This window comes from Lingula anatina, chromosome 4 (genome assembly GCF_051362555.1).
Source record: "Lingula anatina isolate TDL-2025a chromosome 4, LinAna3.0, whole genome shotgun sequence".
NCBI lineage: Eukaryota > Metazoa > Brachiopoda > Lingulata > Lingulida > Lingulidae > Lingula > Lingula anatina.
This window is the reverse complement of record NC_141770.1, coordinates 27,305,683-27,367,213: the sequence shown is the minus strand read 5'-3', so window position 1 is coordinate 27,367,213 and position 61,531 is coordinate 27,305,683. Positions and strand designations below refer to the sequence as shown.

Sequence of the window (61,531 nt, the reverse complement as noted above, 5' to 3'; positions counted from 1 at the left end):
GCGCTCGTAGCGTTCTCTAGCGGCAGTTTACAGTGGGCAGAAAGCACCCACAGCTATGCCCAACATCAAAGCCATTTTTATATTGGAATACTTGAACCTCTTGAAAGTGGATGTTTTGAAATAATTTCATTAAGCCGAGAACAAGAAATACAAACAATAGGCTAAGGGATGAGACAAGTTAGGCTACAATACTTATAGCAGTAAAAGACGGCCGTGTTTACGTCCACAGCGATCGATGTATCTACCCGGCCGTAACCTATATTATATGAAAAAGTTAGAAATCGAGATCGGAAACTGACAGTAACACGTGCAGACGAAAGCGGACGATAAACGGCTTTAAAACTTGCTTGAATAAACGTAAGTTTTTTCTTCATGGAAGTCCAAATCCCATCGGTATGAAGATGAAGACTTTTCATTTTTTTTTTTTTTTCATTTTTTCACCTGATATTTTTCTGCCAAACTTTCAAATATTTCCATGTTGAAATGATCACCAAATATAAAATAAATAGCTTTTTCGTATAGAGGAGTCATTGGGTGGTAAAATACACATTCTTAATTTTCTTATTTTCTCATGAAAAATTTCACCCGCATTCTAGCAAAAAGTGCCAATGTATCCTTCATTATGCATACTACAAGATATAAGTCATATGCTCAAAATAATAAAATTTATCAAGTTTTGTGGGGGAGTAAAAATTCTATGGGGGGAGTCAGATAAACGGAGTGTCTGACTTTGCTTTAAGTTACAAGAATAATTATTTGCTCTTAAGTTAAAGAGGGCATATGCAGTTTTTATTCATTTTTTTTCCAAGGCTTGATTTTGGAAAGGGACGAAAGAACTGCCCTTTTTCCTGGAAAAAGGTCCACCCTAGGTAAAATTTGATCTAGGTACATGAAGATTTTATGGTAAAAGGTCCACATTTTCAGAAAAAGTACCCCGCCCCCCATTTGAAATTGCTGGTTACGGGCCTGTTTCGTGTGCTGCACTCAACAATTGCTTTATACCCAGCCAGCACACGCCCCCGGGGCCAGGATGGGTAGGTGGTGGGCTTATTGGGCAGAGGTTTGACTCACTGGTCTTATCAGGGTCCCCGATGGGCTTCATATGGGCTAGCCTATTTCATGTATGCAGTATGGCCAATACATTGTGTATACAGGGGGTTCGTAGCGACTCCTGGTGTCTGTTGTTTAGATTACGTATTGCGAGTATTAACCCATTGTAGCCCTCGTCATCAAAACAAACGGCAGCCATACTGGAGGGAGACCGGAATCGTCTGCTGCGCATGATCATGTCTACATGTACAATTTAGCATTCAATTTCTGTGTTTTCTTTGATATTAAACCGAGTAAAATGATGAATTACTGCAGGGTATATGATAGAGAGAAGATAAATAACTTTACAAGCGTTCACAGACTGCCTGCAGTGGTAACAATCCAAGGTGTAGGGACGAAAACCGTAAACGGAGGAGAGACTGAGGAGTGGCTTTGAATCAAGACTCATCGGACAAGTAAAGGATAAAACTAATTTATTTTACGGCAAAGAATGAAGGCCCAGCTGTGCAGCCTTTACCATAAAAGAAAAAAAAAAACAGTAGAAAACCAAAGACCGAGTTGTATAAGTTTGGAGCGCACGTACACTGCATATTAGTAGTGCCCAAAAAGTCTTGGTGGAGAGTGTGTTGTAAAAACGTGTGGAAATAACCAGGCAGGGTTTCGACTTTCATTATGAAGACTCACTTATTGCCTTGGGTGTAATTTGTTATCAGTTATGGTGCTCTTCGGATTTTATCTGCTGTCATCTACCTCTTTAATACCTGGTTAGCATTATTGTCAATTAGTGTCAAGGCTACATTACAATGTGCACAGCTCAGCTGGGCCAATTAAATCAATTACCTGTGTCATGTGTATTTGAAGTAAGTGGCTTGATTTTAGATTTAGTGTAGTGTTAAGAGTAAATCTATTTTGTTAGCTCAGGTACCATTTAATTGAATGAACTTAATGAAATGAATTTGAAAAATGTTGAATTCTGTGTTTTCCTACTGTATTATGATGCAAGTTACAATATGAATAAAAATAACTATTGTCACATTTTTTTGTTAATTTACATTTAGGAAATTGATCTGACATTTTCTCACCAAGCCACACTGAATGATTGGGTGCAAATAAATCTTGGTTATCAAAAAAAAAAAAAAAAAAAAAAAAAAAAAAAAAAAAAAAAGGTGACAGGTACAAAAGGCAGCTAGATGGCACACAAGGTAGAAGCAGCGAAAAAATATTCTTATATCTTTGTGACCAGCTGAGGAGACAGCATCTGAACATCAGGAGAGTGAAATTCAGTGCATGACAGGAGTTATTTAATTGGATTTGTTTATTTATTTAATTGTTCATTTGTTGTTTTAAAGTTGTTATCCTGATAGCTTGCATACAACAAGGACAGGTTTTCTATTTATTTAGAATTGTGAGCAGAAGCACAAGAAGAAATGAAAACACCTTTTCTTTCTCATATTTTTAAAGGCTAAATGGAAAAGTTTGCAAGAAATATAAAATTGTGTATGGTGCACCTCCCACAGATGGTCTGATATGCAGAAACAGATGGCTGTTGTACATGTAGGTTGTGCATTTTTAAATTGTGACCACCAGTTGTGGAATTCTCCTAAATAAAATTACAAACTGCTTAGTAAGACCATATAAGGCCTTCACAGCACATATCAGTCTTCAATCAAGCATTTCTCTAGACATAGATTAAAAATAAACTAAACAGGTTCCTCAAATTATGGTGGCTTGATTCCACTTAATATGCTCATGTACATGTTGCATTGCAGCATTAAAAGTATGGAAATATTTTTCATGTCAGTGTTATCAACCAAAAGGAAAGGGACCCTGATAATTTGTCATTGAATTGTGCAACAATGTTTTGCATTTTATGTTTACTTTTATCCATACAAAATGTGCATTTTCCTATATTTTCAATCAAATAAAGATCAATTCATGAACTGACTTGTTGTTATAAATGTCATAAGTTTAAAAAATACATTGCTTCTGTGAAGGTCTGGACTAATAATAAAATGCTAACAATGTTGCTACTGTGAATGGTTGAATTCATGGTAAAATATTGAACTCTCAAACAACAGTCATGTTACAAATACTTCCTAATGAACCAAAATGAGGCACAAGAATGCTGAAATAATTTCTGACAGCTTCATGATGTACAGTTAAATCATATCTGACAGCAATATTTCTTGTCACAACCCTTCATACTGTCTTCTTTGAGTCCGTAGGGGTTGATCCCGATAGTCAGCTCAAATTTCTCCTTATATCTATCCTTTATGTAAAAAGTTGCTTCTATGAAAGGATGAACTTACGATTACACAGTAAACTCTCTAAAACTATAACTGTTATTACCCAATGAACAAGAAAAATGAAGTACAAGATAACTGAACTAGCTCCTGACAACATTCCACGATGTTGGGATACAGGGGTAGGTCAGGATTTCACGTCTTTGGACTGTCTTGAGTTTATATGGGTCGATCACGCTGATCAGCTGAAGTTTTCACGTGTATATACTATTTTCCTTTTGGTGTACTTGATCACGATATGAAGATTATTTCATTTTATTTGGTTCACCTATATTTACGCTACTATTCCCCGTCGTTCTTTCCCTCCAGAATGGCCGCTGGACGAGTGTTACGGAGCAAATATGACGTCACTGTAATGGGTTAATACTTCTGCTAAATTTATTTGAGCAAAATTGAAGTTTATCGTGATTATACCAGATTTGTTTGATTTAAGGTTGCCCATCTGTGACTGACCCTGTGCAAGTAAAAAAAAAAACTGCATTAACCACGGTAGGCCAGATGGGTCCTTTGTGGAACCCTTATTTTAGTTCATCTTCTTCCTACATGGGTCCCACATAGCGCTCATGGAGAAATCCATCTGGGACCCACATGACATCCCACATCACATCCGGTATGGGACCCACGGTCACCCACCCTTCATCCTTGTGTTTTGACTGAGCTATAATAAATACTAAACATAACCTCCTTGGCGGAGGTAATAAGAACACATCATAATATTAATAGTTATGGAAGCAATCCCGACAAAAACACGCTGTTTATATTCAACCGAATTTATTCACAAAGTCGTTTTTGGAAATTTTTAAATTAAAATATTAATTATTAAAATATAAGAATTCTTTGAAATATATTTGCGGTATTTGTCCCTCCTGTACGTTGGTTCTGCTATTAGCGAAATCCTTGAATTCAAATATGGTGTCCCCGAATCTTGCCCTCTGTTGTCCTCCTGCTCCCCAGTAAGTTTTGAGCGTCCCAGGACTTGTTAACTCAACATTCACAGTGTACCAGACTCTAGGTCGAATTCTCACTGGTTGCGGAGATGCTACCTTAAAAGTGCGCCATCCGCACCAAGTCAGCCCTTCACTAGTAAAATTGGCCAGTTCTTGGAAGTCTTGGTCCTTCAGGTTAACTGTCACGGCGTATGAAGTCGCCGATTCCTGTACATCGTTATACAGGCCGAACCCAACAAGCAAAATTGATCTGTTGCATTGGAAAGATATGGAGTCCGTCGAGCCGTCAGCTCGGATAGGTATGGCGTACCCGAGCTGCGCTGATGATGCCTTGACCGTGCTAAAACGAGTGATAATGCGTTCTTGCCCTACAAACATGCGCCGTCTATCACAGAAAGATTTCATTATTGAAGTGTCATTAAAAACCAAAGAATCATGAATCTCACGCAACTCATCCTGGGTGAAATATCCAGGATTTCCAGACGCTACTGTGGACAGAAGCTCTGCTGGGAGAAGGGGGTAGCGGATAAGACGGAAACATTCGCCGAGTGCCTCCCTTCGCTGCTGCCCAGTTGGGTGTGCGATGCCCCTTTCCTTACATATAAAACTCGTCCACCTCTGGCACGCCTTAAATAGGACATCCTCGCCGCTACAGAGCGCGTCACAGTTTAGAAGGACCGCAAGAGCGCTGCGTGAGATTGTTAAAAAGTTTTCACCGTTCAAGACGTCTTCGACAGATGGTGCTATGTACGCCAGGCACTGGTCGGTAAGGTCGAGGTCAAGGACGTCCACGGCGTGGTTTAGGACCGTGAAGACGTTCTCGACATCCAAGTTTTCCACTAGGAACTCTCTGCATCGTTCAGCCAGCGTTGGAACAAAGTACTTCAGCGCAGCATACCGGATTTCTAAAACGTTGTTCGGGGTGATATTGACCTCCTCCAAGTATAAAAATCTAAAATAAATGAATTAGTAACCATGTTGAAAACATGAATGGATGCCCTTAGCAAAATGAAAAGTTTGTAATAATTTGCAGCAAATTTTCTGCATACTAAACAATTTGCAAGAAACTTTTTGTAGATTGCAGCAAGAAAAAATTGCTGCTGCTTTGTCCCAACTGATTAAAACTAACTGAAAAGAAAGGTTCTATAAAAGTTCTAACAGCACTTAAAGTGTACGCACATATAAACCTGTAGAAAGACAAATAAAAAAAATGCAAAGAATAATAGGATTATGTCAACGTGTTATCTTGACCTGCATTTGAGGCCAACAAATAACCCCGGGTGATACAATTTCCACAAATCCAGTGGTCAATTTAACGAAGTAATCCAAACGTGAGTAAAAATGTAAGATCATGGTCATTTCCGCACTTTACCTGATAGGCCTATACATGTAAATTACAGTAATACTGTATGTACAGTTTCTGTATGTTTTTTAAAGTTATTTAATAACTATTATTTTTTTAAAGTGTGTGTGTGTAAGGTTGTGTCTGTGTACAAAAAGTTACAGAAAGTGTACTTCTGTTTTGTACCTTAGTAGCATCCGAAACACGTCAGGAGCGATGTCCGGAATCACGACTTCGTTCTTTTCCGCCAGGACACCATAAAACATGGCGTAGAATACCGAACTGCGGCTTACAAGCATATATCTGTGCGCGGGGATACGTTCCATCTCCTTTCCTACGATAAAACGGACATCTGTAGCAACTTCGTTCTCCAACATATACCTGGAAAATAAAGGGAGACCGTAAAAATATACGTATCATATCCGGGAATTTCCCCGCCAAATAGAATTTTCCTTGAAACAAATTATAAGCACTTCTCTTTTCACTCACGACCCTTTACTGGGCCTGTTCCTGCATTTTGATAAGGTGATTTATACCATTTCTAATTTTATTTATTTTTTTATTAAAATGATATAAGTGTCTTTTTACATCTAATGTTAAGTTGTGGGTAAATCGTGCCAGTCCTGTTCACCGTTTTTTCAGTAATTTTGAACAGCGCCCCTTGAATATCTTAGTAATGGCATTTATTCTTGGCAGAGACGATTAAATCACAGTATGTCAAGTACATCTAATACGGACTAATGTGTCGTTAAATAAAACGCTTTAAGACCAATAAAGACAAAGTCGACTTAAAATACCTACTAGTCGTCTACCCAAGTTTAGCAGATAATCCAAGGCCAACAACGTGTGGACCTTTTGTGAAACAGGTCTGTAATTTTAGTTCGAACATAAACTGATATTGTTTGAGAACCGTGCTAAAACTCAGCAAATAACCTGGACTGTAGACTATTCCAAGTATATAACCAACTTGTTAAAGCGCTAAAGGGCACAAATACACCTTGGTGACAAAATGTTTCTCTTTTATCAATTTTGCTGTATTGGACTTCTGTTCTAGTGTAACAACAAAATTACATCGTGAGGACAGTTTTTAGGGAAAATTTATATTAATCTATTCCCATCCGTGTTGAAATGGAGCTCGGTCCACGACATATCAAGCGCATTCCGAGCAGATGATCCGCGGTGGAGGTTGGGAGACCATCAGAGATCCGGAATCAGCGGCATCGCTTTTTAAGTGGGGTCATATTTCATCGGCGGATCAGTTCGTCCGCAGATCATCTGTTCTCAATGCACTCATACACGCACCTGTTGGTCTCTGCCAGTGTCTTCTGGGACTGCCAGTCTGGATATGTGCGAGCTTTGCTGTCTTCCACTGGCCCCATCCTGTAGATGCCAAGAAGAATATGAAGATGAATTGGGATGTTTTCCAAATAGTAAGGTCTGAATAAAAGTAGTCATGTTTTCACATTTGATTTAGTAGTCAATGCTGAGAAGATTTCAGTGCATCTGTGAATTACACTCAGTATTTATCATACGTATCCTTGTTAGCTATTTATCAACCTGAATGGATGCAATGACACCAGTCCCCTGCTTCACAAAACCACTTTGTATCAGCACAAAATAAAACTAACAGTATACGCGAATATGTGTACCAGTATGTAGCGTCTATATTGAAACAAAATAAATCAGTAGACGTCCAATGACTCATATTTTTTCATCGGTTCTAACCAGGTCATACAATTAAAAACATTTCCAGAAAACAAAACAAATGAATGGGGATAAACTTTTTTAAACTACAGTAAGGCAAGGTCGGCTTGGACTGATATAATCAGCCAGATGCTCATTGTTATCATTATAAGACGAATGGACAAGCGCTGAAAACGAGAAAGTATGACTGACACAACATAGAATGTTTGAATCCGTTTTCAGATGACGCATTCTGCAAAAAGTTCTGACAATTACTGCATCTTGTAAAAAAAGGGCAAAATATTCGTTTTATTATTACCTTATTATTATTATTATTATTATTATTATTAAAATATTCGTTTTATTATCATAAATTTTAGGGGGAAAATCAATCGGATGCTGATATGAGACCACTGTTGGTGTTGCCCTTAGAATTCCCGTCGGGTGGAAAAAACTCAGCACGCCCCGTTTGAGAGTAAAACAAATAATAGTCTACGTGTCGAACACTGGACTATCTTTGAGTTTTCATTCTGCAACCAAAGCGATGCTTGTACCTCCTTTCTACGAGCACAGCGTCCATTGAGCGACAATGCAGCGTCCATCCTCCATCGCGTGCTCTCTGCGATTGTTTTGAACATGCTCAAAGCTTCGCGGCGTCCATGGCGTCCTCGGCGATGCTTGAACGTTCTTTGTGCGATCTTAGCGATCACCGTGCGTTCTTTGAGCGTCCGACGGCGTCCTGGCCAGTTTCATGGTCGCACAAAGGACGCAGAAAAGACACCGTCCAGTGTAAAGGGGGTTTAAGTAGAGCCGGAAACCAGACTGCGAAATTCCGCGATAATTAAGACGAAGCCGACTAACGACAGTTACACTACACGAACCGGTTTCAAACATGAATTTTAGCCCGAAAATTGGACTTAACATTTAGACCACTATGTTTAAGTCGAAACTCCAAGATGAACGGATGAATAATATAATGTTCTGAAACATAAGCAATATATATTTTGTCATGAGACGGGTGCAATATTACAAATTATTGGGCTACTTCATGTGGAGTTTAACTTGAAACAAAGAAGACTAGAATTATGGGCTAAAATTTTTACACTGGTACATATTTTCTTGTGCAGCCCCCCCCCCCTCCCACCCCCTACCCGGGTATGAACAGTAAACGAACATGGTATCGGATGACACTCATTCATCCGTTAACATGCGTTTTTTATCTCTTAACTCGACGACAAAGTTCAGTTTTAGGCGCAAGTAAACGTGCTCGCCAGTATTTACATATATCAACCTACGCCTGTATTATGTGATGTGAACTCAATTCAAAGCTTCATGAAACCTGGCGAAATTCACGACTCGACTAATAACTCCCGATCGGGTAACTATCGGTGATGATGACAAAAATTTATATCAACCACTAAGCCCGTCACTAACTAATCTTACCTTGAACTTTCAAGTTAGCTGAGACTTATAATTATTCAGAAAAGTAGTTTGTCTCAATTCAGGAAAGATTTCCAAGGACCACGGTCCACGGGTATCACAAGCCTCCAGTAGAATGATAACAAGCAGCTTACCACCTCCTTCGTTACACCCACTTGTGCAACAATTTCCAATCGACACTAAGAGGATTAAATAGGCTCCGTGCAAAGAGCATTAGCCGTTAATTACTCACGGTATTTTACAGCGCTTCAATGTACAACCAAACGTCCCATATGTATTAGGGTACATTCAAATTCACACATTGTACTAGCTGGGTCGGCCCAACCCTTCAGGGTTATCTCGTTATTTAAAGTGCAATGAGCTTTATCAACACACAATAGTTATTTACCCCAATTAAGCTGCGGGAGGAGGAGCGTCAGACAATTAACATGATTCCACTGATTGCATTTATCGAGAATCACCCGATCAAGCTGGTGCGATGTGCGAATTTGAATGCGGTGTTAGTGAATGTGTCATGCTGAAACGTGTACTGCCAAAATAGGTTGGTGTGATGATTAACAATAATAAAAAAGGTGGTTTATAGCTTTCCCAGCATAGGTCTTTTTCAATCTTCTTTAAATAATAAATGAATTAATCTAATGGGGAAGTAAAAAAACAATGGAGTAACATGAGAATGATTTAATGCAAATCACCGCACTGAAAAAAAAAATTTGATGTTACGTTTTTCAGAGAGGACTATATTACACGACACCCGTACCTTTCACAGAAATTACAGCAAGGAGTACAAGTAGCATAGAGCCTAAGTTTACTTACTCGATCCCCTTCAGTTCGCGATCTGTTCTGCACAGATAAGGCTTTGTGTTCAGACTTATGAGTCAGTATACGGAATATATACGTTTATGTTGTAATTTTATTCATCTCAGGCCCCATTCAGAATTGGGGACTAACAACTTCGAGGGTCAAATATGGCCGACCAACTCGAATACTTCGCCATGGGATATCTATTCAGTGTCTATTAGCGGATTAGACGGCAAGCTTTGTAGTGGGTCGCCATATTTGACCCTGGGACTACTTAGTCCCCTATTCTGAATGGGGCCTCAGTCCCGTGCGCCAAACCTGTGGGTCGGCAATATAAACAGTCACCCCAGTCGAACTTATTGTAATGTGTTTACGCTGGCACTGAGTTGACAGGAATTTAAAATGACCTGGGACGGCGTGTCTTTGATTCGCGCCACCTGTGGCCGCTATTGTCACTGTGCTGGGACGGAGAACAATGTAATTTCGACCTCGGCATTCCTTGTTGCTTCGTCGCTGTGACTGTTTTATTTTAATAGTCTATATTCGTAGGCCCACGGTGTGGACAACCCTGACTCATAGGCGATTTTTATCCCTTATTTTTCGCGTGGAATTGATTTTATTACTCAGTTGACCTCTCGTATGGAGTAAGACTTGTAAGACATCCATCTAGACCCCTCTTCAGTAAAGCCGTGTTTAGACTTACCCCCTACAGAGCACTCTTCTCCAGGTTTGTCTCAGCTTGGACGGACAGGGAATACAAGAATGTCCAAAGCTGTTCAATCCTTCCTTTTTTCTATTCCTTGATCCTCCGCTTATTCTCAGTATATCTCGAAGTTTATACTTCATACCAATTACCATAGTAGGCCTACACAATACATACACTGATAGTCATCAGAACCCTTTCCCTACAAATTTTTTAATCATACGAATCCTCTTACCTTACTTTTCGCAAACGTTCAGTTATATTTTTTCTACACACAGGAAATGAGGGTCTTCGTATGAACACTACTAGTACAAGTACAGTACAGGGGGATACCTTTATCCAACCAGTCATGCACATTTGACAGGCAGGCCTCTCTTACTAGCACCCTTTTAAAACGTGTTTAAAATCAATCAAAAGAAATCCACACATAAAAATGCACGAAGAAAAGCATACAGTGAACCCCTGCTGACATCCAGGTTTTTGGAAATACGAACTGATTATGATGAGTGAAGAGAATATGTACCCGTCCCTGATGAAATCTGACTCAGTAGACGAAATATTAGCTGGTAACTGTCAGTTGATCTTTTCTACAGCTAAAAAAAAAAAAGAAAACTCAAAAGAAACTCTATAAGTCATGGCGTACGGACTTCATGCTCCAATATTTTCAAATTGTCAACTTTCACAGGGGGTGAGATTGGACCAAAAATTCGTTCCCCGAGCGGTCGTTAGCCCGGGGAGACAGGGCTGTGCCCCCTGTAGTTATCTAAAGTTTCATCAGAAAAAAACACATGCAGACAATCCTACCATGTACAGGTTTTAACTCGTACACATTTCCAATTGACCATTTTCTAAATATGCCTGTGTGTGTGTGTGTGTGGGGGGTGGGGGGGTGGGGGGTGGGGGGGGGGGGGGTGGGGATACAGAATTACAGAGCGATTCTTCACAGTTTTAACTTAAAAGTAATAAAACAAAGCAATCGTCCGTGAATATGTAGACAGTAAAAACACTTTAATAGTTACGTTCTTGGCGACTACAAATATCACAAATATAAAGGTGTGAGAAATGCGAGAAATCTGTAGGCGCGAATGGAATGCTCATGAATTAAAGTGATGTTTACTTATATTGTTACATCTACGGTTGGACCCTGCTCCGAAAAACGTTTAAGCTTAGACTGTTAAAATCGGATAGCCGACTATGTTCAGTGGCGTATTTAGGGGTTCCTGACCTCCTCCCCCCTTCGATTTCTGAAAAAAAATCACAACAATGGTCCCCTCTTGAAATTAGAATTTTGACTAGCTGAAACATCGGTTGCCCTCTAAAATGTCTAAATTTTCAGGGCCCTTCAACGGATCCCGCACCCCACGCCAAGGGGGGGAGGGGATGAGGGAGGGTCGGCTTTGCACCCACGGCCCCTCCCCCCTTCAAATAACCCTGGATGCGCTCTTGTGTGTTATGGAGGCTAATCCTCTACCACGTCCGTCATGAGTGCAGGAAGCAGGGAACGGGTTGGCAAAAGGAATCCTCATCGTCTTAATTTTGCTTCATACGCGACTCTAATTAAAGTCGACTTTGCAGCATTTGTGGTTCAAAGAGTGTTTTTAGGCAAGTTACCACGATAAACGTCAGTCATCTTCCGATACATGTAACACGCTAAATCACAGAGTTCGATGGAAAGCAGAACATCTGTCACAGTTTTCTCCATCATGATTGGTTGGAAATGAAACTCATTTTAACATGATTTCATTATATATTTCGAGCGAAGCAATGTCGTTTTTTTTTTGTTATCAATTCTAAATCTGCCCGAGTAAGCGACGTTCTATGAAAGCTAAAAACAGCAAGGAATGGTTATGAACGAGCGGCAAATATTGGTAAATGTTCCATAAAACAATTTGTCTCGAGTTGTTTGTAGCCCTAATCAAGGCCAAGCTGTTGACGTATGAATCTGCCAACAATTCTCTGCGGTCGTCTCTGATACTCTCGCATAATCTCGTTAGTGGCCGTGACTTGGTCTCCCTCCAGTCGGTTGACTAGCGTTACACAAACCACCGCACCTGGTAGAAAAATAACAAAAATAGAAGAAGCTTTATTATTGCTAAATATACCACTATAGAAAAAGTGGTAGAGAAAACTATAGATACTTTCGCTATCCACTGTTACAGAGCTTTATTTTATTTGTATTCATAATCAAGCGTGTAATTTCTTTTTGCCAATAGCAATGTGTAATACTGCCCAGAGTATACAGGTGTATGGTAAAAGATAGGTAAACAATTATTACACTACAGTAAAAGTACGGGTAAATTGTTTACCCAGAATATTTTTCACTGTCTACTATAAATACTGCTACATGTACTACTACTCTGACTACCACTACTACTACACTGTAGGCTACTACTTACACTACTACTACTACTCAAACAATCAACCTCCTTTTTTACCTTTAATATTGACCTGGTGGCACATGGCGGCAAAAGCCACGGCCTCCATTTCAATATTCCGAACTCCCGCGGCGTACAGCTCGTGTAGATAGTCCATCTTCTCTTTCTCTGTGAACGTGCACACTGCGCCGTCCAGTCGGGCTTGCTCTGGGAGATACAAGTCAAAAGAGGAAAATAAATAACTTGTCAATAATCATGGAGAGCCTCGGTAAATTTCCAAACACTTTTTTTTCGTATGCGACTATCGCGACTACAATACACTTTATGTATGTTTTCCACAAATAGGATGTCTATGATTAAAGCAAGTGTTACAATATTCCTTGTTCCTTTCATAGAATTCCGAGTACCTATTGAGCGTTAATATCATTGTATGCTTTCAAAAATGCTCTCCATACATGTTTTTATTGACTTAATCGGTCCCAAGTCCACAGCGAACAGAAGCAATTTTTCTATAAAAATCCGCTTAATGTTGGTACTCGTACCTTCGTAAAAGTCGTTAGCACACATAGTTTTCCCAAGAACAGTTTTAAAGATGTCTTTGGGTGAGCTACATGCCAAAATGGCCTCGGCAAGTCCGCGGTCCAACACACTTGGTTTCTTGGTCTCCTTCCCCAGTATCACCTGAAATAATGTCCCATCGAATATTGAGGCTTAATAAACAAACAAACAAATGATAAAACCGACCATTAGAGTAACTGAACATGCGTACTGTTTATTTTAAAATCAAATAAAGTAAACAGGTGACAATACTAGTCATAGAGGTATTAAATTACTCGTATCATTTCAAAATATAATTAACATGAAATAAATAAATAAATAAACACCTGTGTATAATAGGGCTCCAGGAAGGTATTCAGGGCTTCTTCAGTAACGACCACTGTGCCAGGATCTAAACCTATCCACCATTAAACAATAAAAATCAATTAATTGTAAAATAATATATAAAATATTCTAATAAAAAATCAGAATATGTGAAACACGACTAGCCACGTTACCATGTGATCAAACAAAATCCAAGATGGCCGCTGTGATTTTTGTTCCTACTCCAGAAAAGTCGCTGAGCTTAAAAAAAAATCACTTATCGAGTTTTGTCGCTTACTCAAAGAACACAGCTGAAACCTACAGCAACTGAGAAATGAGTTTAAGAAATAAACGGTGACCGCAGCATCAAATTCACAGTTCAAGTTTCTCAATAAGCAAAGCGGTTCTCTTCATGACAATTACGGCAGTTTTAAGAGCTTTTTTTTTTGTTTTTCCATTCGAAGTTTATTATGGTTATATCATCCGATATCACGTCTATTTCCGAACAGCGTTGAAACATTTGTTGTAACCATTAATATTGTGGGCCATGCGGAAGATAATCTTTAGTTCGCCGTGTTTTTATAGTCATTAAATAAAATATAATAACAAAATAAAATAATGAAATAAATTCGAGGCGTAAAAGGAATGGTAGTCCGCTAGGAACCGTAGTCCGCTCCCCATTGCTTTGTACAGGTGACATTTGTGCCCTATAGGGGCCTACTAACCCCCATACTCCATCCAACTAACCCTAACCTGTTGTAATCATATGGCGCCCCGGTGTAACGTGATAGAGAGCCCGCTTCACATTCATTTGTACAGGTTGGATTTTGACCCGCTTAGGTCAGGCTAACCCTAACCATTATAACTAAATGGAGGCAGACATTCTGTTACACGGACCCTCAGTTTCGTTACACCGCACTTTTCCACCTCTAGGACTTTCATTCCTGTTACACCAGTGAGCCAAAAACTTTCCACCGACCTATTCCTCCAGAGGTCCCCACTCTGATGATCGTCACGTCTTTACATTTGGCGTGGAACAAAAGTTTGAACAACTCGTGAAGCAAAATACTGAGAGATGGAACTCCCATACCGTGCTGGAAAGAAAGCAGAATTACGTGAAAGTGAAGTTAAAGATACATACAAAACGAGTGCAGATTCCCTGTAATATATGTGAATCTGAATGCGGCCATCGACACATTGCACTGGTTGAATCGGTCCAACTCTGCAGGGTGTTCTTGCCGAGTGCAATCAGCGGAATCAGCTCAAATGTCTGGAACGTCTCCTTGAGACGCTAGGGGCTACATAAACCAAGTGCACACAAAAGTTAATTACCCCCTAGCTGAGGGTAAATATGTATTGCTGCTCGAAGGGTCGTTTCATTTTGTATAGCCGATTGCAATATAAATAAGCGGCTTAGATGTCTGTCACGCTCCCAAAGCTTTAAGGGGGTAATTAACTATCGTTTAGCAGCTTCAGTAGGCGTGACAGCCATCTAAACCGTTCGAGCTAAAAGCAATTAACGAGAAACCCCTTGGAGATGGATCGATCCTGTTAGGGGGCCCTTGCAAAGTTGGAAAGAGCCAAATAGTACGATTTGTCTATCTGAATGTTCCCTAAGACTGGGTTCCCATACCTAGATCGATCTAAGTTTATTGCAATTTATTGAGAATCCCCTCGGAGACAGATCGATCCACAGTTAGTTCGATAGGGTCTGGGAATGGTCCCTAAGTTCTCATGGCGGGTGCTAGATCGACAAGTTCACACTTACACTGACACAGAGCACAGGGCCAACTTTATACATGGCGTATCTTGCCTTCCCCTTGCCCAGGTTGCACAACGTCATTCCAGCGGGAATTTCCACGTGCAGCTGTTCCTGCAAGTAGTCCGCCAGGTGCTTCATCCTGTTAGGGCTGCCACCTACGCAGACGAACTGTATAAAATGAACTGCGGCTTAGCGATCAAAACGGTATAAGACTTCAGAATTTTGTTTACTTTTCGGTTTAACATGCGTTTTTTTATGTTACGGTTTTTATTGGCATGGAATAAGACCCAAAAGGTGCATCATCCTTTTAAATAATATTCTTTGTTTCTTATTTCCCCGTGACAGTTTATCTTACGAGAATTTCCAAATATCATTTTTTAATGCCAAGTTGAAATTTCCTTGAAATTAAACGATTCCGTATAAAATAGGGAATTGCGGATTTTTAAAGACAGTTGACTGAGGCATTTTTATACCTTGACGTTGCCAAACATGGCAGGTAGGTCATGTGACTTGGTTTCCAAGGCGATGTGATACAGAACATCTTGCTCCATCTCCTGGATATGAGGGTTTGGGATGTGGAAGCTGGAGCAAAAGAAGGATAATTTTCCTCAAAAAGTTGACACTTCTCTGGTTTTCCCCATAATGACCAAGGTACTGGTACAAGGGCATGCACCTTATCCCAAGTAGGCAAATTATGTGATTTACAAACCGGTTGATAATTTACGGTGACTCTCGTAATAGTGATCGGATGGAGACTGACAAATTTCTCAATAATAATAATAATAATAATAATAATAATAATAATAATAATAAAAAATAATAATAATATTATCCCGCCTACTAAAAGCTGTAAGGGGGTAATTAACTATCGTGCGCGCTCGGCTGACTGCAATTTAGCGTGAACCCCAAGGAGTTAGGTCGATCTAAATCTAAATCTAAATCTCTGGATCGATCTTAATATCTGGGAATGCACCCATAGAAGCATGTTTCAAATATGTTAATTAGCTCCCAAATCGAAGCAGATTTGAAGCATGTTTGCAGTATGATTGCAGTAGTCTACTGCACTGGAGTATCTACTGCGTTTTCGTGCGGGTATTATTATTATTATTAGGCCCTATTATTTAAAAAATAAATTGGCGAGCAGTATACACAGCTAGCAGCAGCAGTAGTTGTTAGGCGATGAATAAGCAGTAGAAGTGAATTAACTGTATTAAAACTTACAGCACTAGTAAACGTACGTTTTACCTTCTACATGGCCCCGTGCAGGTACCGGTAATTAAGGTGGTCTAACATTCACTAAGGCTGTATTCCCAGAGCTTTTAGATCGATCTATCCCCGCGGGGAGTCTCACTAGATTACTGTCAGATAATCCGGCTTAAATGTCCGTCCCGCCGACTACAAGCTGTAAGGGGGTAATTAACTTTCGTGTCCGCCCGGCTGACAGCTATTTAGCGTGAACCCCCAGGGAGTTAGGTCGATCTAAAGTAGATCGATCTAATCTCTGGAGATGGGGTCTAATTGCTTCATATCAGCAAGGTAACCTATTTATTAGCGGTCCTTCTGGACATTAAATTTTTGCTAAAACTGGTATAAACAGGGAATGATGATGCCAACTTTTGCCGCCAGTGTAAGAAAAGAAATCTTCAGGATCACTTTGGGGCCATCGTACAACGGTTTTATAGTATTAGGCCCTACATGCTTACTATGCAGTGCCTCGTATCGTTGCATTACCCAAACAGGGTCATGAACATATTTATCAGGACAAATATGCGGTGTGTGGTTGTAACAGCCGGAATGGCTGGTAAATAGTGTATCAGGTATCTGCTCATAGCCTACATTCTATTTATCTGAAGTATTAACGTACTGTATCTGGACGTGATAATTTATTATTTATCGTTTTGTCCGGATGGAGTTATGCTTTGAGATTCTTTGAGGAATAGTCATTGGTTGCACACTGTGATGTGAGGAGTTAAAATATTAGATTTGTCTGCAACTAAGCTAAACGCATCTATCCTTCCGCATCTAGTATTAGGCTTCAAAGCATGTCTAACTCTATAGTCTACATACCCATGTTTCCGATCAGAAGCCATCTATTGTGTTGATTCAAAACAAGATTCAGTAGCCTAAGTACAAGGCCGAGGTCCAGTAGTTAGGAAGTTAACGGGACACTCAATCAGGTGGCAGAACTGGCACGCGTTAAGAGGCCGGTCGGATGAGGTCACAGTCACACTGCCACAGAGCGGGGTGTGTTGTCGGCGCCTTAACCTAGATAGCTTGACCCAAGAGAATATAGGTCAACCAAAGGTCATATAAAGGTAGCAGGTGCGCCTGCGCGCGAGTGTCGGAGGGTTGAGGTGGCTGGAGTAGGTTTCAGCTAAGATCTAATAATAATATACCTGTTTATCAGATCTTAGGTTTCAGAAAATCATTTGAGCATTACTGTAAAAAATGATAATAATAATAATAATAATAATAATAATAATAATAATAATGATAAAAATACTGCAGCCTTTAGTGTGCCTTTAAAGACAATTTATTTCAATTATTTCTTGTATCAGGGAAAAAATAATAAATAATAAATTTATAATGAAAAAGAAAACAATACTGGGGTAGCATAACATCAAAAAATATTTATTTTATTTAATTCATAAATACAGGCCAAAAGAGGCGTGATACAAGTGGAAGAAAGCCTTTAAAATAATTTAAAAAATAGTTATATCAGAATAAAGGTTTTGTATCAGATGTACCCATGGAAAAATAACTTTATAATTATTATTATCAATATTATGCCATAGGTACAGCATCAACCAATTATCAATCACATTATCAGAGCAATCCTTTACCATTTACAGTTTACTGGTCTATTATGGGATCATAAAATGGAGCAGTAAATTATTATCATCTAAAACAAAATATACTTTATATGACCAAGTTTAATATTATTTGACCCCATTGTGTAGAATTAAAATTCCTGTTTCACTGTACAAATATCTTCTTGTTCTGAATTTTCTTCAATTTATCTTTATCTACTTGCTCTATTTAATGGGGAAAATAACCATTTTTGTTTTAGAAACATAATTATGAAATCACTGAAATCCATTTCTGTGTACCATTTGTGTGCTTTTTCTGTATTGAAAAGAAATATAAGGCAGCTTGCTTTTCAGTTTTTTTTTTTTTTTTGCTACCATTCAATTTCAAAACTAGGAATGTTTTAATTTTAAGAAATTATGAATTAAAAAATACAGTGTCTGTAAAATTCACAATTTCTCCTCCTTGAAAAGATGGAGTAGTTACTGCAATAAAACGACCACAGGGTGAAGAGTCAGCTCTTGTCACAGTTTACTACTGACAACCTTGGACTCCTCTTCATTCATGTAACTCAACATGGCGTCATGGACTGCTGTTGGATTCTCCAATGTGACCTTTATGTCAGAATCCACAATAAAATCAGTCTGCTTTTGAAACACAATCATCGCCATGGCAATACATATTAAAGCCGTTAAGCCCCAAGTGTTAAACTCTTTCCCATCTACTGTGTCAGTGAAGTAGTGCAATGGAATTTTGTACGAAGTGGACTGAGAATGGTGATGTCTATCATTGGAAAGGAATCGTCTAAGAGGCAAGTAGAAGACATCCTCTACTTCATCCCTGTTCAAGAGCGGCTTAAACTCCTGAATTATGGCAATGATGGGAGTTACGAGGTATCCAGCGGCAGAAATCAATGGCGTCAACTGACCAATCACCTCCGCCTTCTCCGCCATTAATCCAACCTCTTCCTCTGTTTCTCTTAACGCAGTATCTACGTCTGTCCTGTCACATGTGGCATCGAAGGCACCCCCAGGGAGCGCCACTTGCCCCTTGTGACTGCGAACTTTCATAGAACGTTTTGTTAGAAGAACATACAGCTCACCACCAGCAAGTAACAGAGGGACCAGAACAGATGCTCTTTTCAGTCTATAATTTCTAAGTTCATCCATTGTTAATTCTCTGAACTTTTCCTTCTCTCCAGTATGACTGTTGTTGGGCAATACAACATTTGGACTGTTCATATCTAAAACCTGTGAATGTTGATGGTGACTGAGCTGACCAGCTCCTCTGTGGCTTGCGTGTGGTCTTAGCACCACTGGTGTCACTACTGGTGAAGTTAAAATATTCTTTTTGATTTCTGCGATGGTCATCATATCTGAAATTATCAATGTTATGTCAAATTTAAAGGTCACAGCTACAATAGTCTGTGTATGGTAGAAAATTACTTATAATTCAGTATGCAATGTAAGCGTAAACTAAATAAAAAAGAAAGAAAAAGTAGGAAAAAATGTAAATAGTCACCAGCATTAAATCACACTGTAGTTGCAGGATGCTATGCAAATGTATCGATTTATCTTCAATTTACCAAAATACCAGTATGTTTGCTGTAAGTTATGTATTAACAGAGTGTATCAATATATACAGGCATATCCAAATGCAAATAAACCACTGAAAACCATAAGCCTTGTCCTTGTGTCCACCATTTTATATGCACCAAGAGAATGTATCCCTGAGACTTCCTTCCATCCCCCCTCTTCCTTCCACCCCCAGCACCATCATCATCACACTGTCAGCATAAGTCTGGCTACTGGTATATTAGAGGAGACGGGGTTGGGGGGGGGGGTATAGTTTAAAATAGTTAAGCTATTTTGATAGGGTTTATGGGGGCCATTTAAAATAGGGGGCTAAATAGTCCGAGGATAGAATATGGCGATCAACTACAAAGATTGCCGTCTAATCCACTAATACCAGTAGACACTGAATAGTATTAGATATCCCGTATTCAAGTGGGTCGGCCATATTTGACCCTTGGACTAGTTAGTTCCCTATTCTGAATGGGGTCTATGGTAGACTAGTATGGCGTTTTAAAGTCATTGTCGGTGGATTTTTGGTTCACTAACCAGGCTGATTAATCAATCAAGGTAACAGCCGAACATGCATCTTTCATTAAGAAAGTAACAAGATCTCAAACAAGCTGCTCGGCGCCCATGTTTTACTTTTCGATAATTAATGCCTAGAAAAAGACAGTGCTTGACCAAACAGTTTAAACATTCATTGATTAAAAATGCAGTATAAGTTTTGGAAATAAGCGCATAACAAACCTTGCATTTTGACAGGGGTAAGATTTTGGTAAAGCTCTAGGACCCATCAGCAGGCAAATAATTACTACTTAGAAAAAGGGCAAACAATGTCTACCGATGTGTACAGACGAACGTGATTGTGGGCAGACATTTTGGCGTAAAGGCTGCAACCTACAGGTAGCTTGCGAGCAAAAATATCTGTAGAGATAGCATTTCAAGACAAAGTACGAGTTTTGTCTGATTTCTAACATTGCTGTGCTCTTTTGTAATATGAAGATACATGCGCATGCTTTGTCCTTTTCAGATGACCTCCGTCTGTTTGCAAGATGGACGTTATGTAAATGTTTACGCAATCTCATTGTCATGAAAACTAAATGGTAGAGTACAAATCAGAACATATTATATTTGCAGTAAGAACTAATAACTAATAATAGTGTTGTAAAATGCAGAAACTTTCAGTTGAAAATGTGGTAGCGTTAATGTCTTTCATATACAGTACTTAATAATGGCGGAGGAGGGGGGGGGGGGATGGGGGGGGGGGGTGCACTGTGGACTTCACCCCAAGCTTCAAAGTTAATCCTTTCTCCCCCATTCTTGCCTCAGGAAACAGTATAACAAGGGTCCAATCAAACTTGCCTAGCGAACATTTAGTTTCTTCACCACTTAATTCACATCTCAGCAGTCATTTACTCTGAAGTGCCAAATAAACGTGCCGGCACGTTTATTTTTTTTCCGGATATTTTCCACCCGGCACGATCTTATTCTCCCCGGCACGATTAATAATTTTCCACACGGCACGCTTATTTGGCACTCACTGTGCCGGTTGGAAATATTTTTGATCGTTTCAGAAATGTTGATGATCGTTTCATTGGACAAGTTAATAATTATTAATGACCTGTCGCAAGCACTACACTCGAACTTGTTTTTAGCGTAAATAAAAGCTGCAGTGTTTCTCCAGCATATAAAGAGCGAGGCGCCGCGTTAAAATTTGTCAAAAGCACCGCCTCGCTGGGCTGAATGGAACAAAAAAGTATATTTTCACTCATGCTGACTGAAATTTATATTTATTTCTAAGCAAATATGGCATTCTATTTACATACTGTAACGTAATCCCATGCTTCTGAGCACTTGATTTAGTAGTAACGAAAATACGCATGCGCGTATGCCATCTCCCTGTGAGTGCCTCGTTTTCGCAGTTCTGTGCTTTATTTGAAGTATACGAGACAGAGCGAAACGAGGCAACTGCTCTCGACAACATTTCGTCACGTCACAAATACACTTTCTCTGTCACTTCGTCATGTTCCGAAATTAAGACCGCCTGTTGTGTGTTTTTATAGTTTACGTTAATTCACTGATAAAAATGGAGAAAATTAAGTGCACTTTGTTGATTTTATAAATTTGGAGAAGATTTTTTACTGATTTACGGGTTAGTTTTGTGAAAGCAGTAGCGTTGTAAAACTGGGTCACGTCAGTATTTCGTGTGCATTGAATATGAATTTCCATCACTGAATAGAATCATATAAATGAACAAACGAAGAACTCAAATTGGTGATAAGTGTGATTTTAATCTCTTTAATTCTGAAAAATTCATTTCACGGTGTTTGAAGTTGTTGATTATAAATTACATCTCAAACTACGTATAATTAGTAGCGGGAGTCGCTTTGCGCTGAACGACAGGAGAGAACATTTTTTGCCGCAGTTTTATTTAAGGATGAAGCGCTCCCACACGCAAAGTTACTTTCAGAAAGGTGAAAAATGGTAAGAACAACATATTATATCAACTTTTTGGTCAATCCAAAAATAATTCAATATAGGAAGCCCCTTTTCTTGATTCCTGTAAGTATTAAAGTAGTTAATTTTTTTTTTTTTTTTTTGAAATAGTATGTTCTATAATTTTTGAAAGTTTAAATTAGCATTATAGGAACTGCTGCTGCTGAACCTTAAACTTCAAGATTGACTAAACTGAGTGAATGCATAGACAGGGAAATAAATTTTGTCTAAACCTTTGTTATGTCATTACTAAATTAATTCCTCAAAACATCTAAAACAAGACAATTCAGTGACACATAAGATGTAAAAAAAAATTACATAAATTCCCTAAAATGCACCAAATTGCACCTCGATTGAAAAAATTTTCCAGGGGAGCTTGGTGATAGAGATTACTCTAAATAGTTAAAATATGTTAAACTATGTGTATAAAATCAAAGGTAAATTTGTCTAGATATTGTGTTTTTTTATGTTTAATAAACATAATTTTTCCAGATTTGAATATAATTTAAAATTGCCATTACAATTATTCATTGAAATTATCAAAATTGATAAAATTTTCCGGGGGGCACAGTTATTCCGCTAGGCACTGTTATTAAATATCGGGAATTTTTCCAGGGGGCACAGTTATTCCGCTAGGCACTGTTATTAATTTTGGAAAGTTTTCCGGGGGGCACTGTTATTCCGGTAGGCACTCTTATTCGGCACTTCAGAGTACATGCATCAATTATTCTTTACTGAAGCTGCATGCCCACTTTCCCCAAGAAAAATTACAAGTCTACATGTATTTTCTTAATGATTCAGAATTCATCTATATGGCGTATTTAGACAGTGTCTCAGCTCTTCAATTAAATTGTTTTGAAAATTTGTTTATGATTTTATATTCAAGTGATTCTTTGTGCACATCCAACAATAAGTATTAGTAAATAAATTGCAAAACTAATTAGGGTAGATAGTAGAGGAACTGACCATAGTCACCACAAAACTGCATACAAATGGAAGCCTGCCATGTACATTTAAGTTAAGGGGCAGTCTTTATAACTACTTGCTCTATTTACATGACAAAATCAAGCATACTGGAAAAAAGTGCCCCTTCCCCCCCTTAGCAAATATACTAGTAGTTTAATTCAACAATGCATTTCTCTTCCTTCCCAGTCCACTTCTGCTCAAACTAACAGTAGACTGCATTTTCAGTTCAAGTTTATTCCACCTAATAATGGTATATTTTCTCTTCTCCTCAGCTTCAAGATTCCATCCAAGTGTTAATGTGGGAGAAAGATGTCGATTGCCCCTCCTCCAGGTTTCAGGGGTGTGGACCACTTAACTGCCGAGGAAATGGAAGTAACAGAGGCAATAAGAAAGAAGGGAAGAAAGTCAGCTTTAGGCTGCAGCCTTCTCTTTGCCTCATTTCCTCCACTTTATTGTATATTTCGAGGAAAAAAGCTCAATTTGAAGGCAGTTCAAAGTTTAGCAAATCCTCAAACATGGAAAGAACAGATAATGCCGAGGTTAAGGGAGGACCGCAGGAAGCTGATGATTCAGATACCTATTTTTATTTTGGGGGGTCACAGTTATGGTGTGATACACCAAAAAATGAAGTTTAGAAAAAATATAATGAACTCCTCTCTCCCCGACACCAGTTATTTGAAGATAGCAGCTATAGAAAACAAACCTTATCATGTAGTTTTGATGGAAAATGGACAGCTGGCCCAGGAAAAGGTTGACCTGCGATCCCTGTACTCCAACAGCTCTAATGAGGAGCCTACTAAACAAAGTGCCGCTGACCGGCAGTTTTACGATAACCCACTGCAGAGCTCCGATTACAAAGAACACTTGCCAGAGGAAGGAATTGTGGGAGGAAAACAGAGTGGAATATCAGGTTATTCATCCAGATATGCATCCCGTTTTCAGCCAAGAAAACCACCGAGAGATGGTGAAGATTTCAGCTCTGAGGGATCTGCACTGGAAACGGGTTTCCAGAAAAATAAGGAAGACTTACAGGAGGGAGAGAAAGTGTGGAACATTTAACTTACCATACTGAGAATATTGTTACATGTACAGTAATTGAGACTTACAGGAGGGAGAGAAAGTGTGGAACATTTAACTTACCATACTGAGAATATTGTTACATGTAATTGAGACCATCAGGCTATATAACTGAACTTGTACGGAGTTTTTTTTTATTTCGGGGTATTTGGGGGGGGGCTGTCAACAGGCGGGTGCACTGAGGGCTCCTCTTCTTCAACTCGTGTCATCACCTGTTTTACTGTATTCTACTCAGCACCAAGAGAAAGGTGTTACTGTGGTTGCATTCAGCATGAATCCCCACAGAATTGGGCCTACATTGATCTATGTAGAACAATAGTTACATTGGGAATGAGCCCTCAGGCACTTGTAAGATCCCTTGTGAAACAGTGATAGTCACAAAAGGGCAAACTTCATTACTGAATATTTTGGCCTACTTCATTCAGGGAAAAATGTACATGGAGTAATTACAATAATCTGAAGTAAAGCAATTATTGATATTACCTTAGTCATATCTTTCTTTCAATATATATTTATAAAAAATATTTAATTTCTTTGGTCAAAGAGAATTAAAAACAAGAAAATAACCCCAACATGTTTGTACTCAAAAAGATGATCATGATCAGTATTTGGAAAAAAACTACTTGGTGCTCAAAACCCGGTTTTCAGTAACAATTTAAGCAGAAAATTATAGTAAATGAAAAGAAATGTTAATTTCTTAATTCTCTCTCTCTCTCGCTCTCTCTCTCTCTCTCTCTCTCCAACAGGTAGCCGAAATGCTCAGAGAATTTATTTAAAAAAAGACAGTTGAAACAACGTTTTTAAGAACCTGTATTCTTCTAACAGGTGAATTTAATTTTTCCTGTCAAAAGGGGGTATTTTGAACAGTTCATTCCTTGAGCCCCCCTCTAGGCCCCCGCTTGCACCATTCTTTACCCCAATACCCCCCTCCCCCGTTTACATCCAAGAAAAAAAAACTGTGGAAGGAGGTGTCTATACAAGGATTCCGCTGCAGGGTTGTGGGGTGCGGGGAAGGGGCGGGGGATTACCTGTGAGCCATTTTATTCCATTAGAAGTAGTGCATGTAGCACCCCCCTTCAAGATGCGCACCAAAGTGGGTATACTGGAGACTGGTAGCTGTTGGCCTCCACCCCCCTCTCCCACCCCCAACACAGACATTTTCTCCAGTTTATGTCCCGGAGCTCTATATAAGTGACTCTAGAGACTGTGGTTTATTATTTCTTTCCCGTTGAGCCTGGGAACTTTGCTGCAGTGCAGTTCTTTGCGAAAAAAGGATAAATACATCTATTCACAATTCTGATATATTAATGGAGCTCATAACGGAGCTCAATACGTTATGCTGGTGGTCGGGCCTAGAAGACGCCAGCAAATCTAAGAATGTCAACATGTCAATACAAAGCGTTGATGTCCCCAAGACAGCGGTCCTGGGTCCATGAACTGTATTTATCTTGTAACAAAGCACATGTAAAGCAGCCAGTTTTTCATATTGTATAGTGACCTCAGAAGTTCTTTGAACCGAAAAATAAGGCGAACGCTCAACCGTACTTGGTGTTGACCTTAGGTTTAACCAAATAATAAAAAGGTGTGAGAACCATACAAGAAACACAATCTAAGCAAGTGAACGGGAGTTGTTCTGATTGGTTGAACATTTGATATGTGTACCTGTATGGGTTTTGCTATTCTTTCATGCTTTGCTTCCTGAACACTTTTTTAAACGCCGATCGAATGTGACAAAGAAGTATGACAATAAAGGAAATTCAACTCAATAGTGAGCAACACAAATGAAGCAACGTTGTGTTCAATAATACATGGGTAATTTCGCAATCAAACTCTACTAGGCATGTTTTATGCTTTATCTAAGACAGCCGAACTTGGCGTGGCAGAGCTGGTGAGGACAATTGGACAGTCCCCGTTTCTCATATACCATACGCCACTCGATTCAAGTACAAAACTCGTTGGCTGTGTTATCAGAAGGAAGACTCAGGCTCTCTTTGTTTAGAAAACGTAGTCCGGTTATAAGGTTTTACGTTTCAAGTAGAGTGTTGTTGTCCACAAGGTTCCCCTGCAGTGACAGACATGGCGCCGTTTACGTTTGTCGTTGGGTTGGCGGTTTTATTTGGACTGTATTCCTACGGTAGGTACACTGATAGTCAGGTTTAGGTCATAGTGAAGGCTCTTCTCTACTACGTATACGCTGTTTTTTTTTTCATTTATTACAGGTAGAAATCGATATGCATAGGCCTAAACAAACTCTTGCGTGCCTGTAGACCTACTGCCCCCCACCCCCTCTCTCTCTCTCTCTCTCTCTCTCTCTCTCTCTCTGGCTGTGTTCAGATGAAATGTTATCGGTCCAGCAGGGTCGATCTATCTCAGCAGGGATTCTTGCCTGGGCACAGCTAATGTTATCAGCTGAATCGTCTGACAAACCCCTCATAACTTAAAGATGCATATGAAGTTTCATTTTTGACCACAAAACCCAACCAAATGCCAGTATATAGTTTTAAGAAGTATAAGTAAAAGAATTACCAAAAACATTGTTTTATTTTACTCGAAAAATGATATTTGAACGGATTTTTCTGCTAGCATTCTACGCTGTGTATTAATGGGATAGAAAACTAGGTCATGAAAGTAGGTTAAATTTCTGACCAAAAATTTAAAGAAAGGAGCAGTCTAAAGCTCTTTTTTTTTTTTTTGGCTGATTGCGTTATATATTCATTTTATCCCTTGGCATGTCGAATTTATTTGAGTCGTATCAGAAACTAGTAGAAGTGGTTTATACATTGTATATGTGTTACTGGGAATCCACGCTCCACCGATGCTCAGTTCTTATGTACCTTTAAAGTACTTCGGTAAAGGCGGGAAAGCTATTTGTATGTTGTTCATGTTGCTGGGGGACTTGTAAGACAACGAAGCTGATTACATTAACCAGGGCCGTAGCCTGAGCAAAATGCCAGGGGGCAGTAAGCGGACACGAGGGGGCGAAGCCCCCGAGAGGGGAGGGGGTGTCCCCCTACCAGTGTGGAAAATTCTAAATCCCAGGGGGGGCAGCTGCCCCCCTCCCCCCCCCCCCCCCCCCCCCCCCCCCCCCCCCCCCCCCCCGGAGGCTACGGCCCTGTTAACCGTATCTTAGCGAGAATCCCTGTTGAGATAGATCGAATCTGGACGTATAAGGAACCATTCCCACAGATATTTTAATCGATCTATCTCCCTGGGGAGGCTCACTTATGTCTGTCACGCCTAGTAAAGCTCTTAGCGGGTAATTTTATTTACCCCCTAGCTGATTCGGTAGGCGTGACAGACATTTAAGCCGGTTAAGTTGATAGCAATTTAGTGAGACTCCCTAGGGAGTTAGACCGATCAAGATGGATCGATCTAGGCATGGGAACCCTATCTAAGGTTGGGTTCCCATACCTAGATCGATTTAACAGCTTTCCCCTAAAGATGTCTGACACACCTACTAAAGCTGCTAATGAATGTCATTGACAGACCATTGAAGGATTACGCGGTCTTCCTTTCATTTAGGTCCGCCATATTTAGGTCTTAGCCTTGCTAGACCTCGGCTCTTCACGATATGAATGCTCTTTATTTTATAATTCAAGTGCCCTCAAACCACTTGCCATGCATTGCTGTCTGCTCTGAGCTATATACTTGTATAACATGGTTACAAACACAAGAAGAATAAACTGTGTTAACACATATTGAAAACTATGAAAACACAGCGTTATCAGAACACAAGATAAATAATACACGAAGGAAGGGACATTAAACTCTGAAAGGTCATCTTTTATTACAGTTGTAGTAATTGTAGACACTAAGTTGAATTAACGACCAGTTAATATAATTGATCAGAAATAGTAAAACGTTAGTAACTATGGTTAGTTTTAAGAATTTCTTGTCATACATTTTACATAAAATGATAGGCCTATTTGTCTGCTTTTTAGTATTGGTTTTGAGGCATCTAAGACTGCATTCCCACAGATTTAGATCGATCCATCTGGATCGACCTAACTCCCTGGGGGTTCACGCTATATTACTGTCAGCACGGAAGTTAATTACCCCCCTTACAGCTTTTAGTAGGCGGGACAGACATTTAAGCCTGCTAATCTTACAGTAATCTAGTGAGACTCTCCACGGGGATAGATCGATCTAAAATCTGTGGGAATGCAGTCTAAGAATAACGATAGGACTTCGAAGACTTTTCTTTGCCAAAATTGATTATGATTTGCAGGTGAAGCAGTCATGTGCTACCAGTGTGAAGATTTGGAGGGAGGCGATTGTGGTAAAATCTTTAAAGCGGCCACTACTGCCACAAAAGTGAACTGCTCTGTTTCTTGTAAGAAATCACATGGGGGTATAGGAGCAGGCGGATTTGGTAGGTATATACCCGCACAAAAATGCAGTAGTATCGAAGTAGCAAAGAAGCATATTTTAACGCAGTAGTGGTGTGGAGCATTTTTGCAGTAGAAATGCAGTATAGCCTACTGCAATTCTACTTCAAAAATTACATAGGGTTGTACAGAGGAGGAGCATTAATGCAGTAGATTAGCAGTATGATAGAAGCATGTTTCAAATATGCTAATTAGCTCCCACATCGAAGCATATTTGAAGCATGTTTGCAGTATGATTGCAGTAGTCTACTGCGCTGGAGTATCTACTTCGTTTTCGTGCGGGTAGAGAGAAGAGAGATCAAAACTTAAAAAGGCTCAATAAACAATTTATATATGTAAAATGCCAGGTGGCGGCAATTAGGGAATGCACCAGAAAGAGTTCAAATAAATTGCTGTTATTAATATTCGTGAAGGCGCACCAAGATGATGATTGGACTTCTTAATTTCAGCAATTGTCGGATACAAAAGAGAATGCGGAAACTCCACGATTTTTACGTGTAGAGGGGGCTCCGTTGGTAGTATCCAGGGGTCAGGGGGTGCATTTGGCGAAGAATGCTACTGTAATACCGACTACTGTAATGGCGCTACGTCACAGTTCATGAACCCAGGACCGCTGCTTCTCTTGGCTGTGATATCCATGGTTCTGAATGCTGTTTTTTGCGGCATCTCCTTTACTTTGTTGAACTAATCCTTACAATAGTTTGCAGAGGTTTCTTGAATCTTGTTCTTGTAAATAGTGTTTTTTTATTGTGTTTTTTTAGTTAAACAAACAAATGCAGACCAGAGACAATATATCACCCTGTACACTTCAGCCGCTGTGAAAATGTTTTTATTTTAAAAGGCTGCTAAAGGAACACTATTGCCAGCTCGATGTCACGCGATCAAACTATTTTGTATTCAGTTCGTTTTAATGTTAGATCATTATTTAAGTCTTATAAATAAATAGTGCCATGAACTCTTTTTATAGGACACCATTTGAGAGAAAAGTGTCTCTTTCAACTTCTTGGTCATACTTTCTTGAGGATCAAACGCCTTAAATAATTTGATTTCTAACGTTTTGTATGAAAATATTTAAATGTCAAGTTTGCAACTTAGCATTCAATGTGTTCATTCTCACTATGCAAATTTTCCTGTCATTTACTCAAACGGATGACAACTTTTCATTATGGCAGGAAAAGTGCCATAAAAAAGAGTGTCTGGGGTATACGACATTTTCCCCATATTTTCTCATTGTTAATGAATCCGTTTCCAGTGGCGGATCTAGGGTTATTTGAAAAGGGTGTCCGCGCATGCAAAGCGGACCCCCTTTCCCCCCTAGCGTGGGGCTCGGGGCCCGCTGAAAGTGACCGAAAATTTTGGAATTTTAGAGAGCGGACTGCGCCATTTTGTATGGTGTAGAACTATGATTCAGCTAGTCAGAATTCTAATTTCAAGAGGGTACCATTGGTGTGATTTTTTTTCAGAAATCGAAGGGGAGTCAGGACCCTCCTGACACCCCCTAAATCCGCCACTGTGTTTCGATATTCAAATTAATCAATTGGTTATTTTTAAAGTGTAGTTTTTGTAAAAACTTTTAAGAGAGATTTTTACGGAGGGTAGTCATCTTTGAAGGTCCACGTGGTCCGATGACAAGCACAGATTTCAGAATAATTGCGAAAGGAACCGTTTTCGTGGTAAAATGGAATTTAGTCTGTGTCTATGCATTGTTTACAATTTATTCATTGTGGAACTTTGAATCTCATATGAACAGTTGTTATCCCTTAAGCCTATAGATTACATTTACACGGGCTCCGTGCGGTGAAATTGTACAATTTTTTTCTGAAATCGTAAGGGGCTGCGGGCTACGCTGAGTATGTCTACATTACATGGCCTTAAATCCATACGGTTCCGTGCTATTTCGCACGGCCACCGTCTACCTCCGCTCAGACTCCATACGAAAAAGGTATTACGGGCAGTATACGCGCACCGTACGGGCCTCGCAATTTCAAATGTAATCTAGACTTAAATACATGTTTATCTTCAAGTCAAGTACGTCCTATGTTATTTAAGGTTTTTTTTTTTATTTCAGATGAAACTGTTGATCGCTATATATATGATTTAAACGGATATTTTATATAAAAAAGGATATACTATGGTAGGGCTATCGTACGATAGGAATTTAGATTGTTCACTGTATATGTATTTTACTTTATTGAGTACCACTGAAATAAATGCTATGCACAACACTGCTGGAGTTAGGTGATATTTTCATCGTTAAGTGCCTTGCTTCCGGTTGTGATCTGATCTGATACAGATAATGCACTCTGTCGCAAATCAGTTGATTCAAAACCTCTAAAAATATATATATTGGCTGCTTTTTTTCTTCACACAATTTAAGCGCCCCTACTAGAGTATAAACACACACGGGATACATTTTGTGTCCCAACAAGTAATTATCGATCCTTTTTCCATTTGAAAGAGCGAATGCCCTGAAGTGTTTGTTGTATGGTCTGTTAGTAATTGATAATAACACAAAAGTCTTCATTTATAAAGGAGCACCGTAAAATTGATAGAGTACAAGAGGTATTTTAACTCATCTATGAACGATTTGTCATCAGATAATTTTTATTTCTACATTAAAGGTACTGCTAGCCTAGGTTCTAGATTTCAGTATTGCCAGCTCGATCGTGATTTCATAAATAACTCATATCAGCAAAAAATGATCAACTGGTAAAGCTATTCCGTGAAAAGGTATAAATAGTTAGCAAGCTAGCTGTACAGTGCCCTGACACTCAGGGTAAGGTACTGTACAAATGAACTCAAATTTTTGCCACAAAAGTCGACCAAACCTCACCACACTGTTCAAATAGTATAACTTGGAGAACTACCAAATAACATCATTTTATATTACCTGAAAACGACACTTGAACGGATTTTTCTGCTTGCTTTCTATACTGTGTATAAATGGGGTAGACAAGTAGGTCTGATAAGTGGGGTAAAGTTTACAAACAAAAATTAAACAAGTTTATTTTACGTCTCTTTTATGACTGATAAAATGATTAATTTGGTTTAATCCTTGGGATATTGTCTTTATTAGAACCGTATGAAGGCTATTAAAGGTGGTTTATACGTGTTATTTGAAATCCATGCCCTCGCTAGGGTCAAATAACGCTGTCTGGACTCAAAAGCTGAGGTGACACACTCAATGTAAGTGAGGTTTTCAGTTGAAACAGAAAACGCTGCTTTTATTCCGGATCAACAATCCTGTGACCAAACGCGTGAATGTGTCTGCTGCGAAGTCTCGACTCCAAGTCGAGCCAACACAATCGATTGATTACTGTACGCCGCAACTAACACATTCAAAACTAACACATTCCCAACACTCGGCTAACACTGGGTGAAACAGAATCATGATAATTTAGCTGAAACCCTTGTGGTCGTTCGAACTGGTATATTGTACCATTAGAAACATAGGGTGGTTTAGCGGTCTTGGGAGCGTTGAATGTCTTGATCACTTACTGTCAATTTACAGATACACGGCACACAACAGTTCTACTGGAGAGATAACAAAGCAGGGAAACTGGATGTATTTTTGACGGAATTAAACTTAAGGTTACAAAACATAGCAAAACACGAGTGGAAGGAATGATTGCATGAGCACTGCAAGCTGGCTTGGATAAAACAAATGAACAGATAATTCACATTATAACCTTATGCCACCTATTACTGACAGTGCTGAGCATCTTGAAGCAGATTGCGTTGTTTGATTGATGATTTAAAAGTCTATTAGGATGGTTTCCACAAGGTAGATAAAGGGGATAGATATCGCTGCTGTTGCTCTTAATTTCAAAATGTACCAATAATAGAGGACGATTACCACATGTTCATAGAATCAATCCAAATCTTAATTATACATGAAGAGGCAAATATGAAATATTGAAATCAAAGACCCTGTTCACAATTGAAAACATTTAGTAAAGTAAGTACCAAGAAATGGAGATAGAAAATGGAACTTCCTACCGTTGAAACGTTAAAAAAAACACTTAATATGTTAATGTGATGGGTCTTAGATCTGTCATTTGTAATAACAGCAACCTTTCCACTGCTCATTCCTTTGAAAATAATGTAAGGACGACTTAAGGCTTCGCACATGACAGCAATATAATAGCTCAGTTAAATAGCTTCTCACCAAATCCTAAGATTAAAAACGACAAATCAAATACAGTTGTCGAAATCATTTTTTTCATTTTAACGTCACCCAAGAAGGGCGAGAACAATTATTACATACTATTTCAGTTTCATCGATGTAAAAAACGACCTTGGTATTATTACTTCCCATTCGCCCACTCTCCCTCCATCTCTGAGTCGAGCTTAATAAATAATACATGTAGTTCAGATGTTGCTTTATCTCATAAGATTTTCACTCATCGTTTATCTGAATCTTCATGACTATAGGATGCGTATATTATATTTTATCTTGTTTGGGAAAGACGGGCGCGTTGTCATGGCAACAGGTCGTCTGACATGATAGCTCACCAGAGATGTTCAGCTATTGTCTGGTGTGTTATATGATTTGATTTATTTCATATTTAAATAGTAAATAATACATAACATATATAAAAAAGGTAATAAATACATGGATGACATAAGAAAGTGACACAACATGTACCTATTTCCTTATGGTCATTATATAGCAGTCACCCTGAGTTTGTTAGGATGTTGAAAACTACTGCTATTATCTGTATGTTTTTTTTTGTTATTAACTAAAACAACTCGAGTTTCAGAACTTAATATTTATTGGTTTATATTGGAGTATATTGATGCTCGTTTTTTTATTTTTATTTTTATTTTATTTTTATTTATTTATTTATTTTTTGTTATCAGCGTGCGTGCCATGTACAATAACAGCCTGAATTTTGGAGATTCCAGGAAACTCACCTCTGCCATGTTACAAATAGTAGCATTCTCCAGTCGCCTTGAGGAACGATATCATATGTGAGTTCAGGTAATTTCTAACGCTCAGGGTGCATATGCAAACACGAACTGATAACTATTAGTGGGTTGATGGCGAAAAATATGCAGCATTGGATTGATTAACTAGATTTGGTAACCCGGCACCGTCTTTGAGGGAAGAGTCATGCGAACACCGTGGAAGATCTTTATTAACTACTGGGTCAGGTGCCAACGAGCTTCAAAGATGCAAGTCTGGTGTTTGCAGGAGCGGATCCAGGGATATTTTCTGACAGTAAATTTTCAGTAAATTCTCCACCCTAAAAATGCTTCATACATTAATGTTCATATCACCATCACATTGTGGTAAAACCGTCGTCTACTATTTCTCGTGCCTCCCAACCGTTTTAGCAAAGGTGTGGGACTTCCAGTGATGTAAAGAGACAAATGGCAGAAACTTGCATTGACCAGCGACAAATTGCATAAACGGAAACATTGAATCATGTAAGAAATGGTTTTATTTAATGTGGCCCATATTGCCATTGAGAATATCAGACAAATTTGTACTTTTCATTTTTTAAAAAATATTCAAATCCTGCAATGTGAACTATGAATTTTTAAGTTTCGACGATACAGCTCTATAGAAAACGAAACGTCGTGACAAACATCACAGAGTACGTGATAAAAACACAACCAATCACAACACGACACGTCACAATACAAAGCGATGCACATCTAACCCCGTGATACCTTTCATGTCGTCCATATTTACCAGCAGCACCCCCAGTACAAAACACGGATTTCCTACGAGATTTCCTTGATGTTTGCATTATATTGATTATTTGAGCGCCTTTTTATGTAGATTTAATGTTTAGAAACGTTTTGTCGTGACTGGCATACTTTGATTTCGTGCATGTCTTTCATTTTCTGCATGAAATGGTGCACTATTACAACTATAGGCCTACATGTAGGTGCCTGGTAGGCTACAGTTATGTGTTTTAAAACATGGTGTTAAATTTAAAAGGCATTTTATCATTTTATCACTTATATATCAAGTTCTTTCCCATGCATTTTTGTTCGCTTATATCCTAACAGCGGGCTCATTTTTTATATCAACAGGGAGAAAATTTGAACAAAATCCGCCGTTGTTTGCGACAAATTGATTGCATTTTGCACCTTTCCTGTTTGTCTGCGGGTTCCATATCATTTAGAAAACTTCTGATGTCCCTGAAATCCTTTGATTATGTGCAAGTGTTTCATTTCAAGAATAAACTGGTGCATTAAGGTAATTTTACCCCTTGCCTGTGAAAAAACGACGTTTTTAGAATACAGTGTTTTAGTTGAAAGGCATAAAGGACATATGAGTGTGTAAACGTGACCCCCGTCATGTCTGCTTGTTGGATTGCATAAACCAACCAGTGCATTTAGTCAAGTATAGATTTTACGATAAAACAATAAATCTCTTTAAACAATTAATAAAACTTAACCCTCTCTTTCAAGAACAACAGAAAGCAGGTACTATGACAGGTTTTCCAGACCCGTAGAGTACTCTGAGTTTCCGAGCTACACCGGAGACTCTCTTCTGCACGCCATGTTGTGAAACTCAGCGGCACAGAAAACAAAAAAGATATCCCAAATTTTGGTTCTCTTGAAGAACTTTTTATTGTTGAATCATGAAATTTGAAATTTAGGAAAATAAATGTCACTTCACAATGCCAGTAACTCGGGCCTGTAAAACCGTATCTAAGGGGCCATTCCCACAGATATTTGGATCGATCTAGGGAGATAGATCGATCCAAATATCTGTGGGAATGGTCCCTAAATGTTATGTACTTTCAAGAATAGTGAGAGAGGTGTCCAAAACGTGGCAAATATCTCACAAAGGCCAAATTCACGCCCACAGAAGTAAAAGTGACCCAGAGAGATAGCTAGGTCGAGAGGATTGGTTGTTAACGTTCATATTAGTTTCTTTTTATTGCGCGCAGCTTCAACACGTGTACCCAATGAAAGAGATGGAGCGAGAAACAAAATGCCCAACGGGAAAAAGCTGTCAAATAAATGAAGCATATTTTATAATAAGTCAAGCAGAAGGGCAAGCTGTTAACTTAAGTGATATTAAGATTGATATATCAAGTTAAAAGCTTTTTTACAAAATCGAACACGTTTTTTTTCTTGCGTGAGAACATCGTTCAGTCAGAATCGGCAGACAAAATATCTTGTTTTCAAGGTGTATTCGTGTTGGCAGTAAAGCACCAGGTGGTAAATTGCGCGCCAAAAACTAAAATACCAAATCATGCGATAAACAGTGCAGTTTTATGTGCCCTTCATTGTCTATTAAAATGTCAAATAAATTTGTGCTTTTAATTTATTTTAAGTACGTAGGAGGTTTTTTATTTTCATAAATTATACAGTCTTTTCAAATATGCAATATTAAGAATGTAATTTCTTTTGCAGTCTTATTGATATTCTGCCCCTTTTTATTGTATTATTATTGCTGTACAGTGTGGCGGATACAGTACTATAAACCACTACGCAGAGCGCATTTCTAATAGAATTTCTACATGCGGTGGAGCACTCAAAGCTAAATGTACTTATTACAACCATTTGACAATTTCGATTAAGACTAATCTGTGTAAGCCCGATTTAATCCAGTTTTAATCTGCTGTCATGAATATACTGTATGTGGTTATAATCAAATCAATGGAGTCTAATTCCTTCATGATTATATCATCATCTTTCAATGGCAGCAGTAATTGAGTGTCCTGATCAATAGTCAACCTGCTCGGTCTTACTTGGCGCTGAAATCCTGATAACTCTTATAATTGGAGTGTCTGTTAGTAATGCTTTTAAGGAACAGTGAAAGGCCTCGCTCTCTCTCTCTCTCTCTTTACCTGCACACTACCGCACACATACACGCACAGCACACGAGCACATGTACACGCATACAAACACACACGCACAGCGCACGAGCACATGTACACGCATACAAACACACATACACGCATAGCGCACGAGCACATGTACAAGCATACAAACACACTGCTATTGATTACTCAAAAAATCTTTCCAGGCCTGATCAAAAAAAGTATAGTTGAAGCTCTCTTCATTTAATTGTTGCGTGGACACACATGTTCGCTCCCCCACACATGCATCTAAAGCCAACACATTCCCAAAGCTAGGCACACTAACACAAACATGCAAGGAAACCGCACAGATAGGGCATACAAGGAATAAGAAGGCAAGAAAATGAAGGGACACGGCGCCTTGTGACCTGTGGCGAGCACGGACATTTGACCGCCATTAGTCTGATTGATCGGAAACCGCCTTATTGCGTTTTAAAGGGGGAAATGACTCAGATTACCCGATTTTATGTCTGGTGCGGCAAAGATGTTGTTTGTCTTGATTCTTGGTAAACTGTAGGATTTATCTATTATATCTGTGGATCCATGAAAACCGGGGAGGGGGGGGGGGGGGGCGGAAACACGTGACTCCCCACAGCTTTTGAGGTGCCACCTTCTTCTCCAACCCACATCCCCCAAAATTAAAAAATATAATAATAATATAGGAACAGTAAACGAACAAGTAGCATCCATGAAAATGTCCCATTTCTTGGCTCTACGACGCACAGTGGAATACACTGTCCTCAAGTACGGTTACATATTAGCAGAGCTAAGCGAGGTGTGAATTATGCTTTTGTAACAAGAATGTCAAGGAGTGCTGAATATTGTGCAAAACTGTGCTCCGTTTTATATTCTGTTCTTGTCTGAAAAAATGTTCAGCTTAAAACGGTGAAGACCAGCTCTATACAAAACCTACAAAAATTGTTGTTTTTTTTTATTTTACTTGGCAGTTGTTCGTCACTGATCTGCCTTGTTTGTATTTGCAAAAATGTAAGCTTTTTACTAATAGCTTTATAGTGATATATTGACTTACATTCAAATGGCTATTCTGTTTGCTTAGGCAGGCCGTCTTTAAGGAGGTGAAGGACTCTAGTTACAAAACAATTTTATAGACTCAACTACTAATATATAAATAATAAAAACACTTGAAATGAATACCACTTCGATGTCGGTAGCTATTTTATTGAGAGAAAAAAGTGGCATGTCAAAAACCGAGACATTGGCGAAAAGAAATCCCATAAACTGAACTGAGTTGAGGCAACGCTTAATGTCTGTGTTCGTAAATGTTTTGCCGTTTTTTATATCGCTTTTCCTAGTGCCGTGATGTTGAGATAGAGTTAAGACGGACAAGTTCGAGTGAAGTTCGAAGAAAGACATGTTGTGAGTGGAGGAAACTTAAACTCAGGGTGTACTATAAACGACAGAGGCGTTCTGAATGAAAGGGTTAGGTTCAAATTTATCTCTAAAAACCAACCTGCATGCTGCTTCCACATGCTGTAATGGGTTTAAAATCACGCGCAATCTCTCTTGTCTTGCTGCTGATGGGCCGCTGTCAACATTATGTAATACAACCCGTGTCAGATAGGAGTCCTCGGTAATTTTAAATCTAATTTATATGGAAATTGCATGTTATAACCCTCTCTGTCTCTCATACATCAAACGTCTGATTATTGTAAATATCATATGCAATATTCTAAAATCGCAGGGACGATAATTTGTGAAGCACCTGGAGCAAGGCGCTCAGTGCCAGCGTCTCCAGGTTATAGCTGAAAGCTTTTAACAGTCTTGCTGGCATTCAACTGGTGACAGTTACATCTTTAGTTTACATGTTTAAGTACTCAAAAAATTGATTAATGAGGATCGAAAGCCGAAGGGGGCGTAAATGATCCCCTTTGTGATGATCACACTGGTATTGATTTGCCCGTTAGTGATATTGCCTTCCGTGATTTTGAGGACAATCTTAACCGAAGATCAATGGGGAAAAGTCGACTAACGAGGCACCTGCACGTTCTAGATTCGCTCTAGAATCAAGTTAATGATTTAGTTAGTATAACCTAACAAATTTTAATAATTGCGCAATGAATCGTGCCATGGTGCAATTATAAAGACTGTATCCCCATAACATCAAGATGAATGAATAACATGAATTATAGACAGTTTTACACATAACAATCTGTGAACGGTATTGGCTATTACTGCAGTGTCTTACCATGTGGTGGTATTACATACAACATAGGCAATCACATGGTAGGTATTAACCACCTTCTCAATGAAGCCGTACTTAAGTCGTAGAGGTTCCTTTGAAATGGTGCAAAGAACAAATTGGAGCGTTTATCTGGTGCAGTACATTAAGCCGACGACTCAATTTCCTGTAGAAACCAGAATGACACTTAAAGGTACTTTATTTCGTTATGTTTCAACCCTTTAAAAGCTTTTTGATCATTACATTTTAGATGAGGCCCTTGCGGTGTGTTTATCACGCAGACTCTTTCCACGCTGGCAAATATTCGTATCCAATGTATTTTTCAAAACGAACGCTTTTCTGGAACAGATGCAGGAAACTGTTTAACAGTTTTCTTTAAAGAAAACTTCAGACCTACCCAACTACCAGACTCGGCACATAAGGATCCTGAATTAACCGGTATATCGGACCACACTACCCGTTTTCAAGGTGTGTGTCAGATCGCATTTCGGAGTATCACACCCGGAACAAATTTTGTAGGACGACCGCGGGCTCATCCACGCTCGGCTGTCACCTTGATTGGAAAGTAAACGATTGTCGTAAAATCGCTATATGATTTTAAAACCGGGTGCATAAATTTGAAAACCACCAAGAACAACCTTAGACTGTACTCTTACTTTAGAGTAATCTATTTTATTGTCTCTATGGGGGTATATGGGGACTTCACGACATTCGGTTTGAATGCTTTAACCACTTTTGATAGAACTTTTTTTGCATTGTATTAGATAAATGTGGCAGTCTAAAGTTATTCTAGGTGTTTTTCAAATTTATGCACCCGGTTTTAAAATCATATAGCTATTTTACGACAATCGTTTACTATCCAATCAAGGTGACAGCCGAGCGTGGGCTCATCCTGTCGGTGTTCTGACTGATACTCCGAAATGCGATCTGACACACACCTTGAAAACGGGTAGTGTGGTCCGATCTACCGGTGAATTCAGGATCCTTAGGTGCCGAGTCTGGTAGTTGGGTAGGCCTGAACTTGCACTCTTAACCAGAGAGTGCCTTCAGAATCAGATTTTTGTATTTTCTCGAGGATGTTCGAGTCACTGACGCGATTCTCTGATGATTCCGATAATGCTTGATGTCCGTTCCCTAACCGAGAAGTTCCCTTGCCGACGGAAATGCTCATCAAATTTCCCTGCTCTTTTCCTGTTTTTAAGATATGATATGTCGCCCCGGCTATACTAAAACTCCAGAGAACTCCAAGGTCAGCAAATATTATCCAGTGACCCGCGCTCAGATAGAACTGTTCAAACTGAGCAATGAGGATCAAAGGGATTTCTGAAAGGCGAAACAAAACACAATTTCCTTTTTTTTGTCTTGACACTAGTTTACAATACAAATGACGCCACCAAGGACTTTACTGCCTAGGACACAGTGGGGTGGTTCGGCTTACCTGCTTCCTGTGTCTGCAAATAACGACAAACACTTTTGACTTAAGATAAGACAGCAAAGAAGGGATAGCCGACTGCCTAAAGTCGACTTAACAACGGTATAACAGGGACAATATCACAGATGAGCATAGAAATTAATGGCAAAGCAATTTCAATTGTCTTCAGTTATAACTTAACAGAGAAAAAAGCTCGCTCAGCTATATTTCCTGGCAGTCTTTTCAAAGACTGGTTTTCTATTTAAGTTTTGTTGTTTGAGTGTGGTGCAGAACTGGCGGCCGTACTCACAGAATGAACATTACCGGTCGCTTTTACACCTTCTCGAACGCGTCTAGCCGTCTTAGATTTCGGATGACAAAAGCTTAGCAATCATTAAATCACATTTGTAAAAAACCACGACATTCAAGAGTTCGTTTGTAGTTATATGCGATTGACAACCAGATAGAAGTTTCAACTGACGGTTTTTATGGCAATTCATCTGTGCAGACTTTTGATTATATTATACTTTTGAACTTTTCATTTCTACCCTTACATATTGAGGAAGGTCGCAGTGGTTTTGATGTAATGTTGGAACCCCCTGACGGCGCCATCTGGATACCTGACGTTAATAAATGCTCCCATTTATTACTTTTCTTTTCTGCAAATTTACAAGAATCAATTACAAAACCCAATGATTATCATATCCAACCCCAAGGAGCTTAAGTCTAAAAATACAATGCAATACAGATTATGGAAGGGTGTAAATCTAACGCACAGTCAATTTTAGATTGAAACAAAACAAAACAAAAGATATTTTGAGCACTTAATTTTTGTATATCTATTAATACAATCAATCTCCAAGTTTGTTATTTTAACATTTTAATCTAACATGAAAGAAAACGATAGCTACTTGGCTTGACAATTGTTCTCTTTTTCTTACACGTTCACAGAGGTTTATGTGCATAGATTTTGGGCATTTGGTTGTTTCTATTATTTTAATAATTATTATTTAAGAATACATCAACGGCACCTTCTGTCATATATTTTACGTTTCACAACATCGAAAGTACGGAGAGGTAAGCAGGACGGATAAATTCGTCTTCAGTAAACGGTCTGAATTCTCATCAGAGAAAATCCAATCATCTTGCCCTTTGAAATCAGCTCTTCTTCTGAGTGATATCCAGATAGGGAGGAAGGTTATAGATCACTATTCATTATTTCGACATTCTCACAGTGGATGATGTGATCGAAGAGCGTGATTAATCAAAGACAGAGATATGATTTCAATAAGGTGTCTTCCATGCGAAGAGACGCACGTAAACCGCGGTTGGAATGCAGGTAGAACCGCGGTATAAACTCGTTAAAATGAATTGAACGTATTAACTTATCATGAAGAGTTTATTTTTTCAATTTTTTTCATTATTCAACTATCTCTTGTTTCCCAAGCACCAGGGGGTATTCGGAGAATGTACTTAACACAGAAGAAAAAAAAATGCTGTAATTCCCAGGACTTTGGTCTTTGAGTGCACTTTTTGTAGAAATCCTTTGAATAAATAGGTTTTCTATCGTTGATTGGATATTAGTGGCGCATTGGAACGATAAACGCACAAATACACACATTCCTTAAAACAAGCACACGCATAGGGATTGATGTTCTCTTTAGTCATTTACTGCACGCATCTTTGGACAAGCATTCCTAAGAGCTCCTTACACACGTACACACACGCACACACGCATACGCCAACATAAACGTACGTTTACACACACAGACTAACGAAAACACGCGAGAGCGCAGACGCACACAAAAGCGCACACAAGCACATACACGTCACCACTCTAAGTCACGGTCGTCACTGCAGACATTGTTTATTTTCCAACTTATCATTATTGACAAGGTAATTATCGGGGCCTTTTGTCCAAATCACTGTATATGGGGGCAAAGTGAACAACCGACATTGGCATTTCCAGCGTTATTTGAAGTTTGTCCAAGTGAAATTATTTTTGTTTGTGGTCAGGAAAGCAATAACAAGCGTATATTGCCCAGAAGGAGTGTGGGGGCAATAGCCACTGTTGCCAGTGATAGGTTGGTTATTGTTGAGTAGATATAGGAATAGAAGAGTCTGATTGTATCCTGCGGTTTGCCTTATTTGACTACTTGAACATTCTGGTGAGTTGTCAACATGCATTATTAGTATTCTGTTATTAAGCCAGAGAAGCCGTCTCTCTCTCTCTCTCTCTCTCTCTCTCTCTCTCTCTCTCTCAGAAGCCCAGTCATGAAGCAATAATGCCATTTAAATCATTGATAAGATAATCCAGTATCACCGATAAAATTTATTTTTCTTTCGTTTTTTCAAAGTTTTATTCTGGTTTGAAAGGAGATACATGTACCTCAGTGAGATAACAACGCTATCCCATAACACAGATGGTGGGGGAGCATTCCAATTATCAAAACAAGAGTTGACTAGAACTTAGAATATCACACACACACATCTGAACAACGATTTGCTAACCACAAATACTTGGTTGGTCTGGCTTCTGTAATAATACGGCTATCGTTGCCTAATCGTGATAGGAAAAAGATAAACGTTCAGCTGTTTGTCGAAAGTATCGTATTAAAAAAATGGACAAGATCAGTTATTGTCTCTGCTCAACTATGTTGGCCAAAACGATAAATAAATAAAGAAAGAAATAAATAAAGAAAGAAAGAAATAAAGAAATAAATATATGCAGTAAATTTATCAATAAAAGATAAGACATGTATTATGAAGTATCGAAAATAATAGAATCAACAAAATGAAAAATAATAAATAATAAATACGATGGTGATGAATCCGTCATCAGTGACGACCGAAGAACGTTAATTGTCTGTATACCGCCACTGAGGTGAGAGATGTCATTGACCGCGGTCACTTGGATATTACTTCCCATATCTTATAATCATGCAGGTTATTATAGCGGGATAGAGGTGCCCGGTGAACTATGCCAGTGACGTCTGAGAGACGTTATTTGTGCAGTGCTATGAAACAGACTTTAAGTCACTGGCACGAGCGAGATTAACAAGTGGACACCCGCTGTTCAAGACATTGAATAATTCACAAGCACTTTCAGTAACTTCACGTGACTTCTTTGTTTGTAGTCCGTTTGCCAAGTAATTATCCAAAATCCTTTTTTCTTCAAAAGGAAAAATGCATTTGTATAGTTTTAGCTGGTAAACAGCTAATTTCATGCTGGCAATGTTGAATCAGTAAAACAAACCACTTAAAGCGGTCTAAATCAACTTCTGGATAATTTGCCATAAGATGGGGAGGCTGTTTAAGACCCCATTCCCAGCGATTAGATCGATCTACTTTAGATCGACCTAACTCCCTGGGGGTTCACGCTAAATAGCTGCCAGCCGAGCGGGCACGAAAGTTAATTACCCCCTTAAAGCTTGTAGTAGGCGGGACGGACATTTAAGCCGGATTATCTGACAGTAATCTAGTGAGACTCCCCGCGGGGATAGATCGATCTAAAAGCTCTGGGAATACGCCCTAAGTAACACACTTCCAAGTTATCCTGTTTCCCAAAAGCATCTTAAAAATATATATAATATACAATATCCTGGCTTAATAACGCAGACGTCTTAATGTTTATTTCTTTTAGATTTCACGAAGGATGTTTACCGTTTGTGTTATAGTTTTCATGTAATTGAAAGTGGTGTAAGGTACCATTACCGCTAATAATATGGCATATTTTCTGGGAAATACGCCAACGAAAGCCTCTAACATAACATATGGGAGCGACGGCATGAATGAGGGTGATGGGGGTTGATTAGTTAAACAACGCCAAGAACCGGGGCAGAAAGGTAGGGGAGAGAGGGGAAAAGGGCGCTGCTTGGTCCAAAATCATCAGTGTAGTAATTCAGGAAATTTGGAAAGTTGACAAATTTAATTGCGATGGCGTTTTGGGAGTGCAGTGTAGAGGTTATGATCAAATTCTGGCTTTGTGGGAATATTCTTGTCGCGCCTGCCCGAAGCTCTGCTGACGGGACGTTATGAGCAATATTCCCTGCCAGATGTGAGTTTAAAACAGAAAAAAAGCAAGAAGGCACAATAGACACTGTAGATTTCAGTGCCATCAAAACCTTATCTAAACAGTGTCTGGGACAATTTACTGGATGAGTAGACATGTATTTTGTGGCAAAAAGGAAACTGACTGAGTTCAGTCAATGTACAGTGTTCATCACGACTCACTCAGACATGTGTTTGCAGAACTGGAAATATCTCGTCTACCCAGGGCACAGCACAGGGAGTGGCTTTCAGTGCTTGGTGTACTGATGTGGTTGACTCAGTTCTCAGGTCAGAATGTTCTGGTCCTGCCCCCTCCATTCCACATATGCTACCATAGATAACTGCACCAGCGGGAATTAAGGGTGACCCTGTGACGTAAAGAGGTGAGCAGCAAGGGGGATGGGGGGGGGGGGGGGGAGAACAACACCCCGGGTCTCAGATACTTCTGGCAACCTGTCCTTGGCAGTTACATTACTGTGTAGAGACGCCAGGGACATACTGATAATAGAGGCTTAGTTTCCAGGAATATCTTATATTCCGAGTGAGAAATACGTGATGCCAGTGAAACTTAGCACACGTGATGTGTTTTACACACCCCCCTCCACCCCGCAAAGTCAATGGGTTTCTTTGAACGATACCACACTAACCGCAGATTAATTCGTTTTCGTTTTTTGTTTCGTAAGTGTTTCTTCCATGATATTTTCCCTCATTGGTTCCTTCATTCGTTGTTTTACTAAAATGCACTAATTGCTACATCATACATTTATTAAAAAGAAATAGAAAAGGAAAAGCAATCATTTCTCTGAAGGAGTGGACAAACGCATTAAGAAAATCCGGTCTGTCTCAATAAAAAACATTTGAAGGTAATAACTATACTCTAGGCGAATGTATAGAAACGGTAATGTTATTATGGGAAGACTGGAATTAGGGCATCGCGTGAGGACGATAACCATTGTTAAATTAGACGCACTGTGGGAACGGAAGCCTTTTAACAGGATAATATTTCCATCAACGGAATACATGAGACTACTGACGGTGACGTATTCTGATAAGGTCAAGCAGAAGCAATCTAAAACCGTCAAAGAACTAGAAACAAAGTTGGCAGAAAAACACCTCTGTGGTAGGTTATTCACTTGGGTATCATTGCTGTTTCTTCTTAAAACTATTCTGCATTTACCGTCACCGTAACAGTGACATAATAGTACGTAAACAACACATGCAACACGCGTGCTTTTCACCATATCTCAACAACAATGTCGTTTAGTCTAAGTTACTTTGTTCCAATTAATTTTAAAAGCCAGAGAAATGTTCTTACAGGAATATAATTAGCTTGCAGTTTTACCCCATATTTTACCTTGTTTTTGCTTCGGTGGCATAAAATTGCTTTTTATCTCAATTGCGTAATCTGATTCGATAATTTCAACTTTTATCTTCTTTGGGAAAAACGTTTCGTTAACACATTTACCAAGCTGGAAATTTAATCTAGATGTAATGTCCTCATGGTGTTGACCTTGACCTTGAACCTCCATTATTCAACTAATAACACCTTAATTGCACTTTCCTCCTCGGCTCTTCAAGTTGTAGTGATCTGAAGTTATCGTGGCAACGAGAGACAGTTATAAGAGGGTTAATGAAGAAATGTTATTTAGAAGAAGTCGAAAGAAAAGTCCTAAACAAGTAGAGTATTCTAAATCTTTGTACCGATATTGCATGAGAGAGAGAGAGAGAGGGAAAGGGAGAGTCTGAAATATTCGGTCTTAAAACTGCCACATCAAAATGTGTATGTATGAATAAAACAATAATCCCATTTAATGTGTTTAGCATGTGCTTTATTTTTAACAGATTCGCCACAAACCACTAAGGCAGTCACGCAATGCTACTAAAATGAAGTAGACGCTTGCATGCTCGGATTTTTACCAACGCAATTAACATTTGTCAGAAATGTTCAGGTTTGTAATTTCAACCATTGATCTGTTAGTCGTGCTTTGCCTATTACAAGTATACAGAACTGTGCCACTGGCTTTTAAACACGCATGCAATAATGGTGGGGATCGCGGCAATGATCCCCCTGAGAGAAAAAGATCTTCGTTTGGTGGCTTTTTATAATTATACAGCGCGTTTTTTTTTCAGAATATTGGTTAACAAGCCATCGTGCTCTCTAAGGAGAACAATAAGAATGGTTTCTACATGATCTACGCAGACATTTCCCTCTCATTGTGTTACTCGACGATAAGACAAGCAATTGCCAAAACAAAGGTACAGCATATTTTGGCTCCAACTAGAACCTGGCAGTGGGTCCTAGGCTCGAGAAATGCCGCTTACTTACACTCCGTGAAGTCATCATCATGCAAAATCATTACCTTCTTATCAAAAAAGAATATTAAACCATAATGATACAAAGACCATGACAAATATAGTGTAAACTCTAGCCTTGTCGGAATTACAATTGTAGTGTAACAAAGACAGTTATTATTTGACAATTATTGGCACCAATTACACGGGGAAATGAAAAATAAAATATCAATGCCGAAATAAATAACAATAACGATGAGCAATTTATCCTGACGCGTTTTGTAAACCGATGATTCACTTTTATTCGGTATAAACAACATCCCGTGTCCTGACTCCGTATACAGCATCCCCGTGAGACCGCGAATTACGATGTTTACACAACATAAAATACCGTTTGATTTGACGTGTTCCATACACTGGGGGGTTCAACCGTTTGGCTGCAGAGAGGGGGGGGGGGGGGGGGATTATATAAAACGTTTGCCTCATTGCACTTGGTAGTATACAACGATATACGAGAACACATGTGTAACATGTACTTTAACCAGTAGGACACCGGGTGGTGAAGTATATACTTATTTTGGTCTTGTGCCGTAATATCGGTTTTTGGTGGCCATAAAAAGAAGTTTGTGGCTCAGAGGATATGGGAGGTACACATACCTTCTGCACCCCACTGCCCCCGCCATTGACTGTGTGAACAGTAGAAAGGCAACAAGTTTTCTTTTTAACTCAAGCACTTAAGCCTTAATGCAGAACTTTTACTTGAAATCACTGTATTCATTTTAAAATCTTGTAGAAATGTCAGTACATAAGAAGAATTATAGCTTGCCTTTGTATCTAAAAGTACATACTCAGAAATTAAAAGTTACGATATTTCAATTCTGTGCATTGTATCTTAAAACCATACGGTATTGCCAATTAACTAGTACATATTAATGTACAGCGTGTATTCCTGGTCGAAACAAGTCAAACTTTCCAATGAAATAATATTTCCAAAAAAATCTTAAACTGCCGTTTCGTACACGTAGGCGATGTGATGGTGCTGGCATTTGCTTTGTGACTTTGATCTGTCATTGGGCCGATTTCCTTTGAAAATCCCGTGGTGTCCCGTGCCACTCTCCCTGGCATTGTCCGTTCTCTTCACACACTTCAGTTTGCGAATCCAACGCACCAAAAACTTTCTTGTTGCTCTGCGAAACCCGCGAGAAGCAAAATTGTACAAAATCGGGTTCACGCACGAGTGTCCGAAGGCCAGAGAATAGACAATTACTGCCAGAATAGCCTGGTCGAGGATTCGAGGGATTTGGTAACCCGCGGCAATCATAATGAAAAGAATCTGCGCCGGCCCCCAGCATATTAGAAAAGATAAATCCACGGCTCCAATAAGAACCACCAGTTGTTTGTTCCGGGTGTGTATGCACGTGTCGCAGGCCTTGGTGGAGTTGATGGAGTACCTCCGCGGCTGCAATATCGGCGATTTACAGAGCTCCCAGAGGAGATAAAGAGACGCAAACCCAGTCACAACCAGCGGGAGAAAGAAATCCATTCCCGTCATGATGAAAACGTTCAGGTAGAACGGTAGCATCGTGGACATGTGCAAGGTGCAGATGTGGATCCCGGGTTTCTGGTCGGGCTCATCGTAGTATATAAGAATTGGAATGTTTACCAGCGAGACAAAGATCCACACAACCAGGCTGGACACGACGGCATGGCGGCACGTTAGTCTGCCGAATGACTTCAGTGGCAACACCACCGCAAAGAGTCTAAACACTGATATCACAGTCATGGTGTAAATGCTCGCCCCCAGCGTGGTGTACTGAATAAAGTACAGCAACTTGCACGTCATCCGGCCCAGATGAAGATTCAGCTGAGAGGCGAAATAAGCGCACTGAATCGGCAGGCAGAAGACGAGAAACACCAAATCACTGACGGCCAAGTTCAGGAATAAAGAACTGGCACACGTCATAATAGCGTTTGTGGACAACGTAACGCACACCACGAGCGCGTTCAGGAGAATCCCCACCGTCAACACTATCCCCATTAGCACCGGGAATAGGACAGCAGCCACGGCCAGGGCCTCGCTGTCGTCTACTGAGTTCCTGTCCGGGAATTCTAGCGTAACATTCATTCCAATACTGATGTTTACAGACGAGTTGGAGTTTAAATCCAGTAGAGCCATATTCAGCCAAATTTGATTGGTGGGAAGGTTTCATTAGATAGTGCAGAAACTGACCAATCAGCTGTCATTCATTATTTCCCTCCACGCGTGTCGCTGACTGAAACTTCACAGCAACAGTGCAAGATGAGCTCTCAGTCATTTTAAGGTGAATTATCTCTAATGGCGCGGAGACTGTACAGGTCTGAATCTTCTCATGTTTCTCCTCTCATATAATTAATAAAGCTGTAACAAGAATAAATCAGCGATCAAAGCGTTGTGAAATCTAAAAAAATGTACCGTTTACTTATCTTAATTCGATTTCTCTTCCACCTTACTCTACACCGTCAGCGGCGGTACACACTGAAGATAAATATAACAGTCTTGCGTGGTATGGTGCATTAATTGCTTCCCTTCCTGATTCAGACTTTCAAACATGTGTTTCGTGCATCAACCCACGAAAATACTCCTGTTCACTTTTGTTGGACGTGATAGCACCCCGGGTAGACCTCGAGTATGTGCATTTCAGTTCCAGCGTTAGTGACTATATATTTGTTACGTCACAGTAGACGTGCGTCCGTGGTTACAGAGACGATAGTGCGGGCGCCTATATGAAGATTACCTGTCCGAACAGTTATTATATTCCAACATACTGGTTCGTTTTCCCAGGTCATTTAGTCTAACACCACTCCCACCAGGAACGCTTTCTCAAATCATAGGCCTGTTTTTAATTAAGCCGTCGACGTTGTTTTTTCTACGCGGTTCATTCATTTTCTTCCTCAAGACCAAATTACTTTACCGTATGCTGTCCCGATGGATCTCGTTTTCTTTTTTACTGGGCTGTTTATTGCAGTAAACAGTTGAAGTTCTCCGATTTCTGACCTCTTAAAGTGTATTTGTAACCCCGAGTAGCAGTGGGAATAATACTGGCGATCTTGTCGAGTATCTGTCCTTTTAACAAAGCGTTAAATCACGAGTGAGGGAAACATGACCAGTCTGAATATTACCTTGATCTACATCTAACATACCAGCTGTGCGACAATTCCAATGAAAATGACCATATGAGTTTTCAACTGCCGGCTTAATAAGTGAACCCAGTGAAGTAAGACCGTTCTCTACAGGTCGCAGACTGCCGCAGGGACAACCGGTTGTTTCCAATCTTCTGCAACAGCAATTCCGTCAATGACATCAAATACACGAATCAACGCCAGCGTGCATGATGTAGAAGTATTAATTCCGATGGTTCGCCCAGCTCACACAATAACACAGACCATGAAGCAGTCAGCTATTTATAGAAGTCCACTTTTCTCTCTCTTCTGCTGGCGTCATGGAAGGGCGTGAAGCCATGGCCGAGATCGCGAGGTCCTGACAAACAACATAAATGGCAGTGAATAACATAGCAATATCCTAGAGGGAAACCATGGTTGCTTGTAATACGACAGACTGGTAACGTAACAATCAGAGAATCTCGGCCTAATGTAATTTAGGATCCCTTCCCCAACAGGTTTGACAAAATGAATGACTCTGACGAAGTTCAGTCTCAAAGCATTAAAGCATGGCGGTATCCTTAATGTGCTTATGATATTTAGTTACGCAATGATTGATTTTTATCTCTAATTGTACATTTACGACAAGGGCCAATAGGCGTAATATTGAAAGATAACAATAGGCCTAGAAAATAAATGTTGCTCGGTTAAGCGTGACGGATTAAAACGCCGTCGCGATGCCTTTGGGGCTTTAAATATTGTCGTGATCGGGGCAGTGATTTAGTGATTTGATACTGCAAACCTTGACCGGTATGGACCCGTAATGCCGCAGGATGATACTTGCATATAAATTATTGAGATGAAATTCATAGTTTCACTAAGCGATTTTCGCTAAGCGATTTAGATAGCTGGTACATGCATTCGTCTTCAGGCATTACACTGTCATCGATCCGTCTTCGTGACTTGTCATTCTTACATGTCATCCCGGCTTTGAAATCAGCTTTGTGTCTCTTCAACGGATGATGGAAATCGACTTATGTAGGGAAGCCATTCGTCTAATTATGCTCCATACCTTCATTTATCACAGGTATATTATTTAAACATCCGTTACTAACGTCAGTACCATACAGCGTTATTATTTAAAGAAGACCGGCAGATTCAGTAATCATTTCATATACATTAAAGCTGTCGGTTTAATGTCCTTGCGCAGGTGGGATAGAGGAATCAATGTCTGCTCAACATTACCTAGAATACAGAAGGATACCTGGTAAAATTATAAGCACCTGTTACGCCTAACTTGAGACGGCTTGCAAGACCGAAGTGTGGCCCACTGTCACCCCCCCTTTAAAGTTGGGGCTTTTAACAATATTTGATCATGACAGTGATAAATATGTTCACACATGCGTGTTAAAACACTTTAAATGTTGCAGCCTATTTCTATAATTTGTTCCATATTTCTGAGAGTGGGTCAACATGTCGTTCCCCAAGCGATTAAAAGCCCGATGTAATACATGCTGTGTTAATGTGTTGCGAAAGAAGGGGACCAATATGTTTTTAAGTGGCATCTCGTTGCTGTGGGGGCGCTTGGGACATGTCGCTTTGAATCAAGTCCCAAATTTGCTGACTCTGAAATTGCACTAAGGCAAGTGAAACAGACATCCTAAAATCAGTGAAGATGCTCGGAAACTAAGCACATGGGCATGCATGTGCTTATTGTTTGAACACTCCACAGGATGAAGACTGATAAATATCTTCAGTTGAAATCCGTTTAGCGTGATGCCAGTCAATCAAGGTCTCGATTCATTTCACAAGGATATTGAGCCATCACGCAAGGACGCTTTATAAATTGCCGGAACAATGGTGAGAAGGCGGGTGCCCACTTTTTGTTAAGCAACAGCAGTTCGATAACGTTCCTACTTTCTTCCTCTGTGTTTTTTTTTATTAATGGTACAAATATTGTTGTCTGTCTCACCTTAACTTTGCAGGATTTTAGACTCACATTTAGGTCGGCAATTAGAGTCCCAGAATCCCCGTCTTACCCCTGTAAACTTTAATAAATTCTGCAGACCAACACACATTTTGCACGGGAAAATGTTCACCTTTGATTTAATTGGTATTCCGTGCGTCATTAACATTTCGAATATCACATCCTTCTCTCATCACCGTCACAGGGTGCCAGACGTGATATATATATATATATATATATATATATTAGGTGGTTATATATATATATATATATATATATAAAACCACCTAAAATAAGACATCTAATTTCGTTGTTTTTTTTAACACATCCCCATAAAAAGAGCATTTCACAATTTCATTATGAAAGTTATTTCCACAAAACAAGTGGGCGGAAAGAAGTCGTTATATGATTCTTCGTGTTGGTGAACAGTAGTGACGACACTTACTTGCAAGAAGTACGTACTTGCCAGTTACGACACTAACAATAAGATGTATCAAAATATGATTGTCACCGTTATTGTGTACGTTAAGTACTGATATTGAAATCTGAGCAGAAATAATGTTCCAAAATAAGAGTCTCACGTTGTTCATCCCGGCTTTGAAATCAGCTTTGTGTCTCTTCAACGGATGATGGAAATCGACTTATGTAGGGAAGCCATTCATCTAATTATGCTCCATATCTTCATTTGTCACAGGTATACTGATATTGAAATCTGAGCAGAAATAATGTTCCAAAATAAGAGTCTCACGTTGTACATGAAGAGAATACGTTTAGCTGTGTAAATATCATGTTATTTATTAATTGTAGTATACTATAATTAAATGTAATTAAACACTGCTTTACCATAACTGCATATATAAGTGTTCATGCACGGAGAGCGGTGCAAAGTCACCAGAGATTGTATACCTTGATCCCGTATTGATGACATAATTAAGTTTCATACGCCGCAGAAACAATTTTAGACTTATAATAATAACAATAAGAAGAAGAACAACAACAACAGCAATAATAATAATAATATTAATAATAATTGTTATTAGAGTACCAGAACACTTATTTTCTTTGACAGTATTTTAGCATACGCATGCATGTTGGGTATGACATTTTCGTGCAGAGAATATACAACTGTATTCATGTATTGGAGTTTATAGATCACTGCTAACAGTTGCTTCAACTTACAGTAGTAGTGTTCGTCTTTATAAATCTATCTATGCTAGGACGATTGATAAATCCTTTGAAAACCTACAAATATTCATGTATTAAGGCAGTCACGCTGGAGAAAATCCCTGAAGATTTCAAGTCTCGCAAATTTTTCCGTTTTTCTAAGTATAAAGTAATTATAATCAATCACCTGACCATCGCGTAACAAGGGTATCTACTTAGAAACATCTGTATTGAAGATAGCAATTGCGGATTGGAAAAAGCTGGATGCAAAAACCGAAGTAACTGGAAAATCCGCTTTTTAATGGCGCATGCAATGCATATTTCAACCGCACGGAGTACGAATTCACTGAAAATGGCGTCGGCACTTGGTGAAACTTCTATGACTTGTAAATTTTTTGTGCGCAAAGTAAGATTTGAATAAAAGTACTGTGGTATTTTAAGGTACTGTAAAAATTAATTATTATCCAGATACCAAAAATGAGGTTTCTTCTGCATTTTAACATTCACTAATGCATCTACCTTTGTGGTGATTTAAAACAATAAAAGTTCCCTCGAAAATATATTATATCAGTGTTTATATTTCTTGTATCTATGTACAAGCATAGGCAACCCAAATCCTTTATTGTCAATTTAACACCTTTATATTTTGATGTGAGATAGCAATCGATATATGTGGCGTAATTTCACTCCTGAACAAGATTTTATCACGATAATTGGCATAGTGGACTACAAGTGTACGGCCTTCAAACCTGCGCCGTCATTTTAGTTTAAATGATTTTATCATGGAGTTTTGAGCCCCTAAGTACATATTTTCATTAAACAAAGGAATTTTTTGTTACAACAATAACGAAGGAGAAACGGAGAAATTTGAGAAACCGATTTTTCCTTTTTTGCCTTAAAATTACAATTATGACGTCACCTGTAAGATGACGTGTGTTTAAGTAAATAGATTTAGTCACTGAGCACTTAAGAGTTATCTGTTATCCAAAGGAATGTATGTAAGGTAGTAAATAAGGAGTTTTTTGTAAGCGCTTACAGTATCTTTAATAGGAGCAGATAGATAGGCCAGTAAATAAAAAACAAACAAAAACAGAAAAATTTATACAGAAAAAATAGGGATAATAAGAACAAACTTCCCACTTCCAATGACACTTTGAGAAACATAATGAGAATACTGTGCTGAAGCAGTGCTATTTTTGATGGAGCTATTGGTTCAAGGCACTCGTTTAAATCCTACTCCAGGAAGCAACTTATCGGCAAAACCAAGAAAAGATTTTGCGGCGACGGCGTCAAGTGCCATCTACACGCAGTGTGACACTTGCTGTCGTATGTAATTTGTATCATCGATTTATTCATCAGTTCTAAGTGTTTAAAGTGCTCTTAGAAAAAAGCGTCAGGATGCCTTATAATCTTGAAATCATAAATGTATAATGTCGTTACCAAGTAGTCCAAAACCTACAGAATGCTGGCAGCGATGAGTCTAATTTTCTCACAGAGAATGAAACGCTGCATGACACCGCTACAGTTGCGCGTGTCAGTCGTCAATCGGCGTCTCCCTCAGGAATTAGAAGGTGTATGTTTCCTGTCATTAGTACATGTGCCAACGCAACAGACTGTACATAGCCAGAAGAATTACCCAATAGTGTATAGGGTGTCCCTCGATATCGTAACAAACCGTTCCTTTTTCGCGAGTGTAACTTTTTTGCTAAATGAAGTATAAATTAAGAAATATTGAAGATCGCTTACCACACTAAATGTGCCAAATCTTTTATAAGCCGCCAGTAAAAAGCAAAGCTCTTTGCCGTTTCGGAACAATTTATACCTTTTAACCAAAGGGAAAAACTATATTGCCGGTAATAAGACTAATTTGACATTGACGTTCTTGTAGGCACTGTCTTGGTTATTTAGCAGTATTAACGTGCTCCTCTACATTTCCTGTGATGATAAGGGTCAAGGTCACAAGAGATTAGGTATCAATTTGACTGCTCCTATCGGCTGGCCAACTCCCTACATTGATAAAAATAAAGTTCCAGTTTAAATGTTCAAATCATGGCACATTGGCAAGGGATCTGAAGTTAGAGGACCTAAAAGTAATTACTTTGGGACATTTGGGATTTATAACACTCCAAAATTCTTACACTCGCAAAAATAGTATAGCATGTTCATTTCTAAGCGAGTTTATCGACCAGATCTTATGGACTATAATGTACACCCACTCGTTGGTGTATGACGAAATCATAAAAAACCTTTGCTTTGTCTTCTTTATCAGTTATAAATTGACAGATGCTCAAAGGTGGGAAATAAAAAACCATAACAAGTAGATAAAAATACCTGTACTCTAAACCACCTTTTAAGATGAATTAAGCAAATACTTTTGCACGAATTACGTCTATAACGATGTTTTAGTGTCAATGAAAGCACAAAATTCCTTCAAAAGAGCGCTCATAAGTTAACATTGGCAAAACATTGAAATTGTTGAACACAAACGTCTTTTTTCGGTTCCATGCTACGTCTCCACCAACAGGTAGTGTCACTCCTTACCACGTGTACTGGCACCCCTTTATCACTAGAACCAGGCGTCAGAGATTTTTACGTGGTTAACGAATGCTAAATGATTATCATTTAATAATTAAATAAAGAAATAAATGAATGAAAACAAATTAATGAGATACGATGCAGAGGATAATAATTCTAATAATAATAATAATAATAATCAGGTTTACTCTTTGAATCTTCTGGCAATATTGCTAACGTCCCCTCAGAGCAAGGTACTGTCTATAAATACTGTCACAGCAACACGAATCTATTCTCATTACCGACAATGCACCCACGCCAATTTCCTATAAATCAAATGATATATATACCCTATCATTAGAGTCATCAAGACAATTTCCTGCTCACGAAAAATCACTGCAATAATACGCAAATGTTTTTTGTTGTACAGAGATATGCGTCCAAGTAAAGCAAATTATGGTGTTTGGAGTAACTACTGTATCGCCGTTAAAATTGGTGTTACTCGGCATGAGCGCTTTGTTTAAATTCTAGCAGATTAAAGCTACAGAGCTGCTGTTCTGTTATTTCTGAGTCTGGGTGAAGTCACTGCATGGACTGTTTTTTAAATAAGAACGAAAGATAAAAAAAACTGGTCTAAACTTGGAGGCCGAACATAAGGGGCTGCTTTTATTCAACATTTGATATTAAACATTTGGTCTTTTCTATAAAAACGACTGGAATATTCTTATTATTCATCCCGGTTTAAAGTTGACTAAAACTTTAATCTAAAAGCAAAAACCGACATTCTTGAGACCGGCCCCGACAAGACAAAGCGTTCTCTATGTGAACACGTCTTTAGAAGAGAATCAATTTTATCTCTCTCTTATCAACTGTCACATCCAATCAACAAAATACTCAATAAGTTATTTGATGAGCAGTTTGGTAAGCAACATATTATTGGTTTTGCCCTTAAGATGCACCCTGAGTTTCAGAAACACCTTTTTTATCAATATGCCTTGGTCATTTCCAGTAAAAACGAGCAACTGATAAAAAAGCGGTTAGTTTCTAGTAATACCTGAATCTAAGGGTGATACTGGCAACAAGGGAGACATAATGTTAATAAGGTGACGTTAATTTCCTGTTATATTCAAAACACAGGGTGGAAAGCAGCTGCCGTGAAATACCATGGCGTCGTTTTGTTACATACGAGGTTGAAGTAGATGGTTCAAGAGCTCCTGCTCAATCATTAGAACGGACATCCCTGGCAATTATGTTAGAATATATCCATTCATCATAGTCATTCTGGGACCCAGTAAGGTGAATGTCGAGATTAACAATGGCAGATTTTTCCATTATAGATTGGTTTGATCCATTGGTGATTTTCTTTTTAAATATCTTTACATTCAATATTACTGTTATCGTGATTAAAATACATTAAAATTCTTGCAACATTTATATCGAATATATACATGTATATACTTGTATTTAAATCTAATATACCCCACTACGTCGGCCATATGGTTTTTTTGCCAATGAGGTTGACAGAACATTTTATATCAGATAGCTTATTGGGGGTCAAATGTCAAGGTCGACTGTAAAATTCTCTAAAAAATAATTAATAAAACATTAAGCTTTTTGACCTTGTTAAAATGTACAATGTATTAGTTTAGCAATTAAAAGAAAGCAAAATCTGGGAGGGTCATGTTCCAATGCTCTTGGATAATTTTTTATTATTACAGAGACTGGTATTTAACGAGTACAATTGGACCAGAAGATGCATCGGTTTGTAGTTTCAAATTTTTAATTTTTATAATAAAAACAGGTGGGTTACTGACAAATAGCCGTTAAAAATATTGTCTCATTCAAAGATACATGTTGACTACTGCAGAGAAAATAACTTTGAACTGCGAAATATGGCAGTAGCAATTAAAACGTGATGCATGTAGATACATGCAGCAGTATTAATCATACGTTTATTCCCATGATTTCCATGATTCCCAGGATTCAAGTCTTTTTTTTGCAGAAGCCAATTCTTTCCTAACCAGAATACAAGTGCTCGATATCGACTTTTTTCTAAACGTGCAACGGGTATACATGCAAAGCAACATTTGATTTTGGGATTGTTTTCTTGGCAACATTTATGTTCTCAGCAATGGATTCCATAATGCCTATCATAATAATCAATCAATGTGCTTGGAACATGTAATTAGATGGTGTCGTAATGCGGACAGGGTATTGGTTAAAGGGGATAGATCTTCGTAGGCGACCTTGACCTTGTGAGGTTAACAATTATGAAATTTGGCTTTATATTACTTCATTCCAATTTTTAAGCAATGTTAATTATCATTTTATTGCTCCATTCCCTTATTCGTCTTTTATCTCCCTCTCTCCCCCTCTCCAGTCTCTCTCTCTCTCTGTAGGCCTACCTTTTACATTTCATTTTAGGTATTCCATTTTATTTCATTTTCATCCATTTCATCTAATTTTATCTAATGCAGTGTGAATTTGATTTAATTCAATTGGATTGCATATTATTACTCTCGATCCTGTTATCCAGACAATCTATGAGCCGTTTTGTGTCTATATTTAGCTGTTAAACAGAGAGATGAAATGGAAGCCAGAAATAACTGAAAATTTCGGAAGCACAGAGCTATCACTTAGGCAACTGTCTGGCCATTTAGCCGTGGAAACAAACCATTATAGTCTACGTTATCTCAGCTCCACCACGAACGCTGCAGCTGGCTGCCAGATACTGCGTCACAGTAGATTGTGTTATGATTGCTTTAGTCATTTTAAATAAATCATCAGGCCTCTTAGGGGATACTGCATCCTAGATTCCTCGACGCCAGCCTCTGTTTTTTTGCTGATCATTTTAACGGCAAATTATAACCTTATTTTAAAATATTGTGTGACGAGAAATTTAGGTATCTTTCTGGCTCCATTGACGTCCCAAGGCTAACAAATGTTATCTGTGAAATTTAAATCCGTGCATATTTGTCTCTGCGTCTGTCTGTCTGTCTGTCTGTCAGTCAGTCAGTCCATGAGTCCGACTGTCATCTGTTCACCTATCCGCCTGACAGCCTCATTGTCATTCGCGGTCTCTGACGTTGTCATTACCTTAGGGCTACGTTGGCCATCGTCCATTGTTGCCGCTTTTTTTTCTCTCATTAACTTGTTCTTATAGGTTTTTAAGTTAGAAGATCACGTGCTCCTCGAGTTCCACAGATAGTTGGAATTTAACTTACTCTACCGGCATACCTCTGTATAATCCCCGGCCCCTCCTCCTCTTCTCTCTCTCTCTCTTTCTCTCTCTCTCTCTCAGTCTGTAAGACAAATTCAGAGACATTAAAACAGTGGAATTAAATTTTCTTTGAAACTTGAGGTGGTCGATGAGCATCCTTCAACATACCTTTTGTAGGACTTGTTCTTGCAATATAGGAAAAAGCTCCATCAAATTTTTTATGGATATTCTGCTAATGCAGAGGCTTTTATATAGGAATTGGTGCTTTTGTTGGTGGCCAAGATTTCGAAAAAAATGTTCATGAAATAAGGGAGAGAAGATATAGCAATTTCAACCAATTCCGGGTGTCCAAATGATTGATCTTAATCTTAGTTATTAAATGTTTTCCTATATCCCTCCGACTAATTCACTTATTACGGCTAGAACTGGAGGAGGTCTGCGTTTCTGTTTTCGAAGCACGCCGACACCTACCCAGCCATCTGCCTTATGCCGCGTTTTTTTCCGTTGTTTCATTTGCCCTTGTGGGTTTTCAAGTCGTGTTCGGCTCATCGTGTATGCCACTTAACATCTCTGGCTTGAAATGAAGTATGGCTTCAACACCCTCCCATACACATGTTTTGTTATTGTAACGTGATGGTATTATACAGATGGTTACGCCACGCGTGCACTGATAAATCTGCCAGCTCGGTACACTGTACACGTAAAATCAGACAATGGAAGGAGAATTAATGTATCATCCTAATCAAGTCCATTCGCTAAAAATCTATTTTGACCCGCTATCTGCCTCTAATATTTAAAAATCACCACGAGTTAGTGTACCAAAAGAATAAAAAACTTTCGGAAATGACTTGCACGCGTTCGCTCACATTTGGCAAATAATTTTGAAGAAAGTTTTTTTCACCCTGAGGAAGGCTTCAAGAATTTTTTTTGCCCAAAAATTGGTCTAATTTTTTAATTGAAGACCAAAGGTTTTGTCTTCTTTCGCCAAAGATAAACCAGGTGTTATTCACTTGACTAATTATTTTCATTACATGAAAGGCTTATCACAAAATAAACAGGTATTCTACATTGATTGACTTCTGCATTGAAACTATGTTCAACCATTAAGTTGCGGTCTTACAAGTAGTTTGTTTGTGAATTAAGGCACTCGATTGAATGGGAAAATACTATACAGCATTAAGACGAACATAATAGTGTAGAGCGCCTTCGTCGTTTTTACCACTAATAACCCATCGCAGAGCAATCTTTAATGAAAAATAACCAAGCCATCAATCTTCCGTGGCTTACCTCAACTTTTACTAAAGGTTACACTAATTGCATCGTTTCGGTTCAGTGTTAGATGGTTTTGATACGGAATATCGGCTGCGTGTAGACATATGTTTTGACTGCTTCATTCACCGGTATGCTGCGTTTATCTGTTTTCCAAAGAATTACTCACGTATATCACTTGGTCTGTGCTTTTACCTGGAAACCACACTAAAGGAGATACCACACTATTTTGACAACTGGTTTTGAATTACAAATTGTTAAATTGGTTAGCCGGCAGATGCACTGAATAACTGTGCTCTTCAGATCTCTGATCGGTTCATTATCTTTCACCTGAATCTTGCATTTCACCCAAAAACCACACTTAACGGAACGCCCCAGCACATCAACGTATATGTATGTAAGATTTCTAAAGAAGGCTAGCAAATCATACATTTAAAAAACTGTTATATGTTCAGCTTGCTAAGGTATAAAATGACGAAGACTGGTCTCTTTTGCAATGTATTTTCAAGTTTTATCTCTAAATATTCACTTTTACCCAAAGGACACTCTTAAGAAGGTCTCAAGTCGTTCTGATTTCGGTCTGTTTTCAATCTCTTGAAAATGGGAATCAAAGAAGCAGCTAGTATGCTCAGTTATGTTCAGTATCCTGCCGGCTCACGCCATGAGGCAGTGAATCCCCCCTAAACAGCTGAAACCGGGGTAATGATCTCGAGGCTGTTTTGTTAATGGGGTCGCCTCGGACACCAATTTGAGCAGTTACGCAATGCTGGTCGTTTCTTAGTCAGGTCATTGTTAAGACTTGCAGAAAGTATGCGTAGAAACAGATGTTAAATTGCACAATATGTGGCCAGGCAGTGTGGCCTTCGTAACTACTGCATTCAGATGAAAATTGAACAATCCTAAACACTCCATACATAAGAATGCCAAATAGAGCTTTTCGACCCAGATATTGATAGCCAAATACAAACCACTTTCTAATAACACTCCTGATTTTTATTATTATTATTTTTTTATTCATTTATTTTTTTTTGGGGGGGGGGAGGCACGCATCATAAAACGGAGCTTAGCCTCGCTTGCCTGGTCTGATTCTAATTGTATAGATGCAATGTAACTGTAAAGTATACTGTTAGAGCAAAAGTTAAACTTGCCCCCCACTCCTCCTCCTACTTGAATGAGCTCCATTCGTGAAAACAGACGCTGTACTTATCATACCATTGTCATGTACAAAGCGGTAACAATGAATTATTGACACAAGTCGTAAAAAAGAACCTCGCACAATCAGGCAAAGACAACAAGATTGATAATATTACCATAAATGTCTGTGCTGTGATCTGATTTAATATGGTAAGTTGGCGTAATTTCACGGCGCCTACGTAAGCCAATGTGATACTCGCATATTTGCTTCACTAAAACTCATTTCAAGAACCCAATGTGTGCAGCATGATGATTGCCTTCTTATTGCATAAGATGAAATTTAATCAACAGCAGATTGAAATTCTTTTTAATGTCCCAGTAGGTGGCAGTATGGACTAAAGGAACACTATTTATAAATAAGTAACCTCACACATTCCAAATATTTGAACAATATATATATCTGCACGTCCACGCTACTGGGTAACAACACTGGCCATTGGCAACATGGCGACGATCTTGTGAGCACTGTTTTAAGTGTCATTTTCGGCTGAGAATTAAAAAGTTATATACATATATCCAAGTCTGTTCTTCAGTTGAGTTTATGTCTGTTCCTCGCCACCATATATATATTTTTCTTTCCTCCTTATTGTTGTTTTTGACATTGATATTTTGCCAACTTTCCTTTTTGATATATGTTATATTAAATTTGCGATCGACCGACCAATAAGCATCTCTCAGAATACAAGCCCTAGGGGGTTCAACAGTGAG

General features: G+C 38.9%; 6 protein-coding genes across 11 annotated transcripts; 2 read left to right on the top strand and 4 right to left on the bottom strand.

Moving 5' to 3' along the window:
- Positions 1-3,969: 3,969 nt before the first annotated feature.
- LOC106152209 (BTB/POZ domain-containing protein 6-like) lies at positions 3,970-9,003 on the bottom strand. Its single transcript, XM_087012192.1, has 4 exons — positions 8,769-9,003; positions 6,945-7,022; positions 5,829-6,023; positions 3,970-5,252 (listed from the first exon to the last, which is right to left on the bottom strand). The coding sequence occupies exons 2-4, from the start codon at positions 7,019-7,021 to the stop codon at positions 4,166-4,168; spliced, it is 1,359 nt and encodes a 452-aa protein (XP_086868318.1). The 5' UTR covers position 7,022; positions 8,769-9,003; the 3' UTR covers positions 3,970-4,165.
- A 2,250-nt stretch (positions 9,004-11,253) lies between these two features.
- On the bottom strand, positions 11,254-17,544 carry LOC106158038 (uridine phosphorylase 1). Of its 2 annotated transcripts, none has more exons than XM_087012000.1 (8): positions 17,332-17,544; positions 15,738-15,846; positions 15,271-15,432; positions 14,482-14,596; positions 13,526-13,596; positions 13,184-13,322; positions 12,702-12,848; positions 11,254-12,317 (listed from the first exon to the last, which is right to left on the bottom strand). In XM_087012000.1, exons 1-8 carry the CDS (start codon positions 17,352-17,354, stop codon positions 12,178-12,180), a joined length of 906 nt encoding a protein of 301 aa, XP_086868126.1. In that variant the 5' UTR covers positions 17,355-17,544; the 3' UTR covers positions 11,254-12,177. The 2 variants fall into 2 exon arrangements, with proteins under 2 accessions (XP_086868126.1, XP_086868127.1); XM_087012001.1 differs by having other exon boundaries at positions 15,271-15,419.
- An 877-nt stretch (positions 17,545-18,421) lies between these two features.
- LOC106152222 (uncharacterized) lies at positions 18,422-20,504 on the bottom strand. 2 transcript variants are annotated; one of them, XM_013525733.3, is made up of 2 exons: positions 20,394-20,504; positions 18,422-19,447 (listed from the first exon to the last, which is right to left on the bottom strand). In XM_013525733.3, exons 1-2 carry the CDS (start codon positions 20,398-20,400, stop codon positions 18,597-18,599), a joined length of 858 nt encoding a protein of 285 aa, XP_013381187.3. In that variant the 5' UTR covers positions 20,401-20,504; the 3' UTR covers positions 18,422-18,596. The 2 variants fall into 2 exon arrangements, with proteins under 2 accessions (XP_013381187.3, XP_086867521.1); XM_087011395.1 differs by lacking the exon at positions 20,394-20,504 and adding an exon at positions 19,715-19,790.
- On the top strand, positions 20,433-24,667 carry LOC106152223 (uncharacterized). Of its 4 annotated transcripts, XM_087011398.1 has the most exons (3): positions 20,475-20,549; positions 20,677-20,709; positions 23,381-24,667. In XM_087011398.1, the coding sequence occupies exons 1-3, from the start codon at positions 20,490-20,492 to the stop codon at positions 23,741-23,743; spliced, it is 456 nt and encodes a 151-aa protein (XP_086867524.1). In that variant the 5' UTR covers positions 20,475-20,489; the 3' UTR covers positions 23,744-24,667. The 4 variants fall into 4 exon arrangements, with proteins under 4 accessions (XP_013381192.2, XP_086867522.1, XP_086867524.1 ...); XM_013525738.2 differs by lacking the exon at positions 20,677-20,709 and having other exon boundaries at positions 20,433-20,549; XM_087011396.1 differs by lacking the exon at positions 20,677-20,709 and having other exon boundaries at positions 20,464-20,596.
- Positions 24,668-25,495: 828 nt separating this feature from the next.
- On the top strand, positions 25,496-30,798 carry LOC106152214 (uncharacterized). Its single transcript, XM_013525726.3, has 3 exons — positions 25,496-26,319; positions 28,414-28,557; positions 29,023-30,798. Exons 1-3 carry the CDS (start codon positions 26,262-26,264, stop codon positions 29,259-29,261), a joined length of 441 nt encoding a protein of 146 aa, XP_013381180.2. The 5' UTR covers positions 25,496-26,261; the 3' UTR covers positions 29,262-30,798.
- A 16,307-nt stretch (positions 30,799-47,105) lies between these two features.
- On the bottom strand, positions 47,106-49,921 carry LOC106159621 (galanin receptor 2a). The gene has a single exon (XM_013535939.2). It carries the CDS (start codon positions 48,532-48,534, stop codon positions 47,359-47,361), a length of 1,176 nt encoding a protein of 391 aa, XP_013391393.1. The 5' UTR covers positions 48,535-49,921; the 3' UTR covers positions 47,106-47,358.
- Positions 49,922-61,531: the final 11,610 nt, after the last annotated feature.

What these genes read in the sequence shown, in the direction of transcription:
- LOC106152209 (XM_087012192.1), bottom strand. Translation starts at nt 7,021, where the DNA reads ATGGGGCCAGTGGAAGACAGCAAAGCTCGCACATATCCAGACTGGCAG. An exon ending in ACACTGGCAGAGACCAACAG is followed by an intron (nt 6,024 to 6,944) that starts GTGCGTGTATGA and finishes TTTATTTTCCAG; the next exon opens with GTATATGTTGGAGAACGAAG. An exon ending in GTGTTTCGGATGCTACTAAG is followed by an intron (nt 5,253 to 5,828) that starts GTACAAAACAGA and finishes CATTTATTTTAG; the next exon opens with ATTTTTATACTTGGAGGAGG.
- LOC106158038 (XM_087012000.1), bottom strand. Translation starts at nt 17,354, where the DNA reads ATGGCTTCTGATCGGAAACATGG. An exon ending in TGGAGCCCTATTATACACAG is followed by an intron (nt 13,323 to 13,525) that starts GTGTTTATTTAT and finishes ACATTATTTCAG; the next exon opens with GTGATACTGGGGAAGGAGAC. An exon ending in TGCTAACGACTTTTACGAAG is followed by an intron (nt 12,849 to 13,183) that starts GTACGAGTACCA and finishes TGTATCTCCCAG; the next exon opens with AGCAAGCCCGACTGGACGGC.
- LOC106152222 (XM_087011395.1), bottom strand. Translation starts at nt 19,775, where the DNA reads ATGGTGGACACAAGGACAAGGCTTATGGTTTTCAGTGGTTTATTTGCA. An exon ending in ATTTGCATTTGGATATGCCT is followed by an intron (nt 19,448 to 19,714) that starts GTATATATTGAT and finishes TGATAATTTCAG; the next exon opens with ATATGATGACCATCGCAGAA.
- LOC106152223 (XM_013525738.2), top strand. Translation starts at nt 23,418, where the DNA reads ATGTCGATTGCCCCTCCTCCAGGTTTCAGGGGTGTGGACCACTTAACT.
- LOC106152214 (XM_013525726.3), top strand. Translation starts at nt 26,262, where the DNA reads ATGGCGCCGTTTACGTTTGTCGTTGGGTTGGCGGTTTTATTTGGACTG. An exon ending in ATTTGGACTGTATTCCTACG is followed by an intron (nt 26,320 to 28,413) that starts GTAGGTACACTG and finishes TATGATTTGCAG; the next exon opens with GTGAAGCAGTCATGTGCTAC. An exon ending in TATAGGAGCAGGCGGATTTG is followed by an intron (nt 28,558 to 29,022) that starts GTAGGTATATAC and finishes TCTTAATTTCAG; the next exon opens with CAATTGTCGGATACAAAAGA.
- LOC106159621 (XM_013535939.2), bottom strand. Translation starts at nt 48,534, where the DNA reads ATGGCTCTACTGGATTTAAACTCCAACTCGTCTGTAAACATCAGTATT.